Here is a 72,089-nt window from a genome sequence, read left to right as displayed (position 1 = left end):
CCTGAACACTTTCAACACTTGCAATGTTATGAAAACAAGAAACAAGACGTGTAATAATTGTCAAGATTTTCATAATATCTAATATTTCATAGAAATATTGATATTTAATTTCTTTCCCTATTCATTTGTTGTGTCTCCCACAGTGCGTAACAAACATATCTTATTTCCTGGTGTCCTCTACAGTGGACATATGTGAAATAGATGTCCTATTACATGACAGAAAGTCATATTTTGATTTGAAACCCCATTTCCTGAGATGTTGATTTATGACAAACAATTTAAAAATTAGTCAGATTTAAATGATCATTACAAAATATTTCTATAAGAATGGTAAATTTGATCACTAAATTAATGTCAGCCACTGGTGACCATGACCAAGGAGAGGGAGTGGTCAAGGTGAAACGTCTAAACATTTGGTATCTCTGAAAAGGCCTGTGCTCTTTACAGGACATCTAGACTTAAAAATGTGACATGAAAAGTCTCGGGGAAAGTCATTCAAACATAATGTCTTCTACAGAGGACAAAACTCTACAGATGGGTGTCAGGAGGATATAGAAGCTTTAACAAATATTTTAGCACATGTAGAATTATCTAACTTGAATGATAAACTACATCTTATCAAAATCATCTGCTCATGTTAACTGTAGATATAGATATTCACACATGACTGTCAGTTTGCTCTCATATGCTCACGAACCGGCTTTGACCGGTGCTCTGCTGCAGACGTGACGTCAAAACTCGGAAGAGTAATTCACTATGGCTTTCATCAAGATGTTCCTGTGGGTTTTATAATGGGGTTTTCAATTAATGAGTAACGTAAGATCTGAGTTAAAAATAACTTGATACTTTGTGAATTACACACACCCATACCGCATACAGCAGTTATATATTTAAAACCATATATATATATATATATATATATATATATATATATATATATATATATATATATAGCTGCATCTAAAAAAATTAGAATATCATGAAAAAGTTCATTTTGTTATTTTAACTTGTTTAAAAAAAATAAACTTTCATATATTCTACATTCATTACATGTAAAGTAACACATTTCAAAGTTTTTTTTTGATGATTAAAGGGTACAGCTCATGAAAGTCAAAAATCCAGTATCTCAAAATATTAGAATATTTACATTTGAGTTTCATTAAATTACCATCCCTACAGTATAAATTCCAGGTATTTCTTGTTCTTTGAAACCACACTAATGGGGAAGACTGCTGACTTTGGCAATGGTCCAGAAGACAAACAATGACACCCTCCACAAAGAGAGTAAGTCACAAAAAGTCACAAAAGATCATTACTGAATGGGGTGGCTGTTTATAGAGTGCTGTATCAAAGCATATTAAATGCAAATTTGACTGGAAGGAAGAAATTGGGTAGGCAAAGGTGCACAAGCAACAGGGATAAATAACCATGTGTGCGGATTCTTTTTTTTTTTCCCTTCCACCCCTAGACATTTTTTATTATTCAATTCCTTTCTTTTTGTAAATAGTTTATTGTATGAAATGTGGTGTTTGCCTCTTTTGCGTTGCAGCTCAGGAGCCAGCTGTTGTCACAGTTCTGTCTGTTCATGTATTGGTTTTTCCCATTGTTTCCCCCCCGTACATAACAGCCGTGACATAAAATTGGGGGTTGGTCCAGGATTTTGAGTTAGTTTGTTTGGGGGATATTTTTTTTGCCTCCGGATTTCCTGTGGGAATTGGCTTTCACTCCGGTTAGCTAGAGAGTTTCAGCTGGGCTGCAAGGGAGTGGTCCTTCCATCAGAACACTGTTTATTGTTTTGTTCATTTTCTTCTGTATTTTCTTTGGGGGTTTTGGAAGTAAATCCCGGGTGGGGGTATGCTTCTCGCGCAGCTGAACACATTTGGAGAGCGGCTGTTACGAGGTTTAGTGCTTCAAGTCGCCTCGAGCCCGGCAGTCCTTTGGAAACTAGAGAGGCTAATTTAACAATAATCAGGTATATTGGAGATGCAAGTCCAATGAAAATCCTGGTGAGTATTTAATTTAATTTTTAATTCTCTATTCCTTTTTCCCCCGAGTTTTCCTTTTTTGTGAAATTTATAAAGAGAGCATTGTTTTGTGTTTACACATGTGGGTATTAGGTGTTATTTTTGCCATTGTTATATGGGGAACTGCGTGCTTGCTTGTGTACGCTGGCTAAAATATAAAATACTCAGTTAACACACATCTTTCTGTGTTTAGGGGCAATAGTGGCTGTAGACAGATGGAGGGATAAGTTAAACAGCTCCGTAGTCGACTGAGTATGAATGACTGTTGTTTACAGATAACGTTACATCGATTGTTTGTGTATGATGTTTTCTGAGAAGGAGAGTGCAGATTTTAAAAAGGTCAAAACTGCTATTTTAAGAGCATATGAGCTGGTACCAGAGGCATATCGACAACAAAACATATGTGGAGTTTGCTCAAAAAAAAAGAGATTATGTTTACAAGGTGGTGCCAGTCTCAAAACGTAGAAACCTAGAACCAGTTAACAGAGTTAATTTTAGTAGAAGAGTTTAAAAATTGTGTACCTGGATCTTACCTGAATGAACAAAAGGCCACTACTTTATCTAAAGCGGCTGTATTGGCTGATGAATTTGCTCTGACTCACAGAGTTTCTTTTCCTGGAAAAGGGTCAATTGATCAGAGTAAAAGATCTTTTTGATATCGGTGGACCCCTCCAGTGACAACATCGGGCACTGTTTCAAATATTCACCCTGTAAGTCAAAACACCTCATCGGATAAGAAAGGTAAAGTAATCTGTTTTTATTGTCATAAAGTAGGACACAAAATCTCTAATTGTATTGATTTCAAGAAGTCTAAGCCGGTTGGCTTAATTGGGTTGGAGCCATGGGATGTTAATATTGAGGTTCCTGGAAAAAATCCTGAGGTTAGGGATGTATTTCAAAAGCAGTAGATGTTGAGAACTATGCAGAATATGCCCCATTCATTACTACTGGTGTTGTGTCTCTGCTAGGATGGGAGGGAAAAGTTCCTGTGAAGATCCGGGATACAGGAGCTTCTCAATCTTTTTTGTTAGAGGGAGTTCTTCCCCTGTCAGATCAGACTGCAGTAGGGAAGGATGTCTTAATTGGGGGAACTGAAATGACATTTCTTAAAGTCCACTTGCATAAGGAACATCTCAAATCTGATCTCGTAAATGGTGATGTGACTGTTGGAGTTTGATCTTCTCTTCCTGTTCCAGGTGTTGCTTTTATTTTAGGAAACGATCTTGCTCAGGGTAATGTTGGGGGTACATCAAAATCTGTCCCGTCTACTATAGTAATTTCCTCACCTGTACTGGCCAACATTCCTGATGAATGTGGTCAAAATTTTCCTCATGTGTTTCCTTCATGTGCTGTCACCTGAGCCAGGGAAAAACAGCTTAAAGCTGATAGGTTGTGTGAAGGTGGAATTGATTCATTACCTTTCCGATGCTGAGGTTAACGTGGGACAAATATTACCTGATCATGTAAATGAGAGTGGACTTGTTCCAACACATCAGTCTCATGGTGGAAAGGGTGAAGGTATTTCACTGGATATGACTTCAACAGACAACACCATCTTAGAATCTTCTGACATCTTTTCTGAAGAGTCTCTCTCATACAAGAAAGAAGTACCAAATGGTCTTCTGTCCTCTCTCTTTCATGTCTCTCGAGAAACTCTGATTCAAGAACAGTTAGCGGATGCAACCCTTAAATCTTTGCTTTCAATGGTGTGTACTGAGAGTGATGTTGAGACTGAGCTACCCTCTTGTTACTTCCTTAAAGAAGGCTTGCTGCTTAGACGGTGGACCAGTAAAACTGAACCCACTACTAAGATTTATGTTCAGGTGGTAGTTCCTCAAAAATCAGACAATCTGTAATTAGTCTTGCTCACGATGGATTGGCTGGACATATGTGGGTAAGGAAAACACATTACTGAGTACAGCATAGTTTTTTTGGCCTGGGTTAAAAAGGGACGTGGCAAAGTTTATTAGATCTTGTCATGTATGTCAACTTACTGGTAAACCCAACCAGAAAATTCCTGTGGCCCCTCTCCAACCTATTCCAGTTATGTCAAAGCCATTTGCGTATTTGTTGGTTGATTGCGTGGGCCATTACCTCGGTCTAAGGCCGGTCATCTGTATTTGCTTACAGTTATGTGTTTGTCTACTCGATACCCAGCTGAATATCCTGTTAGGTCTGTCACTACTAAGTCTATCCTCAAAAGTTTAACTGATTTCATGTTGACATTCGGCATCCCCAGAGTTATTCAAACAGACCAGGGCTCTAATTTTATGAGTCGTCAGTTTGCTAAGACTTTACGACAGTTGAAAATCAGTCATAACATTTCCAGTGATTACCATCCTGAAAGCCAAGGGGCCCTTGAAAGGTTCCATCAGACCCTGAAGTCATTATTGCAGTCATACTGTGTGGACTGACTGGGAAGAGGGGCTCCCCTGGTTTCTTTTGGTGTTAGAGAGGTTATTCAGGAGAATATTGAATTTAGTCTAAATGAACTGGTATTTGGACATGAAGTTTGTGGTCTCACCGCTGTTCTCGCTGATAACTGAATCCCTCCTGAACCCTCCCAAAATGTCCTGGATTATGTTAGTGGTTTCAGATGTCGGCTGTATGAGGCTCGAGCAATTGCCCAGAGGAAGCTTTTCTCTCCGACATTCCTTCCGACTTTTTCCTATGTTGGGGATGATGGGGTTCGTTTTCCTTCTCAAGGTATTATTGAAGGGCAATTGAATAATTCCAAAATGTTGACAAACTTGGTTCACCATTTATCATATCTCTCCTTGTCAGAGAATCTTTTAAAATCTTTTCCCCACTTGTTTTCTGATGTGCCTAGTTGCACTACAGTGATTGAACATGACATCAATGTGGGTAATGCACTTCCAATTAAGCAGCGTGCATATCGAGTAAATCCCAAGAAACGGGAGTTGTTGAAAAAGGAGGTTGCTTATTTATTAGATTATAACTTGGCTGAACCCAGTTTTAGTGCTTGGAGTTCTCCTTGCCTTATAGTAACCAAGCCAGATGAATCCTACAGATTTTGTACAGATTATCGTAAATTAAATTCCGCCACTAAGCCTGACTGTTACCCTTTACCCTACATAGATGATTGTGTGGATAGAGTGGGGTCTGCAAAATTTGTGAGTAAATTTGACCTTTTAAAAGGATACTGGCAGGTTCCATTACCGGTAGGGCCAAGGAACTGTCAGCATTTGTAACACCTGACAACTTTCTTCAATGTATGGTTATGCCGTTTGGGGTTCTAAATGCTCCAGGTACCTTTCAGTGCCTTATAAATAGGTTGTTATCTGGATTATCTGGCTATGAGGCCTACTTGGATGACATGGTTTTGTATACCTTATCTTGGGCAGATCACCTAGGTCAAATAAGGGAGTTATTCGTTCGTTTCACTGAGACCTTTTTAACTTTAAATCTGGCAAAATGTGAGTTTGGGAAGGCCACAGTTACTTATTTAGTAACAGTAGTGGGCAATGGACAGGTTTGACCGATTGAAGCTATGATCGAGTCCCTTTGTGCCTTCCCAGTACCTGCAAATTGTTGGGAGTTGCGTAGGTTTCTGGGAATGGCTGGTTATTATCGTGGATTTTGTCCAAAATTTGCATCTATTGTGGCACCCTTGACCGATCTTATAAGTACTAAAGTGCCTTTCGAGTGGATTACCATTTCTCAGCAGGCCTTTAATGGGGCAAAAGCCTTGTTGGCTATCGTACCTGTGCTCGTTGCGCCAGATTTTTCCCAACCTTTTTGTTTAGCAGTGGATGCTAGTGAAACCGGAGTTGGGGCTGTACTCCTACAGAAGAGCCAGAATGGTGTATAACAATTTGTTATTTTTCCAAAAAATTCAGTTCTCATCAGAGATATTATTCTGTTGTGGAGAAGGAAACACTTGCCCTTTTCCTGGCTGTCCAGCATTTCGAAGTGTACTTGGGATCGTCTGCAAGTCCCATTGTTATGTATATGGACCATAATCCTTATTTGTTTTTACATCGGATAAAAAATCACAATCAAAGGATAATGAGGTGGAGCCTCATTCTGCAACCATTTACTCTTGAGATTAAATATGTTCGGGGCAGAGACAATATAATTGCTGATGCCCTATCTTGAGCATGAAGTTGTATGTCTTGTGTTTGTCAACAACAAAAATATGTTTCCAATAAATAACTACATAAGAACGTTTGGGGTATGAGTGCGCAGTTTACATAATAGAAAAAAATGTCAAAGTTATCATCAAGTTATGTTAACCACAGACCTTATTTTACTCTTGAAGTGAAAAAACCCATTGTAAAATACCATAGGAAAATCTTGAGGAAACAAGTGGTGAATTAGTCTTCCGGGGTTTGATGTCATGGCTGCAGCACTTGCATTCCACTCAAAGAAACACAGTGTTTGAAAGAATTGTGGATGTACAACCAATAGAAGATACCACATGTATTTGATAACCAGCATGTCTTTGAACAAAGAACAAAATCTGAAATCTATTGCTAAAATATGAAATCCTGAAATACAAAGATACACATGTATTACCGGCAGCTCGTTCCGAACCTCAGGATACTTGATTTATTCATTTACGAAAGCCACTGAACAATTTATGAGCCTAAGAGGACGAAAAGCAGAGGACCATGAGCTTCCATTTTCCGTGGAACAAAGTCTATTTTCAGCTATAAACTTGCTTCAAACTACATTTATAATATTATACAAGTGTTCAAACATTTTAATTACTTAACTAACCACAGGCATCAAATGTCTCTTTGAGAAAACAAAATTGTAAACCTAACAATAAACATGTAACAAAAATATGTGACGTAGTCCTAATTAAAACACAAATAAAATACAAATAATTCAGAGAAGTACTTTAGCCGCAAGGAGTTGTTTCCTTCTTCACTCAGGCCACGTGCTTCACATTTGGACAGACATCATGCCTGTTGAGCAGCCCGTAAACTTGACACCAGATGGTGTACCTAGTGGCCTACAACCTTTACTGTTCCTATGGTCAGATGGTTAAAATATTAACTGATTGGGTACCAATATAGCTCTGCCTTAAATATGCTTAAATTGACTTAAAGCAAACATATGTGTCCAGCACTGCCTTGTTTAAACTATTTACATAACATATATGTGACCCTTGGCCACAAAACCAGTCATAAGGGTCAATTTTTCGAAATTGAGCTTTATACACCATCTGAAAGCTGAATAAACATGCTTTCCACTGATGTATGGTTTGTTATGATAGGACAATATTTGGCTGAGATACGACTATTTGAATATACGGAATCTGAAGGTGCAAAAAAATCAAAATATTGAGAAAATCACCTTTAAAGTTGTCCAAATGAAGCTCTTACTAATGCATATTATTAATCAAAAAATAAGTTGTGATATATTTACAGTAGAAATATTACTAAATATCTTCATGAAACATGATCTTTACTTAATTTCCTAATGATTTTTGGCATAAAAGATAAATCAATAAGTTTGACCCATACAATGTATTTTTGGCTATTGCTACAAATATACCCCAGCGACTTAAGACTGGTTTTGTGGTCCAGGGTCACATATTTCCATATGTTCAAGACCAAATAATATCTGAATTTACACAAATTACAGTGCAAAATAATTTTTTTAATTAGTATATTGTCTTGTTTTACAGAAATAAAACAAATCTGAATAAAATACATCGAACTTCAATCTGAGTCTTGTTTTTTAAGAATACCCTAAATTCAATTTGATTTTTTTTTTTTTTTTTTATTGAGTGTTATTGCTTACAAACATCGTTGCTAAATTGCATAATCTCTATGGAAATACTGTAAATAATGATCTTATAACATAAATAGACATGACCTTTCTGCCCTTTGGTATTTTTACCTGTCAAGCAGAAGCAAAGTGAGCTTGGCATCCATTTTGATACACTTTGAAACACTCAGCTCCCTCCAGCAATCAAATGCTTTGCCAGTGTTTATTCTCATTTTGCTTCTTTTTTTGTTCTGTCGCTTTTTAGTCTCCTCCTTTCCCTCTTCCTATTCTTTTTAGGATGTTTGGCTGTGAATGCTGGTGTTGATAGATGGGAAATTGCAAACATTTCTTATAGAATGCTCCAAGTTAATGAATCGCTTCCGATTCCCATATAGCAAAACATGCAAAATGGTCGACAGAACAAAAAAAAACAAAAAACATTCTGATTGGTTAAACAATCAATCTGACTGTGGTCCGCATCCAATTTATATTGTTTGAGTATGAGTACATTTCTTTCGTTATAGTATAAGGGCCAAAGAAACAGATGGAGCTCACTTTGTCATTAGAGTCACAAACCTGATGAAATTAAGAATTATAGACCTCCTTGGGATAGACAGGCCCAGGCATGGATGTCTGTTTGGTAAAAATGACTCTGCTGGCAATAGACCAAATGATTTAAAATGTGATTTTAAGATCAGCATTAAGGCCCTCGGTGTAAAGCCAAGCGAGTTCTAAAACGATCATACCTCAAAAAGTGGCCGTCCCAAGAGATTGCGTCTGAAAAAAGTTTTTTAGCAGGGATCATTGCTTTAAGTCATTATAACCAGCATACAGACTTACAGAGAGAATTTAGAAAGATTCCCTACGGCCCAAACCTTGAAATGAAACTTCAAAACTAATGAAGTCTATCCAAGGATAAACCCAACCTGTAAACAACTTCAGCTTTAAGGCAGCAAAATTACATAGTGACATTCTAACAGTCTATTGTGGATTTTCTGTGCTGAGAAACACCATTATCAGCTGGACCAAACAAGCAATCAATATGCATACAGGCTACAATAAAACAAACAAACAAACAAACAAACAAAAAACCAATCCTATCTATCAAACTTTGTCATTCTTTCTAGCTTTCATCTGTCATTCTATCTTTCATCTGACTGTGTCTGTCTGTCATTCTATCTATCTATCTATCTATCTATGAAACTTTGTCATTCTATCTTTCATCCGACTGTCATTCTATCTATCTATCTGACAATATATGTGTGTCTGTCTGTCTGTATGTATGGATGTATATATCCGTCAATTTGTCTATCTATCTATCTATCTGACAATATATGTATCTATCTATCTATCTATGTGTATATATCTGTCAAATTGACTATCTATCCGTCTATCTGTCTGTCTGTCTATCTATTTGACAATATATGTGTATCCTTCTGTCTGTCTGTCTATCTATCTGTATGTATGGATGTATATATCCATCAATTTGTCTATCTATCTATCTGACAATATATGTGTGTCCTTCTGTCTGTCTGTCTATCTGTATGTATGGATGTATATATCCATCAATTTGTCTGTCTATCTGTCTATCCATCTATCTGATAATATATGTGTATCTGTCAATCTATCTGACAATGTATGGGTCATTCTATGTAAATGTCAATTTTTCTGTCCCCAGCCTTTACGAAATATTACTTGAAAAACACTTTAGGGTTATAATTTCTTTATATTTTAAAATGAAACAAAATGAAACACCTTCTTGAGCCTTTAATGTGGCAATATTTGTTTTTAAATTCATTATGTAGGATTCCAAGCACCACAAACCTGCTCAATAATGAATAATGTATTTATCAAATATATGATGTAAATAGCATAAATTAAATGCTGAATAAATATAATAAAATATGTAATAAAAGTAGTTGTCCCCTGGAGTTACCGTTTAACAAAAGTAATTTATTTTGAAATAAAAACTTCCTAAAGATCTATGAAAAAAGGCCCATGTTAAGTCCACTGTCTCTTTTCAGTTAAAATAAATTTCTCATTTATCTCATGATTTCATATTAAACTTTTAAATCACTGGTGTGACCAACTTTATTATTAGGGAACTGTAAAAAAAAAAAAAAAAAAAAAAAAAAAAAAAAAATGGTTTAAATTACTTAATTTAGTGAGTGTACCATGATTGATAACATGTGGTTTGATACCTTGCAGCAATCATTTTGTAAAATGCATTTTTCATGAAAATCATCAGCGATGTTACCTTCCTTATGGGTAACAACAGTGAAGATCAGTATATCAGGTCTTATGTATGTCACTGGTATTTTTTTTTTTTTTTTTTTTTTCACATTAAATAAAACAATCTCCTAATTTCTTGCATTTTCAGTATTTTTCTGTAACTCTGATTATTTTTCTCAAAAAATTTAGAAATAGTATTTCATAAAAACCTTTCATATTGCCAAGGAATGTAATACCAGTGACAAAAAAGGTACATGTGGTCTTTAAATAATTGCACAAATATATATATATATATATATATATATATATATATATATATTTTTTTTTTTTTAAAATCATGAAACTGTCATTTATATTAGAAAAATAAATACATTTTAAGACATCTTGTCTTACCTAAAGACATCTCTGTAGAATGACCCATATATGTATCTGTCTGTCTGTCTATCTATATGCATGTATCTGTCAAACTAACTGTCTATCTATTTATCTCTGCATATTTAATGTGTAACATTTTTGCCCAGGTAACTATCTGAAATTTCTTTTTTCTTACTGTCCAGAGACATGACAAGAGAAGATACTGCTTTGATATTTTCCACATTGTGCATATGGTCATGATTATGTATCTCAGGTTCTCAGCGATACATAATTTGCAGCACTTGGCTGTCTTATTGACAAAGTTTAAACAAATTATGACTGACATGACTTATTCATCTCAGTACTGCAGATGTTTGCCGCATTGCTACCCAAGACTGACTGTTTATGCTCCCTGTGATGATCGTTTTGCAGGAGAGTTTGTCTCCATGGTAATTGCATTAAATCACAATGGAACTGCAGGGAAATGTCTGTTTACACATTCATACAGACTGTCAATTTGAGGCTTTTGTAGACAATATAATACACCATCTCTGTCTGGTAAAAAAAAAAACAACACCACACTGTAATCTCACAAAACGTCTCACAAAACATAGGGTGATTTGTCATTTCTCTATACCGTCATGTGGTTGTACTTTTATACCTAGAGCTTTTTTACATTCATAAAGAATTCTTGCCAAGCTTACAGATGGAAAAAAGAGATGAGTTCATAACTGAGAGGAAGGAGAGAAAAAAAAAAAAAAAAAAAAAACTTATCCATGATCAGTGTTGTGAAACATGCACTCCATCTGCTGGGTGAACCACAACAGGACAGACAAAACAGTCTGGGGAAAAACAAAGTAGGTTAAGAAACAGCTGAAGCATGTAATTTTACCATTTTATAATATCTTGTTCCAGGTTAATACGCAGAGGCAACTGTAAGAGACATTTGCAGGATGACTCCCCTTAAAACTGCACAAATAACGACTGTGTACTAACAAAACATTGCTGTTTGAGCATCCAGGCAGACACAGGAATAAAAGCTCCAATGACATGAATTTGGGGGTGTGGCCATCTGTTAATTCAAACAATGGAAAACACACAGTTAACCTGTTAAAAATATCTTTTATAGCACTTAATGCTTAATGGGGTGCTATTATGCTTTGTCACTTTTTGAACTTTAGTTAGTGTGTGGTGTGTATCTTTGGGCATGAAAAAGATCTACAAAGTTACAAATCTCAAAGTCCACTCCAAAAGGAGACATTTCGTTTTTAAAAAATCCCTTTCCAAGAACTACAACGAATGGCTCCTTTGGACTACAACGTTTGTTTTCCGCATGCAATGATGTCACAACGCAGTCTATTAGAATATTATTAAATTAAATCCTGCCCATGGAAATTAAAATTGTTGGAGGGAGGGTAGGGACAAGGTGGGGGGGATTAGCATAACTTTAAGGATGCAGCGCGGAGAACCGCTTTAACGACCCGCAGCGCGGCAGGTATAAACACAAGCATTGACTAGTGTGGCCGCGTCAGAGCCATAACGCGCCGCAGACGTGTGCAGTGCTTGGTAAGAGGTTTATTCATCATACAGTGTAGAAAGCTTCACTTATAACGCAAGCTTTTTTTTAAATGCATAAATTTGCAGTAGAATAGGCTAGGCTAATCAGTGATGTTGTTCTCTGATAATGTTAGGCTGCTTTTAGCTTTCTGCTGGAGCTGGTTTCAGTCAATGAAACTAAGTATGCAAATAATTAAATACATTAGCACCATAATATCATGTATTGGCGACCTCGCAGGCCAATGATAGGACCCAACACTACTGTAGCGTATTATTTACTCACCCTCCATGCATCCCACGTGTATATGACTTCCTTCTTTCAGACGAATGCAATCGGAGTTACATTAAAAATTATCCTTGCACTCCCAAGCTTTAGAATGGCATAGACAGGTGTTTCTCCTCAGTCCAAAACAAGTCCAATAACATGCATCCATCCATAATAAAAAGTGCCTCACACAGCTCTGTGGGGTTATAATAAAGGCCTCCTGTAGCGAATCGATGTGTTTTTGTAAGAAAAATATCCATATTTAGAACTTAATCAATTTAATCTAGCTTGTGCTAACAGTTGTACACAGAACCTGCTTCTTTGACAAGGGGCGAGGCAGTACTGAAATACGGTCTAAGCTGTTCGCCAAACGCGACGCAGTGGGACAGCTAACCAATCACAACACATTTTGTTTTTCAGAAGGCAGGCCTTCATTAAACCCAGAACTAATCATGCTTTATGTGCCAGGCTGGGAGAAATGTATTGTAATAATGTAAATTATGTTACAAATAATGCGTTTTTTGAACTACCAAGCATGAAAGCATGTTCTAGTACACCCCCAAAACAAATCAGGACTTTGTAAAAGAGCAAAATAGGACCCCTTTAAGAAATCAACTTTGAGTACTTTTGAAGCTTAACTTCTGAAAACAAATCTGAGAATGAACACAGAACACCAGGACTGAAACAGATATAGAATTTATTTAACCATGAGTAGGAAAAAAATACATAGGTGTAAAGGAAACAAGCTGACCCTGTTATAAACACATCACTACTCAGAGAACCAAGAGAACTGGAGAAACAGTGAAATCCAAAACGCCTTGTTTACCATTAGGTTTTTATCCCCAACACTTAATATTGAATTAAAAACAGCTGCCATTATTTGATTTTTTTTTTATATCTATATTCTTTTCCCATATATATTCATTTATTTATATATATGCAACATTCTTTTTTTAAAACATTGTGCAAGTGTTATGCTGGTATTCCATAAATGGTAAACAAGAGTTGGTCCAGTGCATTATATAGTGACATTACCTAAATACTTATTGACTCTCAGCTGATTCAACCACAATCCTGACCATTGAACTACTACCCCTACTGACAGAGAAAAGTCGACATGAAACAGGAAAAGGAAATGAAAAGAACTTCTATGGTAAAGCCAGAAACATCTGCTCAAGTGGATCTGAAAGGGGGGGAGGAAATGGCTGTGAGTCATTATTGCCAAGTTGAGCATGTTGACATGATTAGCATTACGCTGTTTTTGCTTGTCGTGCACAAGACACCACCTGAAACCATTGTCTTTGACCCAAAAGGAACAAAAATGCCTCTAAACAACGATATGGCGATGGCAACAATATCTAAACATGCACAATTTATTAAAAGTGACTTTTTTTAAGAGGTCGATGACATTGAGTGCACAGAACATAGGGAAGGAGAACAAGAACACTTGCTAATATAAAAAGATGTCTCTTCATCTCATCTACCCTTAAGCTTACTTTCTTCTGGAGATCAATAGCAAGAAAACACCTAAGAAAGTACAAAAACAGGAGAGAGAGACAGAAAAATATATATAAAAAAAAAAAAAAAAAAAAAAAAAACAACACACAACACACACACAAAGTGTCCGCTATGCTTTCCACAACCCAATCGTAAGTACACTTTAAACTAACTGGCTCTCAAACAAAGTGAAAATGCCACATAAAGCTCAGGGTCAAAGTTGAAATTGTTTGGTGACAAAAATGACAGCTCTTTATTTCTCTGTGACTCTCTACGATTTCATTGACGTATTTTTTTCTCAAAAGTATCTTGAAGTGAAGGTTAGCAACAATATAAATCTATAATTCAGTGTGCCAACATTTTTACAAAAAATTTGGTTTGAGTATTACAAAACAAAAGCAAAATGAAAAATGACAAAAACTATTAGATATAATACACACATCAACACAATTCATGTCAAAGAAAGGAAACGTGATACATTATTTATTCACACTTTACAAAAATCTTTTTACTACAACACCATCAGCAATCCATTATAACCAGACAAGTTGCTTTCAATTAAAAACAACCAGAAGAAAAACAAAACTGAGATAATGTGAGGAATAAAAAGGGACACCAAAAGGGGAACTATAAGATGGTCCTCCCCAGTTCATCTATTTACTCTTGCTTGATAAAAGTCATTAAAATAGACCTCTGCCTCATGGCAAAAGTATGTTTTCATTTAAAAAAAAAAAGAAAAGCAATGAGTAGCTGCACCAGTGATCTACAATAAGTGCTTGTCAATCCATTCGATTTTTAAAACATGACAAATTCAAGAAGGAACGGGAGAAACAGAAAACAAATTGGCTTTGCGAACGATGATGCCACCGTAGACGAAGTTTAAAAATCAGACCACGCTACAGTAACGGTACTCTGGCCTTGTGTTTAGAGCAGAAAACAGACAAAAAAAAAAAAAAAAAAAAAAAAAAAAAAAAAAAATCACCATGTATGTTTTCATCGGGTCAGAGAACAGGCTTTTACAGTAGTAAATCGAGCTTTACACTTGGCCTTGTGGCAGAATGCGTTGGATGGCACGACACGAGGAGATAACCGTGATCTAGCAATACAGGAGGAGATCCAAACAATGAGAAATACATGAGCAAAATATACGGTTAAAGTGAATTGCCTGAGTCGAGAGGGAGGAAGTGGCAGTAAATAGAATTCAAATAGGGAGAAAAAAAAATTCATAAAATAAAAAGGAACTACGGGAGAACGATAGGATTTCTCCAAATCACGAGCGCGGATCGGCACAGCAGAAACACTCACTTTACTCGACTTTGTAGACACCCAAAAAGATCAGAGGAATAAGATGTTCGCTAGCGAATACAAAAAAACCTAACAAACAGAAATGAGGATACTGTATAAGGATGGTGAAGATGTATAGAGAGATTGAGGCTGTTCAGGTGTTCACTGATAGCACTGGCAGTGCGTTTAGAGAAACTAATCAGTGAGGCACAATGTCATATGTTCTTGAATATCAAAGCGGGTAACAGGACCGCATCACCAGATATCTGCCTCAGTGGAATTATACGTCCAAAATAATAATAATCCAAAACAAAAAAACAAAAAGGTGCACCGGGTAAAAACGGGAACCTGGACAAGTGCAACTTTACACAGCAGAAACCTGAAAAAAAAATTATTTTACACACGCTGGTCTTTTAAATGTTCATTAGGATGAACATCGGAAACGGATAGAAATTTTGCTTTCATTTACAATACAATCATTTTTCATCCAAATCTAAAAGTGTACGTACAAAACAAAAACAAAAGAATGCAGTAGATCAGGACTTTTGTTGCTTGTATACAATCATGTAGAGAAAAAAAAACAAAAAAACAAAAGGAAAATATAAAGAATCAGGAGTGAACTGGAGTCTTGGCTGGGCGAGGCGTCTACTGGTCACATCGAGGGTTTAATTTATACGTCTATGAGTGAGATGTGCTCGTCTTTGCCTGTTCTAGCATATTTTCCGCATCTGAACATGATTTCCTGCCAGACTTCCCCAGGTGCAAAGGCTGCTGGCCTAAGCTAACACACAGCTGGCCATTCCAGATGTTTTCTCATCACTAAAACCTTTTCTCAGTCGTACGCACCAGATCAGCGGGCACCTCAGCTCAAGGAGGGCTCTATGGCACATGAAGCTAGACAACTTCATAAGTCGGCCATTTTGGCTCTTGAAATGTTGCTTTCTTAAAAGCATGAATATAAAAAAAACAAAAAAAAACAAAACAAAACAAAGAAAAAGAAAAAAGAAAGATACAATTGCACTGGCATCCAATGAACTTAATTATTAGACGGACAAGGCCCGGCAGGTGGTGATGGTGGGCCGTGCAAACCCGTCACTGGTGTACAGCTAGAGCATCCGTGGAGGCCTCAGCACCACTGAGTGCAAATGTGAGAGTTCGGCCAGCTCTCTTTACACATTAAAAGCCCTTTTTTAAAGGGTTGCTCCTGGAGATCGGACTCTCTGACCTAAGCTGGTGAAATTTGTGTTTTTATTTTTTGTTTTTTCATCTTCATCAAACTCAGCTGCTTGCTCTAAACTGGCCTCATAGTAGCATGATCCAAATTATGCATTTCATGATAACTTGCTTGATCTGGACTCCCTGCATGTGTTTCATAGATATTGCCATTTAGTTATTTATATAAAAAAAGCTTTTTACTGTCTTTAGGTAAAACTTACATGATCACTCAGGGCCCTTAGGGTTTTGAAAACAAGTACAGAATGTTAATTGTGCCCAGAAACGGAGGGTGGAATAGGAAGAAAAAAAAAAAAAAAAAAAAAAAAAAAAAAAAACAAGAGAAAAAAAAAAAAAAAAAAGTGGGTGGGAGGTGGTTCAGATAAGACTGACATTAGCGTCTGCTTTAGTTAAAATCCGTGGGAATAAAAGTTTGCCATACCCCTTCTCCTCTTAAGGGATTCAGATTTATACACAACAGCCCTTGCCTCATTCCCTCTCCACTATGAGAGCAAAAGGAGGTAGGGGCCGAAGCTCCCCCTGCTGGCTCGGAGAACTACCTACGACCAGGCAGATGAATGCCGTTGACAGCAGGCAGATAGGGCAGGAGCAGCTCCAGTTGTGCAAACAGGGAGAAGTGATCAGAGGGGATGTGGGGATGAGGGCAGCCAGTGATATTGTTCTCGTGGAGCCAGTGGGGGTCCAGAGGACCCAGAACGCCCAGCACGTTAAGCAAAGGTTGAGAGTAGAAGATGTAGTCAATGATGCCCTGAAAAAACAGAAAATGAAAAACATTACAACTGTGCCATTACCAGTTTGACACTTCAAGATAAAACATGCTACAAACACACTTGATAAATCTTTATTAGTGCTTTCAACCGACTAAATGAATTGAGATTAATCCCACCTAAAATTAAAGTTTTTAAATATACTTTTACATTGCAATATTTTCACATTCAATCTTCAAATTAAATGTAGAACCAACATAAAGACAATATTTATATTTTTAAAATAATAGTTTTTTTTTTTTTTTGATTGAAGGAGAGCATCACTGAATATTACTGTGTTCTCCAGTACACGGTTCTTTTTTCCTATTATTTATTTATTGACTATAGCCATTCAACATTACAGTATATTGACACCAATTGATTTTAACATTTATTAGATTTAAAAAATAAATAAATAAATAAAAATAAAAAAACAACTAACGCAGGTGAACTTAAAACAATCTGTACATACATCCATTATTTACCTGTGACCTTCAGGAAGTATGAAATATACAGAAATTTAATGAAATCAAGTACTAAATTCTATTTCCTCTTTTTAGTTATTAGGCTGTTATTATTTTAAGAGTGAACACTTCTTGTCAAGGGAGGAGGGAGGGGGAAAAACAAAAAAAACAAAAACAAAAAAAAAACAAAAAACACGACATGCCTTGTCCAAATACCCACACTTGCGGTCTTTGCATCTTTGCATTTGACCACTTGATTTGGCCAAAATTCATTACCACACTTATAAATATTGCCACTACTCATCTTTGCATGCATGCGCGAATATGAATATGAATGTATGTATGTATGTATGTATATATATATATATATATATATACACATATATATATACACATATATATACACATATATATACATATATATATATTTTTTTTTTTTTTTTTTTTTTCGGGTAACACAAACCGGTTTTCATTACTCAAAACATGAAAAACTAAAACCATTTTGTTCTATTAAGATATTTATGTAATGGAAAAATGGCTGGAAAAAGTGTGAAGAATTGAAGTGTTTGTCATGTTCTGACCATAAATATTGTAAAGCCACATTTAATCGTCTGGTTTTAACAACTTTCACATTAGCAAAAAAAAAAAAAAAAAAAAAACACCACACACAATGCAGTGTAGTAGGGATGCACAATATTATCAGCCAATAATGGCTTTAAATGTCAATATCGCCATCTCCCGATATGAAAAAATAATGCCGATATGTCATGCTGACAAGAGGAATAACTCAGGGTGTGCTAGTGATTAGACCACATCAATAGTGTGGCTCATTGGTGAAGCAAAGTTTTGCCTGAATGATGATTAGATTCACTCTTTTGGACTGCTGCATTTAATCTGAGAATGCACGGACAGAATGATGCATTCGGTGTGTGATAGTAAATGTAAATGTACAGTAAACCGTAATGGCACAGGCAGTGGCAGCTGCGGCAGCCTCCCCCAGGTTCTAATGCCTGCTCGGTAAGACATAGCGATCTGTTAGTTTCGTTAAAATAATACAGTTTATATACTTTTTAAATATCAAACGCTCATCTGGTCTTACTCTGTCTGGACAGTTTTTTTTTTTTTTCGGTTCATGACAGGGTATATGGAAAAACTTGCATCTTATCCCTCAGCTTCAAAATAGTCCTATATTGCCGTTTTACCTTTTTTTGTTAAGGGTGTTTTGATCTTTGCATGTTCACTTTGCAAAGACTGGGTCGGTACGTCTGCAGCGATGTAGGATGACTTTGAAACGATTTTTGAAGTTGAGGGAGAAAATGCGATTCGAGTTTTTCGACATACCCTAACTGTCTTGAAGCAGAATACACAGAGTTCAGGGAGAGCAAGGCAAGATGAGCATTTTTTAATGAAAATAACCAATAAGTCTAGATAAGACCATTCTTCTTCGGCTGGGATCGCTTGAACAAAACACAGTATCATGCATCCCTATTGTGTAGCTACTACTGCAAAGCAAGACACTACACACTCAAAAAGAAAAAGGAAAAAAAAAAAAAAAAAAAAAAAAAAAACACAAGGTTATTGTCTATTGTCAGAGTTGAACATTCAAAGTTAAAAACACCTAAATTTAATTTACTATAGAAAACAAATTGTTACACCCGTCTCACACCTCTAATGTGAGCATCACATCAGCATAACTTGCATAGTCACAACAGCAGCTCCAAAGCTACATATTTCTTTACAAAGACAACTATAAAATGTTTTTAGAAGTTAATCAGTTAGTTATAAACCTAAAAGTTTTAAAATGTTGAACACTTGTTAACATGGGGATTTGCATGTAAAAGGTAAACAAATATAGCTCAGACCAAGTTGTTTTAGTCATACTTCATTACAGAATGTGCCATTTATAATGTTACTTTTATAATATACTATACTTCACAAACTGAATAATTAAAAAGTTTAAAAGGGCAATTCTATAGCATATTTTTGATTCTTCATTTTCTATACTCTAACTCTTGTTAAAACAAACTACACATGCTTACTCTGTGCATTTTTAGCATTTTTTTGTGCGCAGTCATTCATTTTGTCCACTTTGAGTGTGAGCAGCCCAGCAGAAATATAGACTCTGCGCCGAAACAATGGCTTTAGCACTGCTCTCGCTCCTGGTGTAAATGCACGCATTTGTTAACAAGCACGTCAAAAAAAGAAAATAAAATAAATATGCGCCGCTTATTCGCCGCTCACACTTGCGGTGTGAAACCAGCCTTACTGTGAATTCTTTTGACCATAATTTTGTGAAAAAGTGAGTGACATCCCTAACTTCAGTCTTTTGATGTTTTTTTTTTTTAAATGCAAATGAACTAACAGCTAAAACAGAAGTGATATACAGGCATTGCATTAAACTGTCAAACCTTAAAGTCAAATGTGTAGTTGGTGTAAGGCATCAGGCCGTTCTCATAGGCACTCTTCAGCTTGAAGCCATGCGTGATCCTGGTGCTGGATGTGCCGTTCTTGCCATTACAGTTGAAGTTGGTCAAGCTGTCAATGTACATCAGCTCTTTGAAGTCCTTGTGGGTGCTGTCCACACCACCTGTGCTCAGGTACTCCACCACACCTGTGTGAGCATGAAAATCTCCATGATAAATAATGCAAGAATGACAACCAATCTCTAAACACTACAGTTCTGGCATACATACCCGAGTCAGGTAGAGAATTGAGGTCAGCGCACAGGACAAGAGGGATGGCATTGGTTTCTCCTGAGACGGAGGAGAGCTTGAGACTGCGAGTGGCTTTATCCACAATGTTCTTCACTTCAGACAGAAACATCATGGTCTGGACAAGCTTCACATCCGAGTACTCGGGGTCCCAGTGCATATGAGCATTGGCCACAAGGAGGAGCTGTTTCTCCATGCCATGCAAAGGCTTTCCAGCTATGGAGCAGATAGACACAGCTTAGATATTGCTCTGAGACTTAAGGGCCCCTGGCCAATGTTATGTTGGTCTCAAGAAAGAAAAAAAAAAAAAAAAAAAAAAAAAAAAAAAAAAAATCATGATTTTTGTAATAAAGACCGTGCTGTCTTGAGTTGACTTTCATATCACTGAACTGAACTCATTTTGTTATGAATGAACATTACACATGTACTGTACTCAACTAACTTGATCTGAAGAATGACACTATTGTGTTGCTACAGCAGCTTTATAGCATTTTGGATTTGCTTATTTATTTATAATAATTAAAACAAGTTTTAGCAATTTTGCGGCATTTGTCTTTTTTTTATTATTATTGTATTAATGTGTCTATAATGTTTAATAATTTTTACTTCAGTTTTAGTTATTTTAGTACAAGAAATTAACATTTTAAATAATGAAAATGCCTCTTTGGTTTTAGTAATAAATGGCACAAAAACGTTTTTATTTTTGTGGCATTGTTTAATATGCAAAATGGATAATTTACTAAAAATTACACTTAACATGGTTTTTAAATTAGAGTTAAATCAGAGGAAAGAGCACAAAATCACTGTAAGGATTCATTTGGGTTATTGGAAGGAGTAACAGAACATCCACCAAAAGCATAAGTGTAGCAAAAAGAAAGGGGATAAAGAAAACAGACCAGACTGCTCCATCATCTCTTTCCGCAGCTCTAGTAGTACAGCCACTCCGATGTTGTCCTTAGTCATCACCCTGTTCAACATGGCCTCTGAACCTTCTGAGTTTGCCATGGCCAGCTGGTTGAACTCCACTGTGTGTTTCTGCACCAGACTGAACCTGTTCAACAGAAACAGTGAGGTCAGGATGACACATACAAACAAAACATGCTAGAACAACTGTTGTTCGAACTAAACTAAAGACTTGCAGTCTGCTTATAGTGAACTCACTTTTCTGTTTTATAGAAGATGGCGCAGCCGTCCACATGTTTGCGGTCAGATTCAGACATAGTCCTGGCTCGGGATTTGGGGCTGAAGAATCCTTCGTACCCATGTTCCTTCAGCTCCACCAGGAAATAGTTATAGTACTGCTCTGTTTCCACTTCCTATTAAAATAGAATAGGTTGGAGGTTTTTTAAGTGACTGCATGTAAATGAGACTTCTCCTAACTGAGCAGTTTCGGTGTCACGGGCTAATTTAAGTTACTTTAAAAGAGTTGATTCCAAAGTAAGAAATGCCTTTAAACCACAGTTCTTCAGCTTGAGATATGTGAGCAGCTGACAGACCTGTAGGCTGATAATGTCTGCACTGCAGTTGAGGATCTCCTGCATGATGGACTTCTTCCTGTAGTCCCAGTTGAGGGCCCAGGAGGGACAGTAGCCGTAGAGCTGACGTGTGGCGTACTTATCACACAGCACGTTGTAGCACATTACAGAGAAAAGTGCTGAAGTGTGAAAAGAGGAAGCAAGACTTCAGTGAGGTTGACAAAAATAGCTATTCATTAAGATGCTGGTACTATTATTTACAAAAACATTCAATATTTATATAGCTTTTCATTACACCAGAGTATAAAATAAATTGCCTTAATGTCACACGATAGAAATCACAGAATTTGGCAAATTTTAAAATAAAGAGCAGGACTATACAAAATAAAGTCATTGACTACACATACTCAAGCATGCTTTGATTGTTTAATTTAACGTTAAAAAGGGTACTTCTCAAATAGTAGCAGTAATAATTATAATTTTGTTTTCAGTTTAAATTTGCTGACATTTAGAAATATTAAAATGCTACATTATGAACTCATTTGTTGACTATAATTTGATAAATCTGTATTAAATCAAGGAAAATTTTACCTTTTAAAAACTAAACAGCACTTGGGGAAAAAGGGAAGAAGAATTTCAAAGGGCTTTAATATTGTCCATTTAATATACTAAATCATTAGTCGTGAATTTGATTGATTACACATGCTGTTTGATGGTTTAATCAGCAGAAAACTTTCAACTGGGAAACAAAGGTTTCTCAGAGCTCTAAATCTAAAGCAAACCAAATTCAGACAGCTAAAACGAGCCTCACATGTGCTTGAAGTATATTACAACATAGTGCCTGCAGGCTATGTCTAATCAAATCTCAGCCTTTTGTGGTTTAATAAAAATCGCACAAGACCTTATCACAAATTCAGTATTATTTGATTAATTGTGCAGCCCTAGGTCTCTCATGATGTAAAACTGTCTCTAAGCCATGCTTTTAGGATGCCTTGCCCTTTATTATTAGAAAAGAACACTATAAATTGCTGCATCTGTGTAAAACAGAAGTGAAAGTGTAAATGGTGCAGTGGTGGCCTGTGTAACACAATGTGAACTGAAGTGAAAGTCTCTCACCTGCTGGCCGTGTTCTGTCTGGCTCCTGCAGTGGTATCCATGAGCGAGGTGGCGGCTGTTCTATAGATACTTTAACCAAAATTTATATAAAACAAACAAAAAAAAAAAAAAAAAAAAAAAAAAAAAAAAAATTCAGTGAGTGAACCTTTCAGTAAAAACTGAGCAATGACTCAATTGAAATGGTCCGACCGCTGCATTGCCATGCAAGAACATAGTAATTATCTCCACAGTAATTCAAAGAGAATCAAAAGAAAATGTTCAATCAGACAACAATGCCATGACTCATTTCATTGCATGAAATTAATCTGCTCTAAAGAGCATGTACAAGAATAGAAGCTTTTCAGTGCTCGCCACACAAGCAGGGCAGCTGTACAAGGGTTGACTCACCACGTTTGGTGCCTGCAAGATTGTCCAGCAGGTAGTTGAGGAGCCGACGTGTCCCATCAGGCTCTTGGTAGAGGTTCAAGATTTCTTGTGCAAGTGGGTTTCCTACAAAACACACAAACATGAAACATGACATGTCACAGGAACATGTATAATTACAGAACCAGTACATCCATCACTTTAGAATTACATTTCCATCTGAATTTCTCAAAAGCTAACTCATCCTAACATCACTTAATTCTGAACCCAAGAGAAGAGAGGGGGGGGGGAAACAAACAAAAAAAAAAAAAAAAAATACAAAGTCCAATACATTATCTATAATAAATTACAACAAGGGAACACAACTGAATTCAAAATTGTGCACATTTTTCCAAACAAAAAAAGACAAATTGAATAAAAGTATATACACATTACAATGATAAAAGTGAACCTAAAAATAAATATTTTTAAGTTATTTAAAGACTCATAATTATCACATTATGGAAAAGACACTTTTGCACTCCAAATCCTATCTAAAAGTGACAATTTATTACTGCAACTGTAGAATGAGCCAAATAAAAGTCTAAAATTAAGGACTGGTGTTAAATGCAAGCTACTTTAGAGCAACAGAATATCAACAATTAACTAGGCCCACATGGAATCCACACTTGCAGAAGCATTCTGCACACATTCTCTGGCCCTTGAGTGTTTATTAGATAATCTGACCAATTTGATAATGCTTTTTTACCAAGTAGTGCAGTACACACAGGTTAAAACCTTTTACTCTAAATTCTAAATTCAAAAACCAGCACATAAGCAAAAACATCCTGAAAATCCATCTGGGCCTGCAAAACTAAAGTTTTATGGGTTATAAAAGGAAGTAGTACCTTTCAAACCCAACGTTTGTAACTGAAAGAGTTTTCCAAGCTCAAAAGGCAGAACTCGTAACTGGTTGTTATTTAAAAGCAGTTCCCTGTGAAACAAACAGACAAAAAATTTGCATGCCATAAAAACAGTGATAATCATACAGCAGTAAGCACAGAAACAAAAAATACAAGGTGTTTTTAAGGAGATCAAATACTGCATGAAAAGCCAAACGCTACGTAAAACCCAACGTCAACAAGCCTTTTTGGCATATGAGCCGCCATGCTGCACAAAACCTATTGTAGCCTGGTGCATTTTAGCTGTTGGATGAAATCCCAACCACTTTCAAAGGTACCTAATACAGTAGCATTTTAGCTCCTCTCAGAGCATGATTTATAACCATCCCAAGCAGCAGTAATCACACTAGCAGAGAAGTGGTAACATATTTCAACCTGTGACAAATGAAATTGATTCAGAGCAAACCACTGTGTCACCCACATATGAGAATGGTGGTGTTATCAGAGCACAGCCCCTGGAGGCAAACATCAACTCTGAAGAATATAGGACCTAATTAAAGCCTGGAGGCTAAACAACTCTTGCAAAAGCAAGTATGGGGTTAAAAGGTCTCTGCACGCTTCCACTCTAGTCTCATCCATCTGCCTTACAAAAAAACTTTATGGTGGTTTCATTGTCTGGTATCTAGCCATGCAATTTACAGTGTGTAAATAAATGGACAATTAGCCCCTCACCTGAGAGATACCATGTTGCCTAGCTCGGCGGGCAGGCTCCTGATCTTATTGGACGAGAGGTCCAGGTACACCAAGTTGTGTAGTTTGGCAATGTCGGGCGGGATTCGTGAAAGTGAATTATCACTGATATGAAGAGCAGTGAGGTGGGTAAGGGACCATAACGCTGAACTCAAACTCCTCACTTTTCCTGCAAACAAAAAGCATAAACAGTAAATTGTGTGCTTATATATATATATATATATATATATATAAAAAAAAAAAAAAAAAAAAAAAAAAAAAAAAACTTAAACATGAAACATTTGCAAATATTACTTCCGCAAAGTGATGTATTTTCTACTGAAAGCCAAACCACAAAAACAAAAAAGGCCAGAACCTGAGTTTGGCCCCAAAAGCATGTAAACATCCAAAATGAAACCTTTTTTTCAAAACTGTAGGGCAAGTAATTATTTAATTGATTAACTGCAAAAAGCAAAGATTTATTTCCAGTATATATATTCCACATCCTGCCCAAAGTTAGCCTTTAAACACTGTACAAAGTAAAGGCTAAAGGGAAAACAAAACAAAAACAATTTACCACCTTTTAAAGTTATGATTAAATTACAAGGGGAAAAAAAAAAAAAAAAAAAAAAAAAAAAAAAAAGCACCGTTAACCTGGTAAGAGGTACAGTTACTCATCTGAACATAGCAAATATATTTATTCCTAATTACAAGTTACTTTACAGTTACTGCTCACAAAAACAAATTGTTACACATACATGTTATACGTTTTAAATCTACATTTAACAATTTAATGTACATTTTAGTCAATTTTTGCACTCCCTTTCTAATGTGCTCTGTCTGTTTGACGTGCACGCTGGTGCTTGTTCAATTAAGTCTGAAGTTTCACAGACTCACTCACTGTGAAGAACTTTTATAAAAAAAAAATTAAAATACCTGCAGCACTTTAACATTTACAGATAAGAATATAACCATAAAAAATTATGTGCTTAGGAAAACCTCTCCAAACACTGAAAAGCATAATACAAAGCTATCGGCTTGCACACTTTTCCTTCAACAGCTAAATCTGTGTCCTGCATTTCAGTTTTGTCCAAAATATGCAATTCACTACTGTAAAGTAACATGAATGGTTTATGTGCACAGCATGCAGACGTAATTAAATTGAAAGAAAATAAAAGACAAATTTGATTAAATGGCATTACTGCATTAACTATTGGTAAGATTTTAAAAATGCGACACTAACTACAACAGCATAAACAAGTGCAAAAAGCATTTTAGATATTGCTTAACATGTTCCACATTATCACTTTAGCCAAAACCATAAGGGGTTAAAAGTGGAGCAAATTACTAAACTTTGATTAATTAGTACTAATATGTGATTGGAATAACAAACACTGAAAGTTACAATGAAAAACAACAGCTTTGCAACAATATTGCAACAAAATCCGAGTGCAATGGAAAAAATATAGTGCAGACTTTTTTTTTTTTTTGTATGCATCAGTTTTTGTTTTGTTTGGGTTTGAAATGTGGACATCGAAAAGCGAAGGCAGGTGAATGTGAGCTTGCCGGGGCAGGTTTAAGCAGACTGAATGATTGGATAATTTCTGCATACATCACCAGGAAGTAGTGTGGCATTACTGGACAGTCCAGTTATGCCCAAAAAAAAAAAAAAAAATTTTATACAAATTAATTTTTTTTCACAAGATATAAAACATGCATTTAGAAAATACATAGTGAAATTTCATTTACTGACAACTTTAAATAAACAGTGCATTTTGCTTTCATTTCACTCTGACATGTTGACCCCCCTCAGTGAACCCAAACATTACCAACAATCTCCAGCTCTGCCCAATATGACTTCTTCCCATTTGCTGCCTCCTCACTGGACATTATTGTGTACATCCGCCTTGGGTCAGGCGGGTCATATTTTTCCTTGGGCATCCCTGTAATACTGAAGCACAAACATTAAATCACTTTCACAACAGAACACTAGGAACAGGAAATGTACAGCACATGCACTGCATACATGACAGGAAACCGTGTATGTGCAACAGTGGACAGGAACAGGTGAGCCTAGTAAAAAAAAAAAAAAAAAAATACACTGAAAACCCTCTGAGAGTGCAAGGGAGTAAGAGTGAAAACGCACACAAAAGCAATTCCAGGATCAATAGCTGAGGGGATTTTTCCATTACGCGTATGACAAATAGAGATACTCGCGCGCCGCTTAACGTCACCACGCTTCTCAAATTAAATATATAGCTGCTTTCAATTAAAACAAAACATAAGAGTTTAAAGACGTAAGTGACAAATTAGAACGCGATAAAAAGGAAAGGCATAAGAGAACAACATGTGACAAAGTTTTGTAAGAAACTGCCAGCTAGCGGTAGTAAATCTTTCAGCGTTATTACACGAACAGCTGGCACCTTAGGCAAAGGGCGACTCTATTGAACTAAATCTCATTTAAAGCCACGTTTGAAGGAGTAAAATTGTTAGTCATGGCACAAACAGAAAGTCGGTTCATATTACTAATCCCAAGAAACAAAGGTGCAGCTGAAGTCCCTGCTAACTGCACTCTAAACAAACATGGTTCCAGTATATTTCCATTACATAACTGCAGTGTTAATCGCTAACTAATCAGTTAACCAACGGGCTAGATGGGGTTCATTTTTGGTCATTCATCATCGCTGTGCAACGGAACCCAAACAAAAACACCACCACCTCGTGTTTATTTCCTAGAGCCACGTTACAGAGCTAGGACTGCTAGCTGTGCGAGTCAAATTCACTGAGAACGCTGAAACCTGCAAGGCGTCTTAATGAGTCTATTAAGTACAAGTAATTAGAAAATGAATTGGCTTTAGATCGTAATATGTACGTGCCACAGATTTGCTGTCTAACTGCTGAAGTGAATTAGTTTGATCGGACCCCCTACAATGTGAGCGTTAACCGTTTACTGGAGGGTCCCTTTCTGGATAAACACGGGTTTACTTTGCAAGTACATCTGTGCGATATTAATCGTCTGGAACCATCACAAGTAAACCATTTAGTTTTATGATGTTAATAAATATATAAAGAAGCTTGTGATAGCTTATGTAGCTTCCCTACGGACACAGCAGGCTGCTTACATAACCAACAACACAGATCTCAACATTCAAAATCGCTTGGATGCTAAATGAATCAATTTACCATAGTTTTTAAAGCGCCCACACACGCAGCTAATACAAATAAAGGATCCCAATTTTACCGATCCATCATTTCCTCTCTGTTCAGATTGAGCAAATTAGCTCATGGGCTAACTGGCTAACATGCGATTATACATTTACAAAACTAGACCAACACCACAAGCAAGGCAAAGCATTATGAAAGAAAATCTATTCCGTTGCTCACATACCACTAGATAAATTTGAAAATGCCTCAAACCCATATTAGATTTACCTGTAAGCTCATACCAGTTCACAAAGACGAGTGCGTGTTTCCTTTGTTTCTGATCCGCTGCTCTTTCTCACTGAAGGCAAACAAGCATCATGGCGGCCGTGAGAGTTTCAGGGCGCGCTAAGAAGCGCTCCCCTCATTGGCTGCGCCTGAAACGAGGGATCTGATTGGTCCGTCTGTGCGCTCGACGCCTCCACACTGTTTACGCCAGCGAGGCAAGCCAAAAATGGGAGTCACAAAAATAGGTCAATTTTGCGGATGTTGACGACTAGAGTAAAAAAAATGTTTTGCATTTTTTTATTAACGCGATATAGATCATAATGTAATGATAATTGTAATGACAACTGATGGAATTGCATTAAAAAACACGTTAAGTAAATGCGAGGCGTGTTTTTGTTGTATAAACACTCTAAAACTAGATATTATATGGCGAATAATGTGTAAGAGATTGTTCTGCTTTGCTATTTATTGCTTCGACGTTTCTTTGAACTTGAAAATCAGACGATTTCTAAAATACGCAAATCATTTAATTTTATTACTGATATGAGATACATCACTTCCTAATAGATTATATAAACCACATAGAATATTGTGGGAAAAAAACATAATTACAGATTGCTCTCGAAATATATAAGCAATAAGTCTTTAATGGCTTTCATGGTTTTAAGAAAATAAAATGCTGTTTCTTATGATTAAAACGCGTTTATGAGATGCAATAAATTTGCCTCGACACTGGATGGCATCATAGAGCTTTACATTCACATCTGTGATGTTCAAAATTAAATACTATCTTACTGAATACCTCGTACTGTATGCACTGTAAACAACCGGTTATTTATTTATTTAGCTGAAACAGTAGACGATTAAAAAAACAGACTAGTATGTGTGTTGCATTGTCGTCACTTGGCCTCAAGTTTTTAATTTAGTAAGTGGCACGTAGTTAGTCTTGTAAATAGATACGTTTTATTTTGCATTTTAATCCCGTTTTGTGTACAAATCTCTAGACATTTTGCAGAGAATGGGTTAAGAAACATATCAAACCTGATATATAAGGTCACGTTGCGCATATGGGATTGCAGGATACAATATTTCACAATTTTGATTTTATCAGCTGGACTGTCTTTCTGATGGCACCCATTCACTACAGAGGATCCACTGGTGAGCAACTGATATAATGCTGAATTTCTCCAAATATGTTCCAGTGAAGAGACAAACTCGTTGACATCTTGGTTGGCCTGGGGTGAGTAAATAGCTATTCTATGGATACAGAACATTTGCATAACTTTTGTCCTTAGACTTTTGATTGTGGTCTAATAGTGTAATAGAGTAAAATTACAGTTTATTTGAGGTATTTCAAGTTGTGATCAGTGTTGGGAATTTTACTTTGGAAATGTAATAGGTTACAGATTACAAGTTACTTGATTTAAAATGTAATAAGTAGTGTAACTTTTCAATTACTTTATTAAAGTAATGTAACTTATTACTTTTAATTATTTTTTGATGACTTTTCTACATTTCTAATATTTCTAATAATTTCAACTGTTAATCATTTTGAAACATTTAAACCAAGCAGAGTTAACCTTACAGTAGCATTCAACACTGATTACTGTCAGACTTTCAGAATCCTTTATGACTTGAATTACGGTTATAATAAGTAAGGGATAGTATACATCTTTATTTTGCAATAACAATTGGCTGAATGTACATTCTCACTTATTACACAGCTGCTTGATAGATTATTTAGATGTTTTGTGTCAAAATTATTAGACACGAAACACTGATCTGAGTTGAAATATTTGAACGCAAAGCTTCCACAAAGAAATCAGTTGCTAGCAACTGGCAAGTTCAAACTAGACATTTTAGGGATACAGTGCAGTCATACCACGTTTCTTACACAACATTTCACCACATAAATAATTAAGTAGTAGTACTAGTTTGTTAGTTGTCTTATAATCAATTACAGTGTACAAAAAGAAAAAAAAAATGGCAGCAGCTGCATTTGTATGACACAATAGAGCAAGTCCACAATACCAGGATGACAGAATTAAGAAATTGTCCACATAATATTGAATTAAGCTTTAATATTTTATTAGCTAACCAAACTCAAAGCTTCCGCCAAGAAAAATGATCAAGCATATAGCACTGACTTAAGTTGCCCTGAATGAGTCTGAGCTGTGTAATAATTTAATTTAAAGCACAGCCACCACAAATTTTATTTATTTTTTTACTTTTTTTGGGGGGTGCTTTTTATGCCTTTTATTGTGATAGGACAGTAGAGAGATGACAGGAAAGAGCTGGGAGGAGAGAGGGGAGCGGGATCGGCAAAGGACCTCAAGACGGGAATTGAACTCGGGTCAACGCTCTATATGTCATAACAAGATCACAACATAAATAACATCATAACAAGAAATAGTTTAATAGCTACGATACTGGGTTTGAAATCAAATGTTTGCATAGTTATGGCAGAAAACACTAGCATCTAACAATGCCTTGGAAAAAAACAATCTTAAAAAATAATGTTTATGCATAAACCCAAATAGGAAATAAAACAGTTATCAAATAAGCATGTGTCCTGTTCTGTGTCCTAAACTCCTGAAACATTGGTGTCTCATTTTAGAGCAGTCAATGCAATTTATGAAAGAAGTCAATTAAATCTGTAAGTGGGGGTGGGTGCGTGAAAAAATTAAGATGTAATCCCCTTTGTAATCACTGGCATTTTTCAAAAGTAACTGTAATTTAATTACACATTTTTCTCAGTAACTGTAACTAATTACAATTACTTTTATTTTGTAATTAAATTACGTAATTCCGTTACATGTAATTAGTTACTCCCCAACACTGGTTGTGATGCATATTGGATTGTTTTATATTTTCAGAAATCATAATCCCAACAGATGCTAAGAAAAAAACAACTTAAGTGGAAGTTTCTGTAATTAATCAATTCATAAACCACAAACACAGAAGAAAACACTTAAATACAAATAGGTACAGGTATGCCAGACACATCTTTTTGTGCGTTAATGACATCAAGCACAGACCTAACTGAAATCATGTAAAGGATATGTGCTAATGAATTTACATAATATCTAAACCAATTCAGCACTGCCATGTAAAAGGAATACAGCCTTTTCAATAAACTATGCTTGAAATGTGGGATGTAAAGATTTGGTGACAACACTGAAACTGTCAAGCGATAATCCTGCCATAAGCGCAAACACACTCCCACCTGCTGAGGGCTAAATATAGTTTCATCCCTGACATCTTCCACATCATGATACACTTAACTAGGGCTAAACCTTTCATGATAGAACATCAGTAGTCTGAGAGCTTGAGGTCAGGCTGAGGCCTTAAAGAAACCTTGATGTTATACAGAAATCACATTAAGCACATGCAAAACAAAATTAATATGCAAGCATTATCACCTTGATTCAATATGTTTATGTAAATCAAACATTTTAAGTTATATTCTGAGATTAAGGTCTTTTCTGATTTATTCATACAAACATTATAAAAGAATTACTCAATTTTTGTCTGAAAGTCTAATTTCCACCATATCTCAAACCTCATAAACTCTAGCTCCTCAGTCTTGCTAAGGGTCATTTCAAAGCTAGCATGTAATGCATCCTAAATACACACAATTAAACAATGTTTTCACGCTCTTTGCATAATTCGAGAAAATTATAGCTTGACTGGAAATTGCACAATATAATTTCCATCAGGACATATTAACCTTGGGTTTCCTTTGTTTTCTTCACACATCACAAGTTTTACATTTAATTTCAAGCACTTCACTGTCATGTTTGTCTCCTTGGTAACCAATACTATGTAAAGTAATCAGCATGATGAAGTAATGAAATTTTAGCAATTATTTTTTACATGTATGTATTTTTAAATAGGGTATTGTGCATTTACACAATACATATTAAAATGAATATTGTTTGTTGCCCTCAGATTGATTAGATTCATAGTTTTTTACCTTTCTTTGAAGGTCTGAGTCTGGGAATATAAAATCTACACAAATAATTTAGTAAAAAACATAGTAAATATAAATATTTAAGACAGTTAAGTGTTTCCGAAACAGTTTTATGTGATTTTATATAACAAAAAGTTCAACAAACACTTAATATCAAGAAGCAATGATGTGAATTAAAGAATGTTTCAAAAATCCAGGCAATATCTGATCTAATAGTAGTATATTTCACCAAGCCCCAACTATTACAGTTCTATAATTTAAAACAAATCAGAGATGTAAACATTTCTTTATGATCCACATGTGCCTAATTGAATCCACATCATCCAGTTAGCACCTACATGAATTCCAAAGCGTCATTTCTCAGCAGCATCCTCATTTAGCAGCGTGCGCATTGAAATCTGACAGATGCTTTTGCTGCATTCACTTATCTGAGCATTGCAAGGGTTGCGCTTGTCAAATGTTCTATCATCTTGTGTTTCTCAATCATCTCGCTCCCACTTCCGCTGACTGTGCAGATGTATGCCAGAAAGCTCTCCAATGCAGTGACTTAACGCTTTGAACTGTAGGATTCATTTAAATGACTATGATTGAGAGATCCCTGCCAAAAGCTATTGAATGGCTTTCAATAGCACGCAAGTGTCAGCATTATTAGCTCTTTCAAGAAATCGAACGCCTCGGGTTATATAAATCAAACACTTGATAATTATCTCAGCGCAGTAGGAAAGGAGTCTGGTAATGTTTTCATTTCCCATCTCTAATGAGTAGGGACTGAAGGTCAAGGGAGAAAGGAAAGGTTGTAATAGAAAAAAGATCGAAGTCTTTCATCATGTGCTTGCAGTGATGCTCATGGTATGGCATATGGCATATAGCTGGCATGTCTCTTACTCATCAAGTCTTCCAGCCATATCATATTTCATATTCACTTTTAATTCATATTCATCGGTGGATGACGGTTGTGCTATGTAATTAAGTAATATAGACAACTTGTTTAAATACACTTGACAAGTTCAAAAGGAGTCTTATGTTGACTTTATGTTACTAAGCTTATTGTGGGTTGTAATGTACTCAAACTTGGTGGATAAAAAATCAACAAACAGTGTACAAGAGTACAATAAACAGAATAAAGCAAATAAAGTGATTAATTATTGTTTACTGCGACTCTCCTTGTTTGAAATGAAGAGGATTAAGCAGCTCTTGTTTGTAATTAGCTTATTGGAGTCTGACGACATTCTCTAACGTGGAAATGTCTATTGTCTCTAATCTCTTTCATCAGTTGCTTTAATGAAATGATTCATGAGCGACTTTTTGCATTGAACATCACTATTCAATAAACCCTCTATGCCTATTTTTATTCATTATAACATGACTCTCAGGAATGCGTGACTCTGATTGGTCAATTGTGAAGGGATGGTGATAGTAAAAAATGGGAGGACAAATGCACTGAGCTTTGTGGTGCTCATGTATTATCAATTATTATTTAATGTATTTTTTTTTATTTAAAGCATTATTAAATTCAACTCAAATCAATATTTAAAGCCAGATATTTACTTATTTGTCACTTTATTGGAAGATTTTTACCAATGTTATTACAACTGCACAACTACGAATGTTGTTTGCTCAAGTGAGAGATCAGGATTTCTTTTTACCTTCTCTCAGTTTTTCTTTTAAAACAAAGGAGCTAGATGCTTAAGTCAAATGCGAACAAAGAAACTGCCTGTGGATCTGAATCACAAACTGAGAGGGCTCTGGGGATCCCTTCAAGCTAGGAATTTGCCACAGGGGCCACGTTTTGACCTTTGACATGAAGCTGTGACAGCCCTGATTGTCCAGATTTTCTTTTCTGTATCTCATTTAATAATTCAAGGTAAACAGGGTTGTTTTTTCCTTTGTTGTGTCTCCCTGTTCAATTCTCACACTCACACCCCCACATTCTCACCTCCGATGAGCCCGCCTCTAGCAATAAGAGCATTGTTATAATTACATTTACCTCTTTGCATAACATAATGTGAATGGCCAAGTATGTCTACAAGCTATATTGAGGAATGCAAGCAACATTGGGCAGACAAACAGAATGGGTCATTAAATGTATTACTCACCCTCATGTCGTTCCAAACCTGTAAGACCTTTATGCATTTTTGGAACATAGATTAAGATATTTTTGATGAAATCCGAGAGCTTTCTGACCCTGCATAGACAGCAATACAACTGACACATTCAAGGCCCAGAAAGGTAGTAAGGACATCCTTAAAATAGTCCATGTCATATCAGTGGTTTACCGTTAATTGTATCAAGCTACAAGAATACATTTGTGTGCAAAGAAAACAAAAATAATGACTTTATTATACGGACTATACCGTTTCAGTCTCCACCGCACTTTCACGAGAGTGGTGCATCTGACACAGGAGTCAGCGTTCTGATGTAGAACCCAAATGTGCTGGGTCAATATCACCATAGAGTGCCTTTCATCTCTCACAATACTCAAAAATTTTGGTCATAATTTCCCATTCGCTTTATGTCATGTCAAAAATAGTAGACACTAAGTACTATAGAAACATATTAGCTGAGCTCAAACTTTTTTAGATAATTATGGGCCATTATTCGCTAAATAAGATATGTCCACCCTGTCATGGACATCTGGTTAAAAACTGTTCATTGCAATATTAAGATGCAAATTTAATTTTCTGAAAGGTATATTTAAACAGGGTTATTTGTTTTTTCAGAAAAATACTAAAAGATTTTATGTATACCATGTGTTTTTAAATAAATTCATACAATTTGCAGAAGTATTTTACTTATTTGGAGAAACTGTGATATTTGGATATTTGCAGTTTTTTGTTTGCATGTTACTGCCCCCACACCTAGCTACTGAACACACTGGATTATATAGATATGATTGAATTATTATTTAAAATATTATTTTAAAATATCGAGATGACAGGTTTGAACAGAACATGACGGGGTGGGCACATAAAGCAGAACGCACAAAGCATGACAAAATATGATAATGAAACATTTATTCAATTTTGAAAAAAAAGTATATAATAATAATAATAAATAATATAATTACATTCTCAATCACATTTATATACCACAGTTATATACATTTATATATTTTGAGCTTCAATTAGCATATTAGCTTACAACAAACTGTGACTAGCTAAATAGTTGGTCTGGCTGTTGAAGAAAATTTGGTGTCCGTAGATTTTGAAAATACTGTATTCTAATCAAAGGGTATGCCGCAGGGTAGACATGTTAAGCTTAGGAAAAGCAGGTAAGCAAACTCAATTTAAAATTCACCAACTTACTCACCTCAGCCATTGAAACAAAAAATCTGTTGTCCAGATGTCACTAAAGGGTATAGCCTTTTCTTAAATGGGAGGATTCCCCAATATGACAGAGTGGACAACCATTCAAGGGACATAAAAAAATATTGTTTTTATTACCAAATGATCAATACGCTCAAGTCGAATAATCTCTTATTTAACAAAATATTAATAGGAGAACAAAATGTTTACATTTTATGATTTGACTATATTTTACTCTCATTCAAATTTAATGAGCAGCGCATGGGACGTAGCAAAATAACATGCATCCTCCTTCACGAAAATATCTAAAGAGTCAAGTAATGCTTTTGTTATGAATATAAAAGCTTAGCCAAATATAACACACGCTTTTATAGTCATTTTTACGAAGATAAACAAAGGTCTTACAGGTTTTAAACAATTTGATGGTAATTTATTACATTTTTATTTTTTTTCTCTCGAAATTTCGTTTTTTGGGTGAACTATCCCTTTGAAAACAGAAAAATAATGGCTGTTGCATTTAGCCTTTTCCAGCATCTGTAGGGTCTCTCATGTCATGTGGAATTGCAGTTTATTTGCTGTCAGCCCATGTGTCCAGTCGCCGCATAATGAGAGGACACATATACCATGACACCACGACCCTGCTACCCATGATAGATGTTCCTCCAAAGCTCCACACCTTGAAAAAGCCCAACCAACAGGCCCCATTACTCATCTTCTGGACCTTGTCTGGTAAATTGAGCGACGGATTGACGCAGACAAGATGACACATGGATACACTGATTAAACACGGGCTACCTAAGCATTATTAATGCATTATGGGGGCATGACTCCTGGCATTGACATGGGTTTACATCATCTTGTGCTATCACATGGCCAAGACCTCACATCTGTCTGAAAGGACAGGTCCTGCTTCAGATCAAATAGCCATTACTCACACTTTCACATACTCTAGCTCACCTTTGGAAATGACTCTGACTTTTTCTCATGAACTGAAATTTAAAGGCCTAGAACTTTGGTTTTTTGTTTATGCCATAACTTTTAGATGGCTTTTCCATCCTCTTTCGGTAGAAATCTATTGATAGACACTTGTGTAGCAATCCAACACAGTCAGGAGTGAAATAGCTCATAGAAACAAACACTACGTACAAACTGCTAAATGTTAGTTTGACAGGATTTGTAGATCGTTGCTTTGACTTGGACGTAGAAATGAGGACAGCGATCAGTCCCAACAGCACTTCAAGGGATGACAATTAACGTAAATGAACAACTAAATCATGGTTTGATGAAGCTGCCATATATTTGAATTTTTTTCTCCCCCTTTGAAGCTTTATGTAAGCAGCCTCATTAGCTGAAGGGCAAAAACCGGAGTGGAAACCATTTTCAAGGCAGTGTTTTGTAAAACCTTGTGGATCTGTTTCCTCTAGCCACGTGTACCGATGGCTTCATAGAAAGCTACAGCTGTGATGCTGGTAAACCCACCAAGTCATTACACACACTGAGGGAGTTCAACATCCCTGAGTTCATAAACCATCATAACCCGCTGACCGTGGGGATATTCCACAGAAGACTGTGTGCTCGCCTGTGCGATTGCATGCATGTGAGCCAGTATTCTGAAAAAGAGTGAGAAATGTGTGCAGTTGCCACACATCTGAGCTTTTCAAAGAAAGCAGCAGGAATTACACATCTGTTAGACTGAGATATAAGTGCTGACACTGACTCCTGTGAACAAAGCAACCAAATAAGTACAACAGATCCCAGCGCACTTCACTCATTAAAGTGTGAACCTCCAGTATTCATTTCTGTGTATTCAAGTACAAAGTATATTGTAATATTGCATAATATTGACCTTCTCCCTGAATTACAATTAAGAGGGCTCAGCTGAATTTGTAATTGCATTAATCAGCACTTCGAAGCCAGAACATTTGCCCTAAAAGGACCATAAAGAGAGAACAGTTAATTAACCAGCAAACACCTAATGTGAGTCCATTGCTTATATTAGTAATGCAGCATTCAGGGCATCACATAATGTCTTTCCCATGTGATCTAGTGAGCTGCTTACAAAGGCAATATTTTAGAGCATCATAGGTGTTACAAAATCGCATCTTAATTATACATGTTCCTGAAGGGCCAATCCATTCAAATATGAAGAATTTGCTTTTTTAATAATGCCTGCTGTATCATGATCTAAATGCAAAATTCTAAGGCCTGTAAATTATGAACATGACCAAAACATTGCTGAAAAACTGTATAATTGTTTTAGTATAATTGTAAAAATGTCCACCTTAAGGTGGTGGTACACATGTATATGTAATCTATGTGTAATCTTTACTGATTTTTCTAAAGTAAATGTAAAATCTTTTATATTGTTAGTATTTCAAGATGAACACTAGCTGGGCTGAGGCAACTCAGGTTTATTTGATTATCTATACATTTGTTTTTTTCATGTTGAAATTTAAGTAATGAATATGATACAACAGGCTTTTCAGAAATGTTTATGTGTAAATCTCTCAATTTTTATTATTATATTGTATTGTGTTATACATTTTGCTCCTCACAAAATAAATAAATACATAAAGATTTAATTATAAAATATGAGTCTAACCATTTAAATTTTAAATATAATCATAATAAGGACAGTGGTTTTTGTCCGTTCTTAATGTCATTTGTGTTGGCGTGTGTTTTCCCTGCTGTTTCTGCTTGTTCCTGTTCCCTGTTTGGATTATATATATTAAAGCACGTTTGTGTTATTTCCTTGTCCCTACGGCTCCTTACTGCACACAACCGTGACAACAAGAGCTATTACATATTTTTATTTAATGTCTGTTATACTGTTGCATATTTTTGCTCAGTTTAAGCCTCTGAAAAAAACGGTTTTACCTCCTTAAATATGACCTCCATATTCTTGATCACAGTGTATGAATTATTAAAGCCTGATCAACAAAAATATATGCAAACATATATGCAAATATATTGTCTTAACCTTTCAATAAACTGTTTAATTTTTTTAAGCGGAATGCCATTTCAAATGTAAAATATGCATTGTGACAAAATAATAATAAAAATATAGCTGCAAGCAGCGATTATCGGGGTTCAAGCGCTTTAAGGCATTTAAGCACATATGAAAAGAAGACATTATTTAGCAAGCCTGTAACCACCTAAATCAATGATTTAAAAAAGCATTTTTGGCAAATCCAGGTAATTTACCATAGAAATGTTATTTTTTTTTAACGTTTATGACTGTTATAGCGGCAGCTGTGGTCCGATCTCCTTAAAACTTTGCATGCTTGTTTTGAAACACATGTGGCATGTGCTCACCAGGTGTGCTCATGTTTTAAATTTTCCTTTAGGCTCTATAGAATTTGGGGTAAATTTAGACAGGCCTCTTTTCTAAATGTTATAGCTTCCCTAAGGGTAAATTTCAACCTTTTTTTGATGATTATTGACCTGGAGAGTCCAGAGAATTCACTGCAATGTTGTTGTTGTTGTTGTTTTTCCCAGATTGAGCAAAAAACCTAGGACTAGTTCGCAAAAGAGGCCTTGCCCCTTTCTAATGTTTTGGTGTCCCTTTGTGAAGTTGAAAGGTACTTTTTTCTGTTTTGTGGATAATTATTGATATTTATTCTCCAGAGAATCTTCTTGCACAGATTTGGTTCAGATCAGAAAAACCTAGGACTAGTTCACAGAAGTAGATAAAAAACCCCCAAGGATTTTAATGACATAAGACACTTGAACCTGTGACTGACGGTTTAGGAGTTACGAATAAATTCATGCTTTTGTTAGCTGTAGCGCCTCCGTCAGGCCGATTGGGGTAAGCATTGGTGACGTTTTTGGCAGTGAATACTACTATTCCTCCTAATTTTAAGTCTCTAAAATTTACGGTTTGGTATGCACAATCAGTTTTATGTGGAGACTGCTGATCCTTGGCCATTCTAACCATTACAATAGGGTTTCAGCGCTTGAACTTCTAATAATCCGTAAATGGTATAAGTGAGAGGAATGTTGACTGTAAATATGCTTACTGTTAATTTAATAGTTAACATTATTTTAAGAGTTGTTTATTTTTATGTTTACTAGTATTGTGCTGTTAACTTGGCAACATGTTAATGTCAAGCTGTATTGAAATCAATTATGGGTTGAGTGCAGTGTTATGTACAGCGTTTCCCAACAGAAATCAGTAGGCAGTGGGAGCAGAGCATTATGTTTTAGAACAGAGATTTGGTGTCGTTTTCAATAACATGCACATAAAAATGAAAAACTCAGACATATGTCCTCAGACTGTTTTCTTTCCCTCAACAAAGTGAAAGTCGAGTCAAACTTTCAGTTTTTATTATTTACAATTTGCATTTAGAATGCATTCACTTACAGCACCTCCTTTGGGGAAGAAAACACACTACCATCGTCAGCTGCAAATTACTGTTTAATCTCAGACTATATTTTGTATAACACAACAACACCTCCTATTTTAATGAATCAGGTTTATGTGATTTATTAATTCAGCACCATGCTCTGCAAACACTCTCATTTTGACACTATACCAAAAGCTATTATACTTCAGTGCTGAGTGAATTTCACATTATTCAACATCACAGCTCATTATCTTTGTTGAGTAATTGTACCTTATAGATTGGCAGTAACTAATTCACGAATTCTGCTTTTTTTCCTCTCAAAATTGGTGTTATATATAAAAACACTTTTATTTTAGTTGTATTCTTAAGAGCAAAAATCCAGGGGTATTATTAGTTAGTTACTGACATCTTAACTTCTACCTAATTTGCTATTTTCAGCTACTAGTCAGTGAATCTCTACACCACTTTCGATTACTATATTCACTAGAATTACAGGCCTAATAATTGCACAGCAAGTTAACAATCACGTCTCTAAAAATAAATGAGGATATTTGTTGCTTAAGCATGTGGGGCAAAATGAAGCATCCAAATTAGCCCAAAGCACAAGCATGTGGCATAATACATATAGCATTTATCAGTTCACACTGGGAATTATATTAGCGACTAATTGACTTCAGCAGGAACTGTCACAAGATTACGGATTGTGAAAAATGCTAGTAATTATAACAGAAAATTAATGTATTCTACAATAAAACCTGATAACTGGTTAACTGTAGATTACATTACATTATATGGTAAAAATATATAATAATTTAAAAGACAACATGTAATTTTAATGTAAAATATAAATTAATAAAAAAAAGAATAAATTAATTATCTTGCAATGTACTTATAATTATTATGCTTGAACCACTGCATCAGATTTGAATTAAAATGCTACTTTTTTTTTCTTTATGTTATCAGTTATGTACATTAGGGAGTTGCAAAAAAAAAAAAAAGAGAATTTAATTATTGCGGATTATTGTGATGATTTTATCAGCTGTTTGGATTTTAATTCTGATGGCACCCATTCACTGCAGAGGCTCCATTGGTGAGCAAATGATGTAATTCAGAATTTGTTTCCAATGAAGAATTAAATTCATCTACATCATGGATGGCCTAAAAAGTACACCAATATTCACTCACAAAATGTACCTGCTGTGACATAAATAATATTATCTTGCTTCTTGCATGTTTCGAAACACATTAAATGTCTAGTGAGTGGTGCTAAAAGTGTGTTCAGTTTCATCCAAAACAAATGAACATGAATCTGGCAATGTTTTATTATGTTGGTTGTTGTACGTTTCGTGGCAGTTTGGATAGAAGGTTAATGTTAATGCAACCTTGCAATTTTAGCTTGCCTTTAACAAGTTTTTGTTCTTTTATTGTGACTCATGTATCCTGGGTCTTGTGGTGTACCAGGTGAGCTACTGAGCAAGTTTACAACATCAGAAAAGCCATATTATTACATTACATATATTACATATTATTACAAAGTATTTTCTAATCAATACCTGCCACTGTAATTATAATTTGTTTGAATAGGAATCAAAGTTGATGTGTATTACAAATGTGTTATCAGTTGTGTTCATTACATACAAATGTTATAAATGTTTGCTAATTGCAATTATATGATGCTTGTCACTGAAGTAAGTACTAGTATCCAATGATGTTTACTAGTGAAATTAAAAGAAAAACACTAGTTACTATTAGATTACTTGTTGTTGTTAAAAATAAAAGCAATAGTAACAAAAAATAGTTTACATTGCAGCATTTTGTAGTACTGTATCAATCCTCAAACTGTTTGTAATGTTCTGTAGTGTTCTGACAACCACAGCTTCCAGTTCGTTGGCAAAAACTGTATTATACAGATTAATGGAATGAAATTTTGATTAATGTAATTCCATGTACATTCATGATTTATTAAAGTTATTATAGCATGCGACTACCTATGGTTTTTACAATGCTTTATTGCTAATTAATCACACTTCGAAAGCTTGTGTAGTTTGACAGCAAAACAGTACACCCCCGAAGAGAGAGAGAGAGAGAGAGAGAGAGAGAGAGAGAGAGAGAGAGAGAGAGAGAGAGGAGGAGAGAAACGGCACAAACACTCCCATGTTTGTTCAGCGCGACACACAGGAGCGCACCGAAGACTCAAGCTCAACACCAGACATCTCTGCCGTCTGTCTCCGTGCGCGCTTCTATAGGAAACAAAACATGTCTTGGCTCTGTGTGGTTCCCCACTGCCCCATCAAAAAAGCAGCTGAAATTGATGAAAGGTATTCAAATCATCAGGGAGTTTTAAAAGTTAGCACACCATCTTTGGTATGATACGTTTGGCGTGGAGTGTTTGGTGGATCGCGCAGCGCTTCAGTTTGGATGCTACAAGTTTAAAGTCGAAGCGCGTTTTGGATGAGAATACATCTGGAAATGGGGGATCAACACCAAAGGTACCCAGAATGGATTTAACTACTATCACATTCCACTCGCCGAACTCATCCGCGGATACTAATGGCACGAGCGCGCCGAGACCCCCGCCGCATTCCCAGTACGCAGCGGTGCTCATCATTCTCGTGGTTACCGTGATCATCTTGGTGACCATAGTGGGGAACGTATTAGTGGTGGTGGCCGTGTTCACCAGCCGCGCGCTGCGTGCGCCACAGAACCTCTTTCTGGTTTCTTTGGCGTCTGCTGATATTTTGGTGGCCACTTTGGTTATTCCATTCTCCCTAGCCAATGAAGTGATGGGCTACTGGTACTTTGGAAGCACCTGGTGTGCCTTCTACCTAGCTTTGGACGTGCTCTTCTGCACGTCATCCATTGTGCACCTCTGCGCCATAAGTTTGGACCGCTACTGGTCGGTCACCAAAGCGGTCAGCTACAACCTAAAGAGAACCCCGCGGAGAATAAAGTTTATGATCACAGTGGTGTGGGTCATTTCGGCCGTGATTTCCTTCCCACCGCTTCTCATGACCAAACACGACGAGCTGGAGTGCTTGCTGAACAACGAGACCTGGTACATCCTCTCCTCCTGCATGGTGTCGTTTTTTGCGCCTGGTCTCATAATGATTTTGGTGTACTGCAAGATCTACAGGGTGGCCAAACAGCGTGCGTCCACCGTGTTCGTGGCTAAGAACGGGATGGAGCGACAGCCTTCGCAATCCGAGACCTGCTTTGTGCGTAAAGGCAAGTCAGAGATGGAGAGCCCCAGCAGCCACAGCTCAGGCAGCCGAGAGCGCAAAGGCGAACTCGACGACATCGATCTTGAGGAGAGCAGCGTCTCCAACAGGCAAAGAAACTCGCGCTTCGCCAAGAGTAGGAAGGTGGAAGGAGCACACGCGTGCCCAAAGCAAAATGGACGGCTGTCATGGGCATGTAGCCGCGCGTCGGAGCTCGATCAGGAGCCGAAGGCGCGTCAGTTGTCTTTGTCCAAGTCCAAACTGGCACAGATGAGGGAGAAGCGCTTCACCTTCGTGCTGGCAGTGGTTATGGGGGTGTTCGTGCTTTGTTGGTTTCCTTTTTTCTTCACGTACAGCCTTCATGCCATATGCCGAGAAAGTTGCACAATTCCGGATTCTCTATTTAATCTCTTTTTCTGGATAGGTTACTGCAACAGCTCTGTGAACCCCATCATTTATACCATTTTCAATAGAGACTTTAGGAAAGCTTTCAAAAAGATAATGTGTCAGCATTCTACACGCACGTGAATGCGCACACATATGTATATGGGTCAATGACAAATAACAGTGTCAGTGATGATTAAGAGAGGAATCTTTTGAATATAATATAATATAATATAATATAATATAATATAATATAATATAATACATCTGCCTTAAAATGTCAAGTGGCGTAACCATAAAATAAAGCTATTAAAATTATTTTTTGCACATTATATACATGTAGATAAATTATATAAAAACGCTTTCAAATGGTTTGCAAATAATATTTGTATTATTATATCATGAATTTTGATTTATAAATATCATAACATTTTTTTAGGCTGACCCCATTTGACCTAAACAAATCATCTTGACTTTTATGGTTTTCTTGTCACATGAAAACAAAATCACTTTCTGCATGTTGGCTACAGCACACTGACTTTGTTTTTATTTTATTTTATTTTATTTTATTTTATTTTATTTTATTTTATTTTATTTTATTTTATTTTATTTTATGAAAATATAAATAAAATAAAAATATCCAGATGGTTACACTGCTTTGACATTTTATTTCTTTAGGCCAGATTCTGACTTTTAATTTAGAAATTAGATCATTTTATCATAGAACAGGTGTATTGAAGTAGGAATTGCATTTTTGTTATATTTTGGAAATTATTTAATGGATCCTGATCATTGACCCATATATAATAAATGTGTTGACATGTAAACATCTTGTTTACCCATGTATGAGTTTGTCTGTGTGCTTTGTAAATAGTGTTACGGGATCTCTAAGCATTTCTCTTGCTTGTGCACCTGTTTTGGACTGTAGTGTATTCATATTTGAGATTTTAACTTAAAATACACAATATGTTTATTTCCTCAGATAAACAAGGGCAGGTTACCTGGTCAAATGTGAAAACTCATTTAAAGACCACACATGGCATGGCAGGCCAATTAATTATGTATTATTTATAGGAGAACATGTTCTTAATACATTAAAACTGGATCGAAACAGCTTGGATATGACAGACACTTTCATTAAATTGGTTCAGTGTACAAAGACATTAATGTGGGACATTATAATAAAGTTTTTGAACTGACCAGTCAGTGTTTATGAAATAAACATTTAACTGTTATATCTCAGAATATCAGAATCTATTATAATTAATTCCCGGAAAGAACATTGGAAATGTTTGCTCATTAGAAGCACATGTTTTTCAGTCTTGTGACGACAATGCAGACCTGAATCCTTGCCGCTGTCCTCGGTCCTGATGGGCTTCAAAGGCCTGTAAAGAAAACCTGGAGGTGAATTTGTGTGATCCAAAAGGCTTTAAATACATGCAATATTCATTTTTCCTTTCCTCCCAGTATGATAATGTTAAATTAACTAGATCAGTCAAAGGCTGCTTAAGATGGCAAGCATAACTAGGTTTTTAAAATCTAAATTTGATTACCCTAATTTAAATGTAATTTATATGTTAATGCTACAATAATAATATAATAAAATGTCCATAGCATTTAAGTCTCAGCTGGGCTGAACAGTTACACAGAGTAGCTTATCAAAGATTATATGATAGATCACATTTCGTCAGCTGGCAAGTCTGAGCCAAATACGAATGATTCATGTATTGTTTTGTTTGTTTGTCCTTATTTGGCAAGTAATCAAATCCTTGTTCCAGATCATAACAATTTTGTGATGTTACTCACCATAACTCCCCATGATGTTAATGAAATAAATCTACAATATTCTACTAATAATGCACTCATGTAAAATCTCAGTTTAGGGCTGGATCACAGGACAACAGGGACCTGTGGCACATCAGGTTATTTTTGGGATATTTTCGAAGCTAAAACTAAAAACTATTAATAAAAATAATTTAATAATAATAATAATCAACAAAAATGAATAATCATTTGGTGAGTCATCTTATCACAGTATGAGAGCAGGTTAAGGCTAGCAGCGATGGATAGTAATAGCCCCCCCATGTTGAAGGATGTGTGAAAATTATGCAAGTGACGAAGGGTCCTGCTGTGTTTTGTTTCAGTTATCTGATGGATACTGTGCGTGATTATGAAACATCAATTGTTCAAGTTCAGGGGCCCCAAATTACACATTCAGCTCAGTTCAGTTTCATAGATGCATTACACAGACTAGACAGAGGGTGTCTTACTGCTTCGGGCCCCTGCAAGGGCCCTCCACATAGCTGTTCAATAATTTTGATAAGAGTGCTGACAGAACTGGTACACAGTTATATCTAAGCCAATCTCGCTCTCCTACTTGAAAGCTATTGAAAAACTTCCATCTCTGAAATCAGCTTCTGAGAACAGATACATCGTGTCCAATGACTGGAGACGCACATCAAAGGGAATGAAAGAGAATAGCAAAAAGCGAGGACAGATTCCCTCTGAGGAAATTTTTGCCCATCATGTGCTCTATGTTCAGCTTTTGACCCACCCAACATAGAGGACACTGCTGTTTCACAGCCAACAGTGTGATGTTGTGGTGGACACACTGTTTACAAGCTTTTAAACTGGAGTGTTAGATGTTCTTGTCACTTTTGCATGGTTAAACCATCAAAACATATGTAATATCTTGCTTCGGGCCATGCTTAGAAACTGCATTTGGCAGAGCTCCCCGCCAGGACTCAAGTGAGAAGCTTAATAAATTTTTCAGAGAACCGTAATTGCAGTCGATTGTCACCAGGGTGTGAAAAAAAAAATGAACAGAGCTGATGTTAAAGTAAGTAAAAGCAGGGAGGCGTCCACTTTGCATGCACACTGATGACGGTTAGAAATATGAGAGAAAGAAATCACATGAGAGTCCTGCTTTCCCTGTGAGAGATGGAACGGGGTCAGATCGGGAGAAGCCGGGGGCGGGCGACAGCAGCTCCAGCACACGCTAATCTGATGAGGGGCAGCATTGTGTACCATGGCACAGAGGAAAGCGATGTGAAGACCAAGCACTCAGTCCTCAGTGGAATGTGTGCAACATCAGAGCAAAACAACTCACATTGTTGCAATTAGGTTATGGGTGAAAAATTAGACAGGACAGATGCTTTAGCAGTTTCATCACATGATAACAAAGTATTTGGCTTAAAGAAATAATTCCATTATGTATGGTGGAGTCTAACGTCTGGAATCGCAATAAAAAAACTATTTAAAATCTCACTTAAGAAAGTTTTAGCATTTTGAGAAATTGTAAACAAAGAAAATTTAGGTAGAACTTTACAATAAAAGGTCTTATTAGTTACCATTAGCTAATGTGTTACCTAAACTAACTAACAAACAGCAATACAATTGTCACAGTATTTATTCATCTTTGTTAACTTGTTAAAAATACTGTTCATTGTTAGTTCATGTTAACTTCAATTGATTAAATTAACATTCAAATGAATTATTTTTCAGTTGTTAGTTCAGGTTGATGTTAAAGGAATAGTTCACACAAAATGAAAATTCTGTCATCATTTACTCAGCCTCATGTCATTCCAAACCCTAAAGGCATTCGATTGTCTTCAGAACACAAATTGAGATATTTTTGCTGAATTCCAAGAACATACTATAGACAGCAATGTAACTGGTATGTTCAAGGCCCAGAAAGGTAGTAAGGACATTGTTAAAACAGTGGTTCAACCTTAATTTTCATGAAGCTACAAGAGTACTTTTTGTGCACAAAGAAAACAATTCTCTTCTGTATCAGTCTTTGATACACATTCACAACAGTACCACAATGCATGCATGCGTATGGTAATTACGTTGCTGTCTGTAGGCTCAGAAAGCTCTCGGATTTCATCAAACATATCTTAATTTGTGTTCCAGAGATGAACAAAGTTTAAAAAATAAGGAAAATTAAGGCTCTTAAAAATTAAGGTGCTTTAAAAGGTTCTTCACGGTGATGCCATAGAAGAACCTTTTTTTGGTTCCACAAAGAGCCATTCAGTCAAAGGTTCTTTGAAGAACCATCTCTTTCTTACCTTTTTACAATCTGAAGAACCTTTTGTGACACAGAAAGGTTCTTCAGATGTTAAAGGTTCTTTATGGAACTATTTAAACAAAAAAGGTTCTTCTATGGCATCATGAAGCACCTTTATTTTTAAGAGTGTAATTAAGTGATAAAAAGCAGTTGTTAAAAAAGCAGTTAACACTTTACAAAATACATATACCCCTTTCTCTAAAAAGTGCAACGTGTCAAATGAATTTATAATGTAAGAATAGAGAGTGCTAGTGTTAGAGTGTCAAGTTTTTTATAATAAATAAAACAAGTAGATAGAACAGAAATAGAATAGAGAGTGCTAGTGTTAGAGAGTCAAGTCTTCAGCTGTTCCTTGAAGATGGCTAAAGACTCAGCTGCTCTCATTGAGTTGGACAAGTCATTTCACCAGCAGGAAACAGTTAATGTAAAAGTCTATGAAAGTGATTTTGTACCTCTTTGGGATAGCACTATAATGCACCATTCACTCGCAGAACACAAGCTTCTGGAGGGCACACAAGTCTGAAATTGTGAATTTAGGTAAAGGGGTGCAGAGCCAGCGGTTGTTTTGTAGGGAAACATCAATACCTTAAATTTTATGTGAGCGGCAGTGGTATTGGTAGCCAGTGCAAATTGATGTCCATCCTGGAAGGTGTTATGGTTGATGCGCCTAACTGAATGGAGAAAAGGTGATGGCTTGAGAGCTGGGTTGGCTGAAACCACAAGTAGTTCTGTCTTGGCAACGTTGAGTTAAAGGGGATGGTTCTTCATCCAGCAAGAAATGTCTGTAAGAGCAGCTGTTGTTGGATCAACATGGAATTACATGTCATTAGCATTGTAGAGATATGAAAAGCCATGTTTCTAATTGATGGAACCTATTGATTCTATGTAGATAGAAAAAAGAAATGGTCCAAGAACTGAGCCCTGAGGCACGCCATTAGCTAGATAGTTCGACTTGGATACAAATCCCCTCCAAGATACATTGAAGAACGTATCTGAAAGGTAAGACTCAAATGACTGGAGTGCGGTTCCTGAGATGCCCTTTGCCATGAGGGTTGACAGGAGGATCATGATGTAATGACAGCATAATGATGTAATCTGCAGAAAGAGTCACTGAAAAATCCCCACCACTAATGATCTTCACAATAATTGAGTTTTATTCTTTAATTAGTATCACAAGTAAATTTAGAGTGAATGGATTAAGTGTAACACAATTTAAGTTGTAACCTCACCTTGGACAGAGTGACAGAGCAATATATTATACTGATTAACCACTCCACTCATTCAGGTAACTGAAACAGACACCACTTTCATGTTTCCCATATCACACTGCAGACTTTCTCATCTAATAAAAACACAACTGGTGTCATCATACATCTTAGTTTGAGTGAAAATAACCTTAGGGAAATTCGGAATTAATATTAATATACTGTGATTCTATTATATTGGTCATCTTGCTGCTAGGCAGATCGTTTTGTACATTATAAAAGACAACATATTCTTAGCCTCAGCATAATAAAACAGGTAAAATTATTAAATTATTATTAACTTTATAAATGAATATGTGAGCATGAAATGTTGATTTACTATTTAATAAGCATGCCAGTTAGCACAATATATTTCTTTATATCTTCTATTATCTTTACCTACATCATATATCTTTTTTAAGCATACTATAAAACATGGAGTTCAAATAGTGAATAAAATAATTTTGAATTTACTTCAGTTTGTAAAGCAGCAATTAAACAAACTTTCAAGTTGAAGTGGGTTGACTTTGTGTAGTGTAAAGATATATAGTGGAAGAAAACAGGTGTGAGGCAGCCATTTAAACACTTGTGTTTTGTTTTTATGAACTTTTATTTAAGTTGAGAGGTCCACCTGAGTAGAAGTGTCCTACTTAAGGCTAAATTGGCAATTTTCCTCAGGCTTCTCTATAGGGAAATCACCAGTGTCAATGGGTTTGATGTTTGATTTTCTCTAGGGTGAAATCAAGAAAGGCTTTATGTACTTGCATATTCATTCAGAGCATAATTATCGTTGTAGAGACCCCCTTGGTTGCTCATCACAGGTGTCAGCTGTTTGTCAAAGAAGCAAACACCATTAGCTTTGAGAGCTCCTTAAGACATAATAAAAAGGCCTACAGAAAAACATCTCTCGTCAGCTTTTTGCCACAAAAAAAATTAGCATTTTGTGCTGCAGTTTAATTCACTGAAACCTCATAGGACATCTTTATTAATACTCATAATTTTTGAAGACACAGTTACTTAACAAAATGATCTTAAGAATCAAAATGAGAGAATACAGCTTCAGTGTCAAGTATTTTCCACCAGCATATATTTCATATTCTGCTCTCTGGTAATAAGATATTCTGAGAAGCTGGGGAGGCTTCTAAAGTCTCTGAGCTCTTCTCAGCCTCAGATCCATCACTGGGGAATGAGTTAGGTGAAAAAAATACCATCTGCTGGAGATAACCTATGCACAGAAGCACACGAAACCTTATTAAAACAGAAAGTTTCTTTTCATAGTCCTCTTGTTTCTTTAAAAGAATCAAGCATCAGCAAATTCTCAGCTTGAGTTATTCCTCTGTTCTTGTCCTTTAAAATTTCTAAGGATGTGTCAAAATGAGATTGGAGTATCTCTGATATCCTCAAGCTTTGAGACACAGATGTAAGAAATGAATGCGGCGGCTGCCGAGTGATGCAAGACGGCGTAATGTATGCACAGGAAGTGACTGGCTTAATAGCGCTGCTTGACAACATGTAATGATGCTTACGAGTCTTAATTTTAGAACATTTAGGTTCATTTTCTCTTTTGAAGGTTTGAAAAAGACCCGCTGGGGCGTTTTTTGTGAAAGAATCAAACATCAAATCAGATGTCAAAATGACCAAGATGAATTACAAGAAATTTCTGAACTGATGATGTTCATTCGGGGGTGTGACTTAAAAACACCTTCTTATGTACGGTCACTTTTACGGTTACATTTGTGTGATTAGTGCACACACTGTGATCATTAAAGGAACAATCCACTTTCTTTTTGAAAATAGGCTCATTTTCCAACTCCCCCTAGAGTTAAACAGTTGAGTTTTACCGTTTTCAAATTCATTCAGCCGATCTCCGGGTCTGGCACTTTTAGCACATGACCAAAGAGTTTAGATATTTTTCTTATTTAAAACTTGACTCTTCTGTAGTTACATTGTGTACTAAGACTGACGGAAAATGAAAAGTTACGATTTTCTAGATTGATATGGCTAGGAACTATACTCTCATTCCGGCATAATAATCATGGAACTTTGCTGCCGTACCATGGGTGCAACAGGCGCAATGATATTACGCAGCGCCTGAAAATAGTCTCCCTGTGCAAGCAGGTGGTCACGTTGGTTATGTTGACGGAAGTTAGCCTATTTTCAGGCGTTGCGTAATATCATATACACAATGTAACTACAGGAGAGTCATTTTTGAGCGATATGGTGTAATCAGATTCAATGACCTAAGTTAAGCTATGCTAAAAGTCCAGACCCGGAGATCGGCTAAATGGATTCGAAAATGGTAAAACTCAACTGCTTAACTGTTGGAAAATGAGCCTCTTTTCAAAAAAAAAGTTAAGTGTTCCTTTAGCAAGTAAAGCCCAGTCTCATAGAAAAACCAATTCACTATTTGTAGCGAACACAACACATTGCATCTACAACAGTTTACTGGCATATTAAAAGTGATAATGTTAATATATAATGTAATGTTTTTGAGTTATTGATTTTTTTATTTATTTTTTTTATAACACAGCTATGTCATAATTACTCAACCCCTATATCAACATTGCTGTTTTTAAGTCACTTATTTTTATAGTAGGGACCAAAATTCTCTTAAAACACAATTAAGCCATTAGAAACTATTTAAAAAAAAATAGAATTAGCTTTGTCTGTTACACATACATACATTTAGCCCTTGGATGTGGTGAAGTTGAGTAGCAAATATGGCAAAGTCAACAGAGCCCTCACAAAAGCTACAGAAAAGAAATAGTTTTATTATATTAGAAAGTCTAAGGCTACCCAAAGATTTCCAAGACATTAAATGTTCCTGGAGACACACTTGGCAGCCTTTATTCCTTAGTTTAAAATGTGTTGTACCAGAAATCCTTTGAGGGTGTTGAACAAAAAAGCACAATATCATAAAATGTTTGATCAGAGCAACTGAGAAAAACGTGCAATTTACAGCCAAAGACTTGCAAGATGACCCAACGAAAGGAGGAAAAACATTTCAAAGCAGTGTATCAGAAGAAAACTAGACAAGTATGGCCTTCATGTTGAGGCATCTTGCCAAATACCACTCTTGACCAAGAAGTACAAAAAGGCCAGCTTGAACGTGCTAAAATTTATTTGGATAGACCTGTGGAGTTCTGGAAGAATGTTTTGAAGTGATGTGACCAAACTGGTACTCTCTGGATCTATGGATCAGCGGTATGGTGCAAAAAAAGCGGTATGGTGCAAAAAAAAAGGCAAAGTTTATAAGCAGAAGAACACCATCTCCATGGTCAAACATAAAGGTGGTCCAGTCCTGTTTATGGGGGTGTTTTACTGTCGCAGGAAGTGGAAATCATGACTGTATGAAGGACATAATGAATTCTTTGAAGTATTAGGTTATTTTGGCAAGAATTGTGCAAGATGGTGCAAGATGATTCAATGGACTTTCCTGCAGGACAGCCATACCAAAGTAAACATCCAAATCTACTTAAGCTTGGTTCAGGGTTCGGTCGTAGAATGTCCTTGAGTGGTCTGTTCAGATTTAAATAAGATGATTTAATTCTTATTACAAATATTTGTTTGAATTTGATGAAAGCAGTGGCAATGTGAAAACCTAAGATTATCAATGATCTTAAAGCTTTTTCAAGTAAGGAATGGGCCAAGATTGTGGTAGAGAGGTGACAGGAACTTCTAAGTGCTTACAGTCAGCATTTATTGGAGGTTATAAAGAATAAAAGATTCTACACCAAATTTGACTTTTGGTGGTTGAATAATTTTGAACATGAGTGTTTAGAGGCAGTTTGATTTTTTTTCCCCATTATTCATCAACTTTACACTTTCAGAATCACTCAAATGTGTATTAATAAACTTTCTTATTTTTTATAAAATTTTGTTCTCTGCAGCAACATGTCTTGGAGGTCAAATAATTTTGATTGCAAGTGTATATACTAAACAAATCAATACAGTTTACACTTTTTTAAGCCATCATATTTGGCTTTAGGCATACCCCTTATGAAACAAAAATATACAGTGGGTACGGAAAGTATTCAGACTCCCTTAAATGTTTCATTCTTTGTTATATTGCAGCCATTTGCTAAACTCATTTAAGTTCATTTTTTTTCCCTCATTAATGTACACACAGCACCCCATATTGACAGAAAAACACAGAATTGTTGAAATTTTTGCAGATTTATTAAAAAAAGAAAAACTGAAATATCACATGGTCCTAAGTATTTGGACCCTTTGCTCAGTGTTTAGTAGAAGCACCCTTTTGATCTAATACAGCCATGAGTCTTTTTGGGAAAGATGCAACAAGTTTTTCACACCTGGATTTGGGGATCCTCTGCCATTCCTCCTTGCAGATCCTCTCCAGTTCTGTCAGGTTGGATGGTAAACGTTGGTGGACAGCTATTTTTAGGTCTCTCCAGAGATGCTCAATTGGGTTTAAGTCAGGGCTCTGGCTGGGCCATTTAAGAACAGTCACTGAGTTGTTGTGAAGCCACTCCTTTGTTATTTTAGCTGTGTGCTTAGGGTCATTGTCCTGTTGGAAGGTAAACCTTCGGCCCAGTCTGAGGTCCTGAGCACTCTGGAGAAGGTTTTCATCCAGGATATCCCTGTACTATCCCTGGCCACATTCATCTTTCCCTCGATTGCAACCAGTCGTCCTGTCCCTGCAGCTGAAAAACACCCCCACAGCATGATGCTGCCACCACCATGCTTCACTGTTGGGACTGTATTGGACAGGTGATGAGCAGTGCCTGGTTTTCTCCACACATACCGCTTAGAATTAAGGCCAAAAAGCTCTATATTGGTCTCATCAAACCAGAGAATCTTATTTCTCACCATCTTGGAGTCCTTCAGGTGTTTTTTAGCAAACTCCATGCGGGCTTTCATGTGTCTTGCACTGAGGAGAGGCTTCCGTCGGGCCAATCTGCCATAAAGCCCCGACTGGTGGAGGGCTGCAGTGATGGTTGACTTTCTACAACTTTCTCCCATCTCCCGACTGCATCTCTGGAGCTCAGCCACAGTGATCTTTGGGTTCTTCTTTACCTCTCTCACCAAGGCTCTTCTCCCCCGATAGCTCAGTTTGGCTGGATGGCCAGCTCTAGGAAGGGTTCTGGTCATCCTAAACGTCTTCCATTTAAGGATTATGGAGGCCACTGTGCTCTTAGGAACCTTAAGTGCAGCAGAATTTTTTTGTAACCTTGGCCAGATCTGTGCCTTGCCACAATTCTGTCTCTGAGCTCTTCAGGCAGTTCCTTTGACCTCATGATTCTCATTTGCTCTGACATGCACTGTGAGCTGTAAGGTCTTATATAGACAGGTGTGTGGCTTTCCTAATCAAGTCCAATCAGTTTAATCAAACACAGTTGGACTCAAATGAAGGTGTAGAACCATCTCAAGGATGATCAGAAGAAATGGACAGCACCTGAGTTAAATATATGAGTGTCACAGCAAAGGGTCTGAATACTTGGGACCATGTGATATTTCAGTTTTTCTTTTTTAATAAATCTGCAAAAATGTCAACAATTCTGTGTTTTTCTGTCAATATGGGGTGCTGTGTGTACATTCATGAGGAAAAAAAATGAACTTAAATGATTTTAGCAAATGGCTGCAATATAACAAAGAGTGAAAAATTTAAGGGGGTCTGAATACTTTCCGTACCCACTGTATGTAAATATACTGGAAAATATAATGCAATATATTAAATAATTAATAAAATAACACACTTCCATATATGGGAAACTAGTGTTTATATTTTTTTAATACATGCATGGACCAATGGAACACTGAAACACTCAATTAATTAATTTCATATTCATGAGTTAAAGGGATAGTTCACCCAAAAATAAAAATTCTGTCATCATTTACAGACCCTCAAGTTGTTTAAAACCTGTATGAATTTCTTTCTTCTGTTGAACATAAAAGAAGATATTTTGAAGAATGTTGATAACCAAGCAGTTGCTGGCAGCCATTGACTTCATTTTTTCCCCCTTATGCATTTAGCATTGTTATTTTTTCCCTGCTGTCAATGATACTGATCAGAACAGACCTACAACCCATTTTTGGGTTGCAACTTACCAGCTGTGTACCACTGTTTTATACCCCAAAAGTAGAAACAAACAGAAGCATGAAAACATATCAGTAGGTCTGGAAATAATCTCTACTGGTCATCATTTAAATCATATTTTTGGGGCACAGCTGGCACATAGAGAAAATCAGAACAGCTCAGTGGGACACAACAGAAGAGGCAAAGAGGGAGATCAAAACAAAATAAACGCCACACGCTTTCAAAAGCGTGAAGAGAGAGTCAGCAAAGGACACAGACAGACAGGACGACAGACAGACAAATAGAGACGCTCTGTTCCTAAACCTAGCATTAGCATTTTTTTTTAAATCATAGGTGCAAAGGTTGCTCTAAAAAGTGTACAGCATTTCAGCAATCCCAGAACGCATTGTGGACATTTAAAGATAAATTCAAGATGGCAGAGTGCATGAACTGTTATTTATAAATATTGTTCATTCAATACTGATGTACTGATGAAAACTTTTTTGAACTGACAGTTTACAATACATACACATTTGTGTGCTGTATTATTATGCTGTTCCTTTGCCTATATCAATATCAATAGTGAGTCAAACACCTGCAGAACACTTATTTGTTTGATATTTTCATGCTCCTCTGCGTTTCAAATCACTCACTTATGAGGTTTCATTTCAGTTATGATGCTCACATAAAAGACAGCTGTCTATATAGGAAGTAGACAGTAAGGCAGCTGACTATGCTTTGAAACAGAAGTAGAGATAAAAGAGACAAAGGCAAAGAGAAGAAGAGAGGCTGAACTTCAAGTCTTCATTATGCACATTGAAGGCAAAAAAAAAAAAAAACTGCGCTGCCTCTAAACATCTGAAAGTCTCATCAGTAACATAAATAATATGGCTTGCAGGACAACACATCTCCAGTGAAACCTCAAACTACTAATGATGGATAGACCTATATGCACACCTGTGTTTGAATGAACAGAAAGGAAACAATTTAGACTACACAATGATTTGTCGGCACATGCAAGATGCTTCTTGAAAGGCCTTTGATGTAAAAAAGGCTTCTGAATGCAACCTCTGCCCCCTTAGTGCTTCTGTAAAATAGGTACATGATTAGTTAACTTCAATGGAAACATGCAATACACTGGCCATCCGTCCAGGGTGCTTCCTTGCCTATGGCCCAAAACACTGGGATAGCACCTGGATGGAAATGAAAATGGATGGATGGAAATATCTTCATCAAAATGAACATTTTTCAAAATATCCACTATTTACAATCTGAGACTCAAATAAAGGCAGTAACTGCAAGTTACCAATTTTTAATAGTACATGTTGGTCAGAAGTTTAAAAATAATTAAGATTTCTGAATGTTTTTGAAATAAGTCTCTTATGCTCACAAACTATGAATTAATTTGTTTAAAAATAAAAACATTAATAGTGTGAAATATTATTATAATTTAAAATGAGTGTTTTAATGTATTTTAAAATGTAATTTATTCTGCTTAATGTTTTTGTTCTGCAAGGATGCATTAAAATGATCAACTGTAACAGTAAAGACATAATGTTACAAAAAAAATATTTTCAAATAAATACTGTTCATTGAACTTTCTGTTTTGAAGAATCCTGAAAAAAAAAAATAATCAGAAATAATTACCAAAAAAAAAAAAAAAGTAGTAAAAGCTGCTTTCAGTATTCATAATAACAAGAACCATCATTAATAATTGAGCGCCATAATGACTGATAAAAATTAATCACCAAATTAGCACATCAAATGATTTCTGAAGGATCATGTTACAATGAACTGGGATAATGGCTGCTGAAAATTCAGCTTTGCCATAATAGGAATACATATTTTAAAATATATATATTATATATAAAATTGACAAAAGCATATTTTCAGTTGTGACAGGGACTTATGGGAATGTCTTTTTACTGTTTTTCTTCATAAATTATATCACAATTCCTTTTTTTTTTTTTGCTCCACAAACCATACATTTGACAGTATTTTGCATTAAAATTACATATAATAAGATTAAACCATTTACTTTCACTGTATATATGGTAAGGCAATTTATGGTCAACCAGCTAAACATTTTTACATCCTAGTTTTTAAAAGTACAAACATTTTCTATAGTAGCTTCTGTAAGTTAGGTAGAGTGTAATCAAGGAAAGCATCTTTGGTAACAAATCTTATCAGTGGCAAATACATGAAATTTCAGTGATTTGTGCACTGGCTGAAATACGCTGACACTGAGGGATAACAGGATATTTAGGAGCACTGATAATATCTGATGACAGTGAAAAAGGCTCAGCAGCGAACAATATTAGAAACTTATACTCAGCACAATCAGTGAGGTCAAAAGTGTTTGTGGGTCTTTGATGGGGTCAGCAAGGTAGATTAATCTCTCTGAGAATTCCATCTACAAACATTCACACACAGGGGTTTACCAGCGAAACTCTGAGAAATACAGTTTGCATACTTCTTTTTACTTAAATATGTTGACATACTGCATGCTAAAGTGGAGTAACCATTTAATTTACTCAAACATTATGAGATTAATTGTGATTAATTATTTAAAAAACATCTGATAGGCCTTATTTGATTTAATCAAAATATCTTACAAAGCAACTCCAAGATAAATTGTTATAAAACGCCCTTAAAGGAACACTCCACTTTTTCTCCACAATAATCAAGGAACTTTGCTGCCGTACCATGGGTGCAGCAGGTGCAATGATATTACGCAGAGCCTAAAAATCTCCCTGTGCAAACAGGTGGTCACGTTGGTCATGTTGATGCAAGTTAGACTATTTTCAGGCACTGCGTGATATCAGTGGAGTGGAGTTCCTTTAAAGGGGTCATTGGATGCAAACTTCAATTTGCATGTTGTTTGAACATTAATGTGTGTTGGCAGTGTATGTACAAATCTGCCCCATAATGATAAAAATCCATGCAGTGGTTTTTAATTAATCTGTAAAAATAATATCCATTTTTCAAAACGAGCCATTCTCAGATGCTCAGGTGTGGCATCACACCAACTGAGGCCACTCCCACAATAGCTGATTGACATGAGCGTCTTACCTCAGATCAGCTGTAACAGTCAGACCTCCATTGTTTCGATGCCGAGCAGGGATGTAAATTAGACAAGAATATCTCCAATTGAGCGATTGAGGTGTTGTGTTGCTGGATGTAATAATGAACATAGTGGTCGTCATTTATTCCCGACATCTGAGCTGCTGAAGATGCGGTGGATTACATTTGTTTGTGAAGGAAACGCGCCTCCCGATCTACATAAATGTACATAAATCATTCGTGATCCAGCTTCACCTACAGCAGAAGTGAGTATAAGGGGTTTTTTTATGAATCTCTGCAATCACCTTTCCTAATAACGTGCTAGTTAGCAAGTTTCACGGCTAAACGCGCTAAATGTGGCTAAAGTAAACAATCTCTCAGAGCAGCAGAGAGAAGAGAGGGGCGGGGTGAGCAGAGCTCATTTGCATTTAAAGAAGCCTCAACCAGAATGGGATGATTTTTGCAGAGCTCATTTTGACAAGGTAAAAAGGGCGTTGTTTTACACAACCATTGAGAATTTTTAACCAAAGTATATTATAGACTTTTTATTAAGACCCTAAAGAATCATATCAACTTGTGGAAAATGGGCATCTGACGACCCCTTTAACAGACTGTCTATTTACACTAAGTGCAAATAGCCTGCCTTGTTGGCAGAGGCTATTTACACTAACTCCGTCCCACCAACGTGTGACTGGGGTAGTCAATACTACAAAAGACGATTCTCAAACATCAACTCTAGTAGTGTGGATAGCAAAACGTGTGCTGTAGTCTGTTTGATGCGCCTGACCCGAGTTCAAATCTACCTTTTGCCGAACTTTTGTCTCCTTTTCCAAATCTCAAATCATATCGGAAAGACATTTATTTTCAATAAAATGAAGGAAATAATCTAAAAGTTGAAAATAAAGTATAGGGTAGGTGTAGGGAGGGCTTAATTGTTCCAATAAGGTGGCATCCATTTAATAATTTGAATTAAAATGATAATTTACACTCAATATGTTATTATTGCATACTGTTTTATAATGTACTACAATACTGAGGTGCCACTAAGTAGTATAAATAAATAGAATCTATAGCTATTTGCACTTTGTGTAAATAGCCTTTATTGCTATAGTGCAAATAGCCGCTGCCTTTTTTTTAAAGGAATAATTCACCCCCCATTTTTCTTAAAATGTACTCGCTCTAAGGCCATCATCGAAAATAAATTTTCCATTGCATGACTTCATGAGAGTCCAAACAGCTGATGACAACATCACAATAATCCACAAGAAATCCACACAACTCCATTCTTGTGAAGGAAAAGGTTGTGTGCTTGTAAGAAACAAATCTTTCTTCTGTTTGAACTCTCATTCTGACAGCACCTATTTACTGCAGAGGATCCTTTGGTGAGCAAGGTATGTAATGCTAAATTTTCCAAATCTGTGCAATAATAAAACTCATCTCCAAATTTTCATTTTTGGGTGAATTATTCCTTTAATTTTCATTACTCTGGCAGCTTTTATTCATTTGAAACACACATACATGCTAATATTAACACAAAGTTGGTTTAGTCATGCTAGAATATCATATCGCAGTCAACAGTACAGTCAAGAGCTCTGTCATTCTTTATCTGTGTGAGTTACTGAGTCATTGTAATTCCTAGGAAGTGACATGGATCATTGGAGAAAAAACAACAACTAAACCCTGCCAGTCAAAGCTAAATCTGTTTTCAAAAACCTAGGCATAACAGACAGCAATGACGTGTCTTCCATCCATCAGTCACTAAAACACCTTGAATCTGGACAATCGCCAGAAAACACTGTCATTTGTATTTAACTCCCCACAACAACTCAGATATTCTCTTAACCACAGTTAAATGCGAGCATGGCCAATCCATTTGCACCACTCACCCCCTCACTGCTATTTTGAGTGGGGAAGAAATGCTCTAGATTTAATGTATTGCCAAAGAACAATGCTCTTAAAGACTGTCACTGCAAAGTTAGAGAAGCTTAATTAGTTAAGCCATAGCCTGCGGAAAACTGCTTTAGTCTCTGGGTGCGTTTTAATTTTGATGTGAGTCATTTAAGCCTGAATGAGATCAGCTCACTGTGTTCTCTTATACAAATAAATAAATAAATAAATAAACAGACTGCCTCTCTGCTTATTTAATATGAGGTCAACATGACTGAGAACAGTGTATCCTATCATTAATAGAAGGTGTTGTGTCAGTGCAAGGCGCAGAGAGACTAGTAAATCAGGCCAGCGTATGTAAATGGGTCAATGACGTGATGCTCATTATTTTGTGTTTGGATTTATTCATTTAGTTAGAAATGCAGTGGAAATGTAATTAATGACTTATATAATAAAAGAAGATAATATAATATTCTATAATGATGTTTTCAGTTCTCAAATATTTTTTGTAATGTTTTTAAGCGGTCAAAAGTCAAAACTGTTAAGATTATGAAACCATCCAGAGATCATAATGAAGAAAAAAGTCTTACGAAAAAGTTGTAATTGATGGAATTTTTAAAACTTCTTTATTATTTTTTGAAATAGATAGAAAAATAGAAGCAGTGAAGCAATTTTGTCGGAAAATGTTACCAATACATTCAGAAGCAAGCATTCTGGCTGGAATAAAAGTAAGATGAGCTGAACTTCAGTAACATTTCAACTCGAAAAATTGTTTTTTTTTTCAACTACATTTGATTCATTTTCTAATACTCCACATAATTAGGCACAGGTCAAACCTCCAAAAAATTATATTTTCCCACCTCAGGCATTAACAACCTTTAATTTAACTATTTCAGTTTTTTTTTTTCTCAACTCTGTAATGGACAAAAAGGAATTGGTTTACAATGATTTTACACAGAACTTGTTATAAAACAAACATCTGCCTACTGCTCATATGTCCCTGATAAAAATTGTATGATAACTGTAACATTTATCATATTTTTCACTTTTTTTAACAGGACTGAAGCTAAAAATACACACATTGTGTCTATGGTCTCTTTATGTATATATATGACCCTGGACCACAAAACCAGTCTTAAGTCGCTGGGGTTTATTTGTAGCAATAGCCAAAAATACATTGTATGGGTCAAAATTATTGAAAAAATCATTTTTATATGGCAAAAATCATTAGAAAATTAAGTAAAGATCATGTTCCATGAAGATATTTTGTAAAATTCTTACTGTAAATATATGAAAACTAAATTTTTGATTAGTAATATACATTGTTAGGAACTTCATTTGGACAACTTTAAAGGCAATTTTCTCAATATTTTGATTTTTTTGCACCCTCAGATTCCAGGTTTTCAAATAGTTGTATCTCGACCAAATATTGTACTACCTAAGACTGTAACACATTTGAAGGGATACATTTGAAGTTGTCATGTTTTTGTATATATTTGCTGAAACCATGAATATATATATATATGATAAATACATATAGTATAGTCATTGTATATACATACATTACATACATATAGTCATTTTTAATAAATAAAGTAATTTTGTCGTAATATCATGTGGTTGGGAGAGTAGACCTTATATGGCAGCAATAAAATAAGTACATTGTGTATACTTATGGATTAAAATAAAATGTTGAAAAATAATAATTTTCCACCTTAATTTTATGTGACAGGGTTGAGTTGTTAAGCTTGACAGCCTCAAAAATATGAATTAAAAAGTATGATACTACCAACCATTGTCTGCACCACTATTAAAGTGAATGATGTCATTTCTGGTAAATGATGTTACATATGAGCAGAGTCTAAATTATTATGGGCATAGAATGATTAGTGTGACAGGGTTGAGTTGAGACGGAGGGACATAATATTAAAGTCAGGTTTTTTGTTTTTTTGTTTTTTAAATATATATATGTCAAGAAAAAGGAACACAAATAAATGCTTACATTATTTCCAAAAATCACAGAAACTGCACATTTTGTTAATATGTGCATACTCAGTGAAGTGCAACAGGAACATGACAAAATACTTGGTTTAAAATATTATTTTATGCTAAACATATTAAAATGCAATACTTATTTTTATTTATTATAATGGGCACATCAAAGTATTGTGAAATGCTTCGAACAATTATTTTTGGTGAACCACCACTTTAGAAACTCTGGGGGACTAAAATACATAATCATATACAGTCAAGCACAATAAATATACCAGGAAGCAAACTGAGAATCTCTAACTTCCATCAATCTAAAGACATCTCCACAATCTCAACATTGTTAATTAGCTTTAATATCTTCAAATTCTAATGTCCCACAAACCCCAAAGTGATTTCAAAGTGAAACAAATAGGGAAAGCAAGAATGAAAAAGAAACTGCTGGATGCCCTAAGAGAAGTGGAGAAACTTCAGCGGAGGTGTGAAGACTTCCTGTTATGATGTTCAAAACCTGTGAATGGCTAATCAACGACAAGTTCTGGTACATTGGTTTCTGGTTGGATTAAAAGCAAGCTGAGCTGAGCTGTTCTTTCCAGTAACTGTGGATCTTACATGGGTCATTCCTGGGATTCGGTAACATTTCAACTTCATTTGATTCATTAGTACTCCACATAATTAGGCACATGTCAAACCTCCAAAAATTATATTTTCCCACCTCAGGCATTAACAACCTTTAATTATTTTCAGGGTTTTTTTTTTTTTTTTTTTTTTTTTTCTCAGATTTTTTTCTCAACCCTGTAATGGACAAAATGGGATTGGTTAGAAATTATTTTACACAGAACTTGTTATAAAATAAACTTCTACCTACTGCTCATATGTCCCTGATAAAAATTGTATGATAACAAATGTAACATTTATCACATTTTTCTCATTTTTTTTTAACAAGACTGAAGCTAAAAATACACAAATTTACCTATAGTCTCTTTATTTTTGTGTGAAAAAAAATCATTTTCCACCTTAATTTTATGTGACAGGGTTGAGCTGTTAAGCTTGACAGCCTTAAATATATGAATAAAAAGTATGATACTACCAACCATTTTCTGCACCACTATTAAAATTACCTGAATGATGTCATTTCTGGTAAATGATGTTACATATGAGCAGAGTCTAAATTATTATGGGCATAGAATGATTAGTGTGACAGGGTTGAGTTCAGACTGAGGGACATAACTTTAAAGTCATTTTTAAATATATATATGTCAAGAAAAAGGAACACAAATAAATGCTTACACTATTTCCAAAAAATCACAGGAACTGCACATTTTGTTCATATGTGCATATTCAGTGCAACAGGTACATGACAAAATGCTTGGTTTAAGATAGATATAAGACATTATTTTATGCTAAACATATTAAAATATGATACTTATTTTTATTTATTATAATGGGCATACCAAAGTATTGTGAAAAGCTTCGAACAATTAATTTTGGTGAACCACCACTTTAGAAACTCTGGGGCAATAAAATATTACTGAATCTCAGGAATGACTCATACTGTCAAGCACAGTAAATACACCAGGAAGTAAACTGAGAATCTCTACCTTCCATCCGTCAAAAGACATCTCTACAATAGCAACATTGTTAATTAGATTTAATATCTTTAAATTCTAATGTCCCACAAAGCCCAAAGCAATTTCAAAGTGAAACAAATAAGGATAGCAAGAATAAAAAAGAAACCGAGCGTTGGTTGTTAAGAGACATCACTCCACTGAGAGGGATAGTTCTACATTCACAAACAAACAGTCTTTGTTTTCAGACGCTAAACAGACATTTGACACGTTAGCAGAGTACCAAATGAATTCAGGTACAATTTTAATGAACAAAAATCGATGTGTCCACGGCCTCAAAGTGCGATTCCCGACCTTTCTGAGAATTTATAATATACTTTTCTCCACCTGTAGCATTCTCAATGGAGTTCATACCCTTATCTCTGACAGCTTTTAAGTTTTTCATACCTGCAGAATCTCCCACAAAAGGGCTTGACTCAGAAAAGCCCAAGTCAACCCAGAGAATATTTTTCAATGATTTTACCAGCCGTATGAAATATTAATGGCTGCATTTGGCATCTGTCATCTTGGTTCTCACGGTCCTTCAGATGTGAGTTTTGAACAGAGTTGTGAGTTTATGGCTTGGAATTCACACAAAACCACAGAGCTCTGAGAAAATCTAGATTTATTTATAACTGACTAGCAAGGCTGAATTTGAGGGGCTTTATATCCAAGCTTGTGTCAGTGCAATGCAATTGAACAACTTTTTATGTCCCAAGTATAACGCACAAAAATGTTTTACTTTTACAAAGTACAAAAAAGACCCCCAATTGTTACACTTCTACTATGAACATGCTGAAAAACTACGAATAGTTCACCCAAAACCAAAAAAATTACTCATCCTCATGTTGTTTCAAACCTGTATAAATTGCTTTCTTCTGCTGAACACAAAATAAGATATTTTGAAGAATGTTAAAAACCAAACAGTTACCAGTTGCCATTGACTTCCACAGTCATTTTCTCATTTCCCAAGTTTCCCAGTAACTCCTTGGTTAACTATAGTCTTCAGAATATATAGATATATTTTGTTTTCAACAGAAGAAATAAACTGATTCAAGTTTGGAACAACCAAACTTAGTGAACTATCCTTTAAAATAAAAATTAAAACTTAGAAAAACTTGGTCTCCTAGCTTGGTCATGCTTAATATTTAAAATGTATTTTATATCTACAGGGGCTTGACTCTGAAAAGCCCAAGTCAGCCAGAAGATATTAGCAAATACATGCAGTTATATCTAATTATTTGCAAATAATGTGCTCAGATAACATTTAACAGTGATCATTTCACTTCTCAATTGATTCTCCTTTTTTTATTATTATTCAGCCATTGTCAGTATATTTCTTGAATTTCATACGTACAAACTCCAAATATTCATTAACGGGTCGAATAAACATTGTCATTAGCAAAAGGGCAAAAGTGCAAATGCTGGGCTGAGGCTAAATGTCTCTGCATTTTGCCAGTAAATTAATTCTGGAATAATTTAATCATTTAAGCACCTATTAAGGCAGAGAAATCACTTGCTCTCACACAAACACAAATTCTCACAAATACCCTCAGGGACGTGGATAAAGGTATAATCAGATGTGTGTGCATGTTTGTGCAAGTATATTTATGTATTGTGCATGTGTGTGTATATGAAATAGAATAGTTTAGGGTAAGAAATATTTTGACACTGAACTGAAGTGAGAGGACAGGGAATTTGAGGATTAATCCTGCGGTTACAGACCTACGAGTGGGGCATACAAATAGGTATCATTAGTGCATAGATGGGAGAGTGAACACATGTAATCTCATATGTATGTACCGACAGGAGATGGAAGGCTCGCTAGAAGCAATCTAATGTACTGGTTGGACAGGGGTTTCATTAAGCCACACAAGAGACACTCTGAGAGGAGGTTCACTGAATCACAATGAGAAACTCACTCAATGACTTACCAAAGGAGAATGTGATTGATCACAGGTTGTCCTTTCATAACAAGTTTCTTATTTGTTTTATAGGTATCAGCTCACTCAGATGTTTCTCCTAAATTTTCATAATAAAGAATTGGGTCTTTCTACAGAAATGTCCACTTTTGGTATGGCAAGTTGTCTTGTTAGACCACAATATTAGATTACCTTTCAACTTTGGCAGCTTGATGTTTTTTTTTTTTTTTTTTTTAATAAAATATATATTTTTTATTCATTTATGTACCCATAAGGAAGGTAATACCAGTGACAATTTTCATAAAAATGTATTTTACAAAATGGTTGCTGCAAGCTATCAAACCACATGTTGTCAATCATGGTATACTCACTAAATTAAATAGTTTAAACCATTTGTATTCTATTTTTTTGTACAATTCCCTAACAATAACTGACTTCAACTAAAAGCTTCATATAAAAACATGAGGTTTCTGATAACTGAAAAAAGACAGTGGACTTATCATGGGCCTTTCTTCATGGATCTTTAGGAAATAGGAAGAAGGTAGGTCATCAGTGTGATTTATATTTCAAAATAATTTTTGTTAAATGGTAAGACCAGTGACACAATTTCAGGGGACCACTACTTTCAATATATATATATTATAATATTTATTTAGAATTTTATTTTGTTATGCTGTTTATATCATAAATTTGATAGTCATTAATACATTATTGTATTTTAAATGGTAGAAAAACCTGTTTTTGACTGCAAAATATGGTGCTTGGAATTCAGAATAATTAATTAAAAACAAATATTGCTACATTGACATCTTAAGAATGTGTAATTGTTCAAATTGTTTCATTTTTAAAACTTAAAGAAATTGCAACCCTAAAGTGTTTTTCTAATGTAATATTTCTGTAAATGCTGGTGACAGCAAAAATGGAAATTTCCAATGACCCAAATACAAAAATTGAAGTAATTTGTCATTTTAGGTGGGGAAAAAAAAAAAATAATAATAAAAACCTAACAAGTACTAACAAAAAAGGTCTAACAAAATTAAAGGGATAGTTCACCCAAAAAGGAAAATTTAATGTTTATCTGCTTACCCCCAGGGCATCCAAGATGTAGGTGTTACGGGGAGTGAGAGGCGAGAGGCGAGAGGCGAGCGGATCCAATTGCGAGCTTTTATTGGTGGGACGAAGCAAAGACATGGTCGTACAGGCAGGGTCGAAAACAGGAGCAAACAGAAATAACACAGGCAAGACTTAGAGAATAATCCAATGAAACGAGCAGAGTCCAGAAGGCAGGCGGCGAACAGTCAAAAACGGGGAAGCCAGGCGAGGGAACAAAGAACTAGGGACAAGGGACAAGGGACAAGGGACTAGGAACTACGAAACTGGAAAACGCTAACGACAATAATCACAACAATAATACTCCGTGGCTTGCATAGGGAAAGACCGGGGCTTTTATAGTGATGCTGATTGGTCACATGTGTTGATGCACTCAGCGTGAAGGATACTGGGAGATGTAGTCCGGGGTGTAATGCGACAGTCAGTGTGTGATAAGGTGAGAGTGACCTCTGGTGGTGAGCGGACCGAGGAACATCGACCAGATTCGTGACAGTAGGTGACTTTGTTTCTTCAGTAGAACACAAACAAAGATTTTTTTAACTCAAGCCGTTGCAGTCTGTCAGTCATATAAGGGCTGTCAATGGCTACCAAATCTTTGAGAGTTAAAAAAAAACATACAACCATATTAAACCCTGCGACTTACACGGATGTCCTAAGACACGAAACGATCGGTTTGTGCGAGAAACTGAACAGTTTTATATCATTTTTTACCTCTGATTCACCACTGTCCTACTGTCCTGAGCGCATGCACAGCATCTGGCACGTGACATGTGTACGCGCTCTGGCGTAGTATACGCTTATACGTCACTCATTGTTTACACAGTGTACAGAGATTGCGGACGTGTTGACAGGCACAGAGATCTCTTCAAAAGTGGTGGTGTTCTTGTAGTAAGTGTTATGAGATGCCAACAGAAGTGGAGAGCATCTATAAGCGCAGATCGCTTTCGGCGCTTATGTATACTATGCCAGAGCTCGCACACATGTCACGTGCCAGATGCTGTGCATGCGCTCAGGACAGTAGGACATAGTGGTGAATCAGAGGTAAAAAATTATATAAATACTGTTCAGTTTCTTGCACAAACTGATTGTTTCGTGTCTTAGGACATCAGTGTATCATTGCAGGGTTTCGCATGTAGTCGCAGGGTTTAATTTGGTTTTGTTTGTGTATGTTTTTTTTAATCTCAAAGATTTGGTAGCCATTGACTGCCATTATATGACTGACAGACTGCAACGGTTTGAGTTAAAAATCTTCGTTTGTGTTCTACTGAAGAAGCAAAGTCACCTACATCTTGGAGGCCCTGGGGGTAAGCAGATAAACATCAAATTTTCATTTTTGGGTGAACTATCCCTTTAATTTCAAGAAATTTTACTAATCAAAAAGGACTACCTGATGTTTCTTATTTTAAATAAATAATACATACATACATACATGCATGCATACACACACACACACACACAAAAAACGCAAGAAAATTGACCAAAATCATTAAATTATTAGATCAAATTATTTGTTTTCCAATGAATATTCATCACAAGAACTTTACAAAACGTAAAAAATACACTTTTTTTATTCATTTTATTCATTTGAAAATGGTAGGAAAAGCATTATATGCACATTTGAACATATTGTTCTTTCTCTGAAATTCGATCATGCAAACAAACAATATTTTATTTTGCTTTGGTTTTTAGCACATTACTGTGTAACCCTGAAAAACAAATTATTAACAAATAAATAACTAAATGCCCAGAAGTGGTGCACAAGATGAAGGCTTAAAAAAAGACACTTGACAAGAAAGGAAGAAGGAAATATTCAAATGAGTGTAAATGCATTTAGATTCATATCATTTAATGCTAGCTCTGTTATCTTTGTGTCAAGGCATAAACTGTTGTAAAGTTAATAACTGCCACTGTATGTTTCAAGATCTATTTCAGATAATCACTGCCTCAGTGAATTCTGATTTTGAAAGCTCTCTGACACACACACTCTCTCTCTCTCTTTCTTACAGTTTGATTATTTAAGTAAATGTCTTTGTTTGAGAGCAGATGATTGGTGAGCATTTGGCAGACTAGGTCTTAGTGATTTTCAATTCTCTGAGAGAAAGCAGAGGGCTATGAGAATGCTTTACCAGCTTGGTTGGTTTTCAATATCCTGTTGGCAGATACTGATGATTGTCTTAGAATCAAATTAGTTTTCAACAGTCTTTTAACACAGATTTATTTTTATCAACTGATGTAAGCTGTCATTAAACCTCCACATAAACAGACTACAGATCACAGGACATCAGCCTGAAGGGGATACGACCAGGAATAAATGCAGACGTAATACAATCTTACTCAATAGACATGCAACAGTGTCTCTCGTATTGTGATGGTATAAGCATCCATCTGTAAGGACGAGAAAGAAAATCAACACAAACAGATTTATCAGCCGGCGGTTAGTGGCTTGCCCTCCTTCCAGCGCTACTGTATGAATCATTTGAGAATAAATAAGTCTCTATCAGTCTGCATTTGCAGTCTTATACTTCGGCCAATGATATGATGCTTATTCTTTAGTGTGTACATTAAAATTACAATTCTTACTTTTAATTTATGTATCTGTAGCAAAACAGTCAAAAATGTCAGGGTGCAACTGCTATGTTATCATAATGAAAAAAAGGCTGATTAAAATGATGAAATGATTTAAAAGTATATATTAATTTATTCAAACTACATTATAAAAGCTATTGCCATATAAATTTTATGAAAGATCTCTCTGTTTTCATTCATTTAAGGGGTCTGTATAGTGTTTTTCTCTTTCTTTCTTTCTTTCTTTCACTTTTTTAAACACGTTTTGTTTCTGTAATATTATACATTTTTACTTCTGTGAATGTGAAAAATCCAATTCATACATACAATGACTTGAATACACCTCTTCAATTATCTTTTTAATTGCTGAATTAAATTCATTTTGAAATATTTTGTAGGGCATAAAGTCAAAAATGTTTTGAGTGATACAATATCCTTGATATGATAATGAAGAAAGTTATCATTATCATTTCATAATTTCAAAATATTAATTCTTAAAAAAAAGGAAAGAAAAAGAAAGCCTTTAAAACATTTTAAACCCTTTTAAAATCTTAAAATATATATATATATATATGTATATATATATATATATTTCTTAGAAAAAAAATGTTTGCTCATTTATATTTTAAAACACTTCTGCAAATCAAAGTCATGTGGTGTTACCAAGAACTTTGCAGAAAATCATAAAACTGGAAATTATATCATAGACGACATCTGCAAAGCCTTATGACTGTTTGTCAAGGTCAATATGTCTCTTAAAATATCACTGTCATTGAGCCGCCTCTTATTAAAAGTATCCATGAGTGTCCGATACATTAAACAAGAATCACATCAAGCTAATCACCTTATTCACAGAGTTGTCAGGACAAGCTAAGGAACATGCCACATGGCTAATTCCCATGACGCCTCTTGCATGCTGCAGTTATAGATAATTTTTGTCAGCGTTGTGCAAAGCCTGGCATTATAATTACTTCTCCACAATGTGCTATGTGTCAAGGTTGTTAAATTATGGTGAGAATGACCTCTTATGTATTCTGATGCTACAGCGTTCTTTCTTTACATCTGGCAACTCATTTATGGCCTTATTGTGCACATGGGTGCATAGGAAATGTTCATATATTCAGTGGGCCGTATAACCAAGTTTACAGTCTCTCAGGGTATCTGGCATTGTGAATCACCATCCTACACAACCTGACTCCATCCATGCAGCCTTATGCACTGTTTAAGTCTTGATTAAATTACTGTTTACAAACAGATGCTCCACTGAGATGCTTTAGGTTCTTTTGACACTCTTGAAAAGAGCTGCTTTGCATTAGCGCTTCATTCAAATTGAGTTAAAAAAATTATGAAAACGTGCTGTGTGGGGGATTTAAACAGTTCATTTCTAAAAGATTGTTGAAGGAGATATGAGCTTTCCATCATTAACTCAAGATTTGACACAAATTATGATTCAAGTTCACAGATGTGAGTTCATCATGCCCACCTCTGCTTTATTAAAAGCGAATACTCTATAGCTGCTGCCGGCAGATTTACATTTCTCAAAGCATCCCGCAAACCCTCAAGTCACAAATGATTGATTCAAAGTGCAACTGCGCTGACAAATATAACGTAACTGATTATCTACAGTGTGTATTGGACCTTTATGAAAGAATATGCCAATACAAATCTTGCAGTATTGACCAAATTCACCTTTGCTTATATTTTGAATGCAGTAACTTTTTCTAATACATCCAGCATTGATCAATGTTCAGAAGTGTTGCTTTATACATTTAAAAAAAAATGTTAACCCAAAAAATTAACATTCTGTCATCATTTACTCACCCTCATTTTTTATTCCTGTCAACACAAAGAAAGTCTAGGACATCCAAAACAGCACAAGATATTCAAAAAGAACCTATACTGATTTATTAATTTTACATCATGTTATAATAACCATAATTTACAATACCAGAAATTATTACATTATGCTGTCACAGACTTTCAGTTATTTTCATCAAGGACTATTGGTTTTCATGGACTTCTGTTAGTTATTTTCAGTCACATGTTTTCCTTTGTTCAGTTTTGCCTCCACTCTTTAGCTGTCATGGGAAATCATTTGATCAGCTCAGGTGTTACTCTTTATTTCATTCATTTGGTCTGTATTTAATTTTCTCTGCAAGCTCACTTTAGTTGTCTGGTCTTGATTGCGTTCTTTAATAGACCCTGTTTGAATTTCATCCATCATCGTCCACATCTTCGACCATCTGTGACGGAAGACTAGACCCAGAAAATGGACTTTGCTTCTATTAATGTTGCCCCAATGAGGGGCAACACAATTTTGAATGGAGCTACAATATTAGTGTCCCAAGGCAGAGACTTGGAGCATTCCTTGACTTCTGCTATCAAGCCAGCTGTGACGACATTTGTCTCATGGAGAGATGTCAGTGTGGACTGGATGACGATCCCTGCAGAGATCCGTGCTGGACCCTGCAAAGCTACATCAACTTCACACTGTGGATGAATGGATCCGCATTCACAGTGGGCGAAGCTGAGGATGACAGCAGCCTCGTCCAGCCACAATACAGACTTTTAGGGCCCTATCATACACCCGGCGCAATGCGTTGCCAGGCGCATATAGGTTTAAATAGCAAATGCATTTGTGCCCATTTGTGTGCTGGTCTGAAAACGAGGTGTGCTCAGACACATTGTTGGTGCATTGCTATTTTGAGCCAACTAAAATAGACTGCACCATTGACCAACTAAAACCTGGTCACACACAGGGATGCACAGCAACACACAAACATGCCAAATCTTAAATATGGAAGGTAATGTAAAAGATTATTATTGCGTACATAAATATAAAAATGCCTACATGTCATAATGTATAGTCTATCGCTTTCTTATGCAAGCTGTTTTTTGGTTTCACTTTTACTTTAAAAAACGATCACGTTCAGCAAGGAGGGGAAGGTTTTGAAAGGGGGTGCACAGTAACTGATTTGAGTGGGCTTGATCCGTGAATGCCCTCTCTTTGCCCCGGCCCTGCTCTCTGGAGAAGCGTTCAGTCTGTTCTCACAAATTCCGGCATGTAAATAGCAAATTCGCCATGGCACGAGTGCAATTGGCTCTTAAAGGGAATGGGAGATGAGACTCTGATTGGTTTAATGCACGTTACGCCCAAAACACACCCACGACTCATTAAGAGAATAGGGACAACCGTTTAAGACCATGCGCCTCTTTAAAATAGCAAAAGTGGATTCGGACACACCCCAAGTGCACCTGCGGCGTGCGC

At 35.9% G+C, this 72,089-nt stretch overlaps 2 protein-coding genes across 2 annotated transcripts; one reads left to right on the top strand and one right to left on the bottom strand.

The window, feature by feature from the left end:
• Window positions 1-12,854: 12,854 nt before the first annotated feature.
• On the bottom strand, window positions 12,855-28,210 carry cnot6a (CCR4-NOT transcription complex, subunit 6a). The gene is made up of 12 exons (XM_051093215.1): window positions 28,106-28,210; window positions 26,503-26,624; window positions 24,677-24,863; window positions 23,951-24,036; window positions 23,088-23,189; window positions 22,701-22,769; window positions 21,606-21,763; window positions 21,271-21,425; window positions 21,006-21,160; window positions 20,092-20,325; window positions 19,807-20,009; window positions 12,855-16,936 (listed from the first exon to the last, which is right to left on the bottom strand). The coding sequence occupies exons 2-12, from the start codon at window positions 26,612-26,614 to the stop codon at window positions 16,724-16,726; spliced, it is 1,674 nt and encodes a 557-aa protein (XP_050949172.1). The 5' UTR covers window positions 26,615-26,624; window positions 28,106-28,210; the 3' UTR covers window positions 12,855-16,723.
• Window positions 28,211-41,888: 13,678 nt separating this feature from the next.
• On the top strand, window positions 41,889-44,512 carry adra2db (adrenergic, alpha-2D-, receptor b). The gene has a single exon (XM_051092419.1). It carries the CDS (start codon window positions 42,093-42,095, stop codon window positions 43,470-43,472), a length of 1,380 nt encoding a protein of 459 aa, XP_050948376.1. The 5' UTR covers window positions 41,889-42,092; the 3' UTR covers window positions 43,473-44,512.
• Window positions 44,513-72,089: the final 27,577 nt, after the last annotated feature.

The sequence above is a fragment of the Labeo rohita genome, chromosome 21, assembly GCF_022985175.1.
Source record: "Labeo rohita strain BAU-BD-2019 chromosome 21, IGBB_LRoh.1.0, whole genome shotgun sequence".
In the NCBI taxonomy this organism is placed as follows: Eukaryota; Metazoa; Chordata; class Actinopteri; order Cypriniformes; family Cyprinidae; genus Labeo; species Labeo rohita.
The sequence above is the reverse complement of the archived record's forward strand: the minus strand, read 5'-3'. Positions and strand labels throughout refer to the sequence as shown.

Excerpts from the sequence above, each read along its gene's own strand:
- adra2db (XM_051092419.1), top strand. The coding sequence starts at position 42,093 with ATGATACGTTTGGCGTGGAGTGTTTGGTGGATCGCGCAGCGCTTCAGT.
- cnot6a (XM_051093215.1), bottom strand. The coding sequence starts at position 26,614 with ATGCCCAAGGAAAAATATGACCCGCCTGACCCAAGGCGGATGTACACA. Across the intron at positions 23,190-23,950 it reads ACAAACGTTGGGTTTGAAAG|GAAACCCACTTGCACAAGAA; the intron begins GTACTACTTCCT and ends TGTGTTTTGTAG. Across the intron at positions 21,161-21,270 it reads ATCTTCTATAAAACAGAAAA|GTTCAGTCTGGTGCAGAAAC; the intron begins GTGAGTTCACTA and ends TCTGTTGAACAG.